Source organism: Spea bombifrons, chromosome 4, assembly GCF_027358695.1.
Source record: "Spea bombifrons isolate aSpeBom1 chromosome 4, aSpeBom1.2.pri, whole genome shotgun sequence".
NCBI lineage: Eukaryota > Metazoa > Chordata > Amphibia > Anura > Pelobatidae > Spea > Spea bombifrons.
In genome coordinates this window covers 93742209-93814297 of record NC_071090.1, presented here as the reverse complement: position 1 = coordinate 93814297, position 72089 = coordinate 93742209, and the positions used below count along the sequence as shown (strand labels likewise).

General features: G+C 39.1%; 1 protein-coding gene across 1 annotated transcript; it reads left to right on the top strand.

Annotated features, from left to right (window-relative positions):
- The first annotated feature begins 57082 nt into the window (after nucleotides 1–57082).
- ADRA1A (adrenoceptor alpha 1A) lies at nucleotides 57083–69924 on the top strand. Its single transcript, XM_053463538.1, is given in 2 exon segments — nucleotides 57083–58037; nucleotides 69324–69924. Coding segments are annotated over 2 exon segments (1470 nt in total). The 3' UTR covers nucleotides 69839–69924.
- The last annotated feature ends 2165 nt before the right edge of the window (nucleotides 69925–72089 follow it).

Genomic DNA, 72089 nt, shown 5'->3' with positions numbered 1-72089 from the left:
TGTTCTGTTTTATCCATATACCTGTTATAAGGGGCTTTTTGAAGGAAGAGTCCTTGGGGAAGCTACCACATATGTGTTCCGAGGAATGAATAGAGGGTTAAAAAGCTAAGTACCCTGTTTTTATATTTTTTCATTCTTGTAGAACACAGTTACAACTGTATAGTACCTGTATTCAACCAGCAAGTGGAGCCAGTTCTCTAGAGGGTCTGGAGACCCTCTAGCGAACTTTTTCGTCTTTATTGTTGTAGTTCCCGGGCCGCCGCCATCTTGCTTGATGGCGAAGATCACCGGCAGCGGCGGCTGTGACCGCTCTCCGGAGCGGTCACAGCCCACCCAGAGGTAAGTGTTTGGTGTCGCTGGATGCCTCCCGATCGAGGCATTCCAGCGACACCATTTAAGTTTAGGAGGCGATCGTTGATCGCCTCCTAAACGCTTTTAAAACGGGCGTCCGCCGCCATACAATGTATGGCGGCTGTTGACGCCCCGGGGAGGGGCCAGACATGGCCCCCGATGCCGATCTCGGCCTTGCTGAATGCCTCGACATCGAGGCATTGCAGCAAGGCCGTTTAAGCGAAGAAAGTGATCCTTGATCACTTTCTAAGCTTATTTAATTTTTTGACGGTTCAGGACCGTCAAAGGTCATTTAGTGACCTTCTTGTTATGACGGTCCTGAACCGGCAAAGGTCGCGAAGGGGTTAAGATACTCAGATTGTTATATTTTCCAGTTTGTGACAGCCACAAGAAGCATTGTCAGGACATTTCATGTCAAACGACATTACATTTATTTAAATAGCGCCAACATATTCCACAGTGCTGTTACAATACGGGACACTGAAAATATATAACAGACGATTTCAAATGATCATAACATTAACACACATTAAAACATACTAGTACAGGAGGAGAAGAGGGCCCCGCTCTTGTGAACTTACTGTATATTACATTTTTCAGGGAAAAGTGAGACAGTAGGAGAGGACAGATTGGGGGAGGATAAATCGATTGCAGTGAAGGTGACCTGGTGCAGAATTATTGACCTTGCAGATGGGCATAGCTGATGGCTTCTTTAGGATGCTGTTGGTATTGGGAGGGAATGTGTTACTTCTCTAAATACATGGGTTGTTAGTGAGCTTTTAAAATTGTAGTAATTCTCTTAACTTCCCACGACCCTTCTAAAGATTGTATTGCAATCCTACTGTCAGCCTTAGTAAGAAGTGGTAACTAACATACCTGCTGTGCCCTACCAGAATGTTTTCTGTGTTTAGTACTATAGATTGTTTACAACAGTGGTTTCATCTGTAAAGCTATTACCGTATTATTATTATTATTAAGATCTTATTCTGAGACATCAGTTCAAAATATGATACCAGGCCTGGACTTGCCATCTGGCAAACTGGGCAAATGCCTGGTGGGAAGGAGGCCAACGTCACTCACACACTTACAAACTGACCATGTGTGTTGTACACAAGATGTTGAACAATATGAGAATCCTTGGCAGATTAGAAAAGATTCTTTAAACACATAAATCATTTTGACAGCTGTTTCCCAGTGGAGAAGGATCTAACAAAATTAATCTGAAAAAATAGCTCTACTAGTCAGAGCTACAAGCAGTAGAGAAGACGGGAGTGCAGTCTTTGTCAATATTATTGGTGATAATAAGGCAGTCTGTTTACTCTCAAGTAGTGGGAGAGGGTAATTCCAATTTGAGTGGAAATAAATGATCGGCCAGTATGAAGATTTAAAAATAGATGCCTCTTACATCACTGAGGACATGGGCACCATGTCAAAAATGAAGAGATATATTTAATAAAAAGATAAAGCTGCACCGTGTGTGCCAGGTTTAAATCTTTGACACAAAGGCCTAAGCAAAACATTGAAGTTATATGTTGACTCGGTTTTCTGCACTTTACACCTTTACAATTAGGCATATTGCAGAATTCTCTGCTAGAGGAGCTTAGATCTACACAATCATTCTGAGATCACTCCAACTTGAATGAAGGACAGCTCAGAAATGGTGAGGTGTGGTTGCATGGGAAATGAGACACATGCTTTTGGTCTAAGGCAGTAACATCACGTAAATACATTACTCCAAGTACCTGTAGATGTACGTGAGCATTTCCACCACCATAATTAAAAAGCTTTCTTGGTTGAGCATATGTAGAATATGTAGAATATTAATGGCACCCATGGGCAGAATATGAAAAAAAATCTATTAGGAATGCCATTAAATTACAACCACATAAAATCTATTATGTACCGTCTGGGAATTTCCGTCATGGTAGCCATAATCATTTGCAACAGGTCACAAAGTAACTAAAGCTGGTTATTGCCCTGTCACATGGAGGGAAATATATGTACAAACATGTGGACTAAACAGAGTTTTAGAGTAATTCTAGTTGATGTCTTGATCAGCCATGAACAGCCAGATTAATGGTGATATAGCCATAATAAATTAATTAACATATATTTAATTGGATATCTGCAACACTAGTCAAATGATGTCCCTGTAGCATTCCAGCGGTTCAGTAAACAGCTACTTCACTTTTATTAATGGTTTGCATTTCACTGATCTTTATTGCTTTACAATACATTGGTTTTCAATAGTGGGAAAGTCCTAACATGTGCAATTTTATTATGGCTAGCTCTTAAGTGACCCCAGCCCCACTTAATCAAGCACAATTAAGTGTTGCATATATTGGACTATATATATATATATATATATATATATATATATATATATAATATATACAATATATGAAGCACCTTAGTGTATATAGGTGCTTATGCACTAACAATATCCTAATAGCACTGATATATTGAATTTATTTCTGGTACATATCTCTCCATTGTGTTTATTTATCTTGATTTATTTATTATATATATATATTCAATAAAATGTATTTTTATATAAATATATTGTAGCATTGAGTAACTTTAGCACTGTCTTTTTCTTTTTGTATATTTGATTCCTTTCAGTCTGACATCGCTGCCGCCTAGAGACTAGGATCTTAATCACCCTATTTATTACATCTAGAGAATCATCTTTGTTTATTTTTCTTTGGGGATTTGTATTCAATTTTCTTTATTTTGGTGGTGGTATGTGCCCTTTAGCGCTGTGTATTTTTTTTTTTTTTTTAGTTCATCACAAATTTCAAGTCAGGGAACCCCTGTGTTTGCAAGTACCTATTGATTGTCAACAAAAATACAACTTGTGAGTCACAAAATAAGACCCCGTTGGCTTTAGCTCTGGGAATTCCACTTACAGAGGCATTTCCCAAAGCTGAACGTCTGGTGAATGAAAATCAGAATGTCAATGTGCATGCATTTTTTTCAGTTGTATAGTGTCAACAACATAGAGCGGAAGGAAAATGAGTAAGACATTCTCTGATAAAATCAATAAGATATGTTATGCAAATAAAATGTTCTGAATATGTGTAAGATGGGATCCAATGGTATTTTAATATATACCTTAGAACTCTGGTCAAGGCTCCATAAATCCGAACTGATTGCCAAGATTTTAAATTTGTTTTTGGACCATACCCTATAGACTAGATTCAGCCCGTTCCCCCACCCGTCCCCCGCACTATTCAAGGCAAGCATTGTCCCTTATCGCTTCCACACCTCCTTCTTGTCTCCAGTCGGGTACAGGAGAGGAAGAACTTAAGGCAGGCTACCTTATTTTTTAATTATACTTTTAGTACATTTAAAATTATGAGCTATATACTAAAGAAAGGCAACATGTTAAGTGTTTACAAATGAATGTAATGATAGGCAACCCAATAGGGGGAAAAGTACATTGGGTTTTTTTTTTACTGCTTGTGTTTTGCCAATTTTAAATTCTACTTTGATTTAATACATAACCTAATTTTCACTCCCAATGGCTTTAGTAACAAAGTGGGCCCTGTGCACATATCTTTTTCCTTAAGGCAGTGCCCTGGGCAAGTATTTGCTTGAATCCCCCCTCCTCCTAACATGCAATCACACCCTCCACCACTACAATAAATAAATGAATGGTGCGGGTCAGACAAGTGACCCAAAACAGACGTGAGACATTAAGTGTTCAGGCACCCCTGTGATGCCCCCTCTATTATGTTCTTCATTCTAACACCAAAGTAGTGCAATCACTGGGGATGTGTAATAAATAGCAAATGTAATTGAAGAATATTGATTGGTTACACTAACTTGTTACATAATTAACCATCCTAATAAGTACATTCTTAAATTACTAGACTTGGGCGCCGGCCAACTCTTCGTGTTCGTCTTCGGACGAATATTTGTGTACATTCTTCGTGTTTGTTTTTTTCTTCGTTTTCTGTAGAATGGGTTAATACGGGGTTAGCTCGGTATGCACTATGCAGCAGCTTTGGCGCCAGGACTTTAAAGGTCTGTACGAGCAACTCTATTGGTCCCCAGCAGGGGCCTCCTCTGCCACCAACCAATGAACAGCCCTTTAACCCCTGACGGCGAACCTACGGATTTCCGCTCTCGTTAACCCCTGCGATGCTGCGTAGATAATGTAGGCTAGATGGGGAAGGGACCAGGGAGATTAGTAAACGAAGACGAACACGAAGATTCTTTGTGCTGTGTGTCTTCATCTTCGTTTTACCGCCGCCATGTTTGGTTTTCTGGCTGAACAACGAAAATGCCGCGCGAATACGAATGCACAAGTCTATTAATTACATTGAAAAAATTGTAATCTTCGTTTTCTATTAACAAACTGCCTTGACGAGTTGTCATAAGGGAAAATCTGGCATGTACTTTATCAATTCAGTGACTGTACTTACACCCAGATGAATTTAGTCATAATCTTGAGAGCCCAAAAATAGTTATAATAAAGGCCGTATTGGAGACTTGCTGACAGAAAATGATGTCGGAATGTATAAAAAATGAATGGCTGTGGTTACCCAGAAACATACATTACATTATATTTATTTATATAGCAACAGCAGATTCTGTTGTACTATTACAATCAGAGGAATAAATTAAGATCCCAGAGAATAAAAAACTGGTACAAAAGGAGAAAATGGCCCTAGTCCTGCGAGCTTACAATCTAGGGAGTGGTTGAGGGGGAAGTGAAACAAAAGCAAAGGACTGCTTGGATGGGTCCAAATGATCTGTAGAATTTGTTGGTCGTTCAGATGGCTTGATTAGGACGTTGATTGCACGGGGAGATGGTGTTGCAGTTCCTGCAGTTTCCCTCCAAGTATCTGTCAACTGGGGATGAGGCCACTGCAACTACATTTCCAAGCAAGCTTGTTTCCGTGTGGCCTAGGAATTTATAGTCATACCTGGGAACTCTTCAACACTCACTGCAGTTTTTGACCAACTCTCCATCTGCAAATCCTTCATTCTCATGGCATCTGACCTTATCTTTCATGTCTCCACCTGAAACGTGATCCTCTTCCCCACCTCTCTCTGAGCTCTAGGGCTCAATTCTGATGCCTCTACTCTTCTACACCTACTTCCTTGGACAACTAATATCTTCCTTTGGTTTCCAGTATGAGTGATATGCTTTCAAAGCTATAATTAACATTTCCTTTCCTGACCTTTCACCATCTTTTAACTAACCTCACCAATTCCATTTCTTGAATGCATGGCATCCCATTTGCTGAAGCGCAACATCTTCATGACTGGGTATTCCAGCCCACAACCCCTCTGCCCACAACTCCATCACTGTTGGCAATTCCACAATCTACCCAACAGACCAAGCTCTTGTGTAACATATCCACCTTCTAGATTCTAAATCCTTTTGAAGAGGGCCCTCCTCACATTGTGCTTCTGTACATCCAGATTGTTTTGCAATGCACAACTAATGTCCTTATTGTACATTGCCATGGAATATGATGGCGCTATATAAATCAATAAATAATAATCACTCTTCAACAGTAACTACAAGTCAGAATAGTTTTCTCATGTGATCCATACAGTGACAAACTAGGGTATTTAAAAAAATAAAAAAAAACTGACCGGGTAGATTTCATTGTAGTCCATATTGTAGCATATTGTTACTTCTAAGCATCAAGTGAAATTTTATATTTACTGAACAGATTTTTTTAAAGCAATCCAAGGGAAGATTGAAAAAAAATGTCTGCTTAGCAACCATCATGTGATACCTGCTGTTTTTTTTCCGGGAGTATGCTGGTATTGTGTTTATACAGCTGAGATTGTTTGTATACACATGGCTGCAAGTTCATCACCCGGGTTGCCATAGAGACGATGTCTACTACCCATGTGTAGCACCAGAGGTGTACAGGGCAACAGGCCGAGCACAGCAGGACCTTCATTCTGATTTTGTTGTGTTTTTCAGCCTCTCTGGGAAGTTTTACATAAAAGAAAGATGTGATCACTCCTATACATATGTTTGGATGCCATTTTATATCCAGTACTAATGAAGTATCCCTTTCTGGCTCTTAAACGTTTTTCTTTTTTGACTGAAATAAAAAGAGGATAAAATGCAATTTGGAAACCTCTTTGTGATCCATTTGTAGAAATATGATCTGGATGGTGAAATAAACATCCCACATTCGCAGTTCTAGTCATGGCAAATTTCTCTTTTGATCAATGTGTTGTCATACAGCAGATGGAATCCTAGTAAATATCATTAGGGTTTAATAGATTCAGCTGATATGATGCTCTGTTCTGTGTGGTTCACTAACGGATATAAAAAACAAAATCGTATTCATTATAGTAGATGACCTAATCTTATGCTTATAATAATGCTATGTGTTCTTTGTATGCATATGATTAATTTAAAGATGGCGATAGTCTTTTCTGGTAAAATTATTACAAATGTGAATACCCTACTACATTTTTCTTTAAAGTGACATTGTCTAAGTGTTACCATATCTGCCTTTTTTCATGGACACATATACGTTTCACGTAACTGACCAGCACATGCAGTATGTATGGAGCAAGGACTTTCAATTTCCAGCAAGTTTGGGTCACGTGCCGCTCAACAGGCTGAGCATGGAGTCTTGGGTGGCCTCATTGCACCCTTTGCCACGCCAGGATAAGCTCATCCACCTCTAGGCAGTGATACTATTTAAGCATGTAAACTGTATGTATTGGAGCATGTTAACTGTACGCAGAGGTGTCATCTAGTCCAACAAGGCCTCTACAACTTATCAGCATCAACTTTGCTTAATGGCGCAACTGGGAGACAGACAGATGAATATCTGCTAAAGGAGAAACAAGATTCTGCTAGCTCCTTCGCAAAATACCATCACTGGTCAGCAGTCCAGTGGGGAGTTTTTATTAACCCATGGGATAGGGAGTCATTGAGTTGCACACAGAACCATCTGAATCATAAGAAGTTAGAGGAACTGTTTCTCCTCCAGATCAGCTACCATAAAATGCAACACAAGCAAATTTTTTATATAAAAACTATTAAGATTTCAACATTTCTATCATGAGATGATCTTATTTACGACTGCACCATTTCTTGAAACTAAAAACTACTGCCACACTTAAAGAGCTACTTCAGTGTCCCGTGTAGCCCCACCACTGAAGAATGCATAGTAAAGTAGTTTGCAAGTACTTTTTATCCATTCTTTAGCTGTAAAAAAAATAAAAATAAAAAAAAAACAGAAACACTTATCTTTAGAAAAAGCTTCAGCTCCAGAACCACATATACACCACCTTGGCTGTCTGCATTCGGCACCAGTTTTGAAACTGGAAGCAGGAAAACATTACCATTGAAATCTATGGGAGCACTTTATCCACTTGCACGTGGGGTGGGGTCTTATTAAACCCCCTGGGAATCTCATATGAGCCAGCATTTAAGCTCTCTGTGAGTATACACTCCACAAGCGAGCTGGTAAGCAGGACATGCATTCAGTCAAACGCATCTCCTGAGAGTCAAGGAGCTGAAGGGTGGGATAGTGCACCATTTCATGCATTTGTAAGGGAAACATTTAATTCAAAAATGATCTTTACGCTATCTTATGTATTGAGGTTAATAAGCAGTAACGTATTTATCTTCTATGCCTGACCCAGGCTGGTGCCAGCTTGGTTGGGGAGATCTGAGATCTCCTTGTAAGCATCCCATTGAGCAACCGAGTGCCAGCATGATTGGCTAAAAGGTTTGGTTTATGCTATAATAATAATACTGCTGCATACAAAAAATAACTTACATCTCTCCTCCGAGTATAGTGTGCAATATTTCCCTGGGGCTTAATTATTCCTTTCAGCCAGCAATGGACACTCCATCACATAGAGAATAAAAATATAGATAGCATCCTGCTGGATTTAGCCACAACTGCCTGGCACCCGTCCATAGCGTGGGTGAATTAAATGTATGATTATCCAAGGGACTGGGGACAATTACAGAAGACAAATATTAGTCTCCAGTTCTGTAAGCTTTGGTTGCAAAGACCATATGGGAACCATTTCAATAAAACAAGGCAAGCTTCACATTTTAATACCATCTAGGAGATAGCTGCACAAAGAGACAGACGAGTATTAAAACCACAGGGAAAACACTTGTTTCCCAGTCGCTAGGCCAATATTTTTCCCCTTTGTCCTTTCATTGCTACTGAAGATTTCCATTCTTATTGCTTTTCGTAAATGTGACTCTCCATGCATTTATTAAGTTGTTAAATGAAAAAGTGAAATAATAGTCACGTTTGCTATGGTGTAAACAATAATAGACTAAAGCATAGGTAAAAAAATCTAGATTATATAAACTTGCTTTTGGGAACACAGTTTATTCAATCTCAGAAACTCATTTCTTATGGGATTCATATTTAACTGTAGGTTATAACAGAATGACACAATCATGAAACAAAACATGGCAACAAAGAAAAAAATTAAATGACTCCTGTTCAAAAGTCTGCATACCCTTAGTTCTTAATACGGTGTATTGCCCCCTTTAGCATCCATGACAGTGTGCAGTCGTCTGTAATAGTTGTCTATGAGGCCCCGAATTATTGCAGGTGGTATAGCTGTCCATGTGTGATGGTAAAATGCCTCCAGGTCATTCAAAGTCGTTGGTCGTCTTGCATGAACCACACAAGATTTTCCCAGAGTGGCTCGATGATATTAAGGTCAGGAGACTGATGGCCACTCCAGAACCTTCACATTTTTCTGCTGTAACCACTGGAAGGTCATCTTGGCCTTGTGCTTAGGGTCATTGTCGTGCTGGAGGGTCCAAGAGTGTCCCATGTGGGTTTTTCTTTGTATCCCGAACAATTCTTCTGGCAGTTGTTGGTAAAATATTTCTTAGTCTACCTAACCTTGGCTTGGTATAAAGAGATGCCTCAATTTTCCACTTCTCAATAAGTGATTGAACAGTACTGACTGGCATTTTCAAGGCTTTGGATATCTTTTTAAATCCTTTTCTATCTTTATAAAATTCCATTACCTTGTTACACACGTTTTTGACAGCTCTTTTCTGCTCCCCATGGCTCAGTATCTAGCTTGCTCAGTGCATCAACGTGAGAGCTATTATACACAGACACTAATTGCAATTTAAAAAGCCACATGTGTGGGAAATTAACCTTTAATTGTCATTTTAACCTGTGTGCGTGTCACCTTTTGTGTCTGTAACAGGGCCAAACATTCTAGTGTATATAAACCTTTGATCAGGGCCATTTGGGTGATATCTATTATCATTATGATTTAAAAAGGAGCCAAACAACTATGTGATAATAAATAGCTGCATATGATCACTAGCCTTAAATAAAAAATGTTTGGCATGATCAGTCATATTTTCAGAATTTCCAATGCCAACATTTCACAATTTCTGTCAAGGTATAGGAGCAGGAAAGTAAAAAAGTATATAGATTGCAAAAGGCAGTCTGCAACAGCTTTAGCTTTCTTTATAGGCACCAGCTTGAGAAACAGAACTGGCAGAGGGCAGTGGGCTGGGAAACTGGCAGCGGAGTCTGGCAGTAAGGTCAGGCGAGCCAAGGCCATACACAGGCAAGACAATGCACAGAACAAAAGAATGATCCCAAGAATGGGCACAGTCCGAGGCAAAGGTCAGAATCCGGATAATTAATCAGGCAAGGTACACAGGGCAAAACCCAAAAAGGACAAAGGCTACAATTAGGTCCAGAGACAAGTGAGTGGACTGACTTAGGGACGAAGTCACAGAAGCTGGTGTTCAACCTTGCTGTTGAAAATGTAACATTAAAGTTATTTCCAATGATGCCCGAAGATTCCTTCTGGACACCAAAAAGGCAATCTGGATCACTGGATCAACAAGCTATAGCAGATTGTGTGCTTATAACCAGTTATATCCTTGTTTCTTCTTTGCTAAATAATCATCCAGCCCATAATTTAATGCATCTTTTGAATTTAAAACCACTATGCCTATGGGTAGTGCATTCCACATCTTTAGTGTTCTTACTGGAATGAATCATTTTCACTACTTTAAGTGAACATTCTTTCCTCAAGTCTGAATGGATGATCCTTTGTTCTTTGTACAGTCATATCAACAAACGGGTCATGAAAGAGTATATGGTATTGTCCCAGAACATACAGTAATTCTTTAATGATATCATATCCCTCCAAGGTACCTTTTTTCCTAGTATAAACAAATTTAACTACTTTAGCTTTTCTTCATAACTAAGGTGTTTAATTCTTCTTATTAACTTTGTAGCCTGCTTCTGCCCTAGCTCACCCATGCACTTTTTCACGTTTCTGTCTTTATAAGAAGAAGTGCCCAGACTTGCACTAGATATTCAAGGTGGGTTCTTACTGTTGATATTATTGCAAGAAATCTTTTCCTGAATATTATCCCTTCGCAAGCTTTCTAATTATGTTTCAATTCAATTCAATGCCAGGCTCACAGGTCTGTAATTAACTGGTTGAGATTTTAATTCCTTTTTGAATATTGGCACTATGTGTTCTTTATGCCAGTCTTATTTTACCATGCCAGGCAAGAGAAAATCCTTGAGGATCAAAAGCAATGGTCTGGTTAAGTTCCCTAAGTACCCAGGGATGCATGCCATCTGGCCGTGTGGCTTTATTTTAATTTTAGCCGTTTTATCACTTTGTCCTGTGTCATAAATACCTAGTTTGACACAAATCAAAAACAAACCCCGCACCCATGAAACATATTTCTCACCATTATTTCCCAGTATATGATAAACATAATGATAACAGAAACAAAAATTAAATATTTTTTAACGCCCCCAGCTCCACCTTAATAAATATATGCAATATGTATGTTTGTGCATGTTGGTTGATCACCCATTAAGCTAGGTGACAGTACACAAAAATTGCAAAGTATCCAATGTGGCTTCAATTTTACCCAGGAAACACAACCTGGGCAAAAAATGCACAATTCCACAAATTTGACATCCCTTTGTGCCCACAAGAGGTCTTCACAAGAGGTCTTCAGCAAAGTTTAGACATAGCATCAAAAGAGCTGACATCTAAATTACATTTTTAAAGGATGTGAAGCACCAGAAGATAAGAGGAGGCTAAAAGTATGGATTGAAAGAATCTAGATTACGTAACGATGCTGCAGTAGACAGGATCCAAAGGGTAGGGTCCTGGTAACTTCATCTTCTTTACAAGGCTAGATGAATCCAGGGACTGTGAGGTGAAAGAGGTAGTGTGGATTGACATTTTCCTTCTGATTTTGTCAGTTTACACTGTAAAGTCATATCATCAGCTCTTAAAATAAAGTAGGGCTTTGCGCAGATGGGCTAAATAGTTAACAGTGCTGAAAGTGAGTCTCATATTAATTTGATGAATAGATGTATAATCCATGTGTCTGCCTTAATTAATACAATGAGATGAATACATTAAGAGTGTATAATATCCTTCACAGCTGTCTGTCAATGATGGTCATAACCTTAATACTATTTATGACACCTCGGGTTAGGAAGAATATCTGTACTAGAATGTTTATGTTAAACCACAAGGTGCATTGATTAGAAATGTTAGTTGTGTCACATTTTAGCAGTCGTTTCCGGTTACCTGATGTAAAATAGCCCCTGTTTTTCAACCCGTGTTTTTAAAACAATTAAACTGAAAATAAAAAGCAGAAGCTGTTGTTAGTTTTAATGAAATTGTTTACTAATGCCAACGGCAAGTGAAAGTTTCCCTTTAGGCACGGTCTTTATCTCGTGGAACCGCAGCTATTTAGTCCATTGTGTGACTGATGTCTAACCCATCTTTCAGGAAGATAGCATGTTAATGCAACTTGTTATCGCCCTAACAGATTGGATAGACATCAATCACACAATGGACTAAATAGCTGCGGTCTCGCATGATAAAAGACCATTGCCAATATAAATACAAATTACAGTTGTAAGGGTTGTACCTCCCTGATGGTGGCCCTGTGTGCAACCATGTGTTCCTGGGATCCGCATGGGTAAGTATTAGGCCATATCCTTTGCTTTTTGACCAGTTTTTTTTCTTATTTTAATCTATATAAAAAAAAACGAAAAGAGTTTATTAAGTATATAAAAGTATGAAATGTACAATCTACTTTATACGTGTCTGGCACAATGGACCTTGTGCTGGTGCAAATTCAAACATAATGTTAAGGGGAAATGCCATAAAGACTGGCACTTATACCACGGTTGGAACTATTTTTTATTTGGACTAAAAGATGCATCATTATGTTTGTTTTTAGCAAGGTCCTCATGTCAGTCACTGGGATCAATAGAAAACTACAGATGAAGCTGAACTAATTCAAGGTTTAATCTTTCACTATTGAAGGAGCTATGCCTTTCTCCGCACATATACAGCATGTGTGAGCCAGATCAATATCCCATCCGCCCTTCATATGAGTTGTACAGTTGATTTTGGCCTTGTGCATGCTGTGGATTTTATCTGGAAGAAAGTGGGATGTACTTTCATCTAGATTAGATGAACAAATGAATGGGAGGTCAGGCAAAGTACCATTAAACTGATTGATCCACCTGCCCAATCACGTGTTATAGTCCATAGATCACGTCCACTGTGAACAGAAATAGACTTAACCATAAGCTTAATTAATGTAAACACCCATATAAAAGTTTTACACTTTCAATTACTATTATATGGGCAATTTACCTTTGATGTAGTGCCAGTACCAACACCTTGCTGTAATGCACATAGTATTAACAGTGTTAGGTCACGTTGTGACGCAATGCATTAGAGTAACAATGACTAGTAAGGTTTTCTCCTACAACAGATATTATTTCCCTTCAGTTCATCTTCAAGATACTGAGTGGCCACTTGGACTTTGCTGTGTGAAGTGAGATGAGGTCAACAACAAGGATTGAGGTGGAAGCCCCATTGCCATAGCTGAAGGAAAACTCAAAAGCCAAACCAAGGACAAACTAGATGGGCAAAAAGGAAGCAAAAGTATAAACTCTAGCCATGGTAAAAAAACAAATACAGCCAAGAATAGCACGCCCAGAGACATAGCCACAGTAGCTCTTTTCTTGGACAACTACCATCACACCTTAAAGTTTTTAAAGGTCTTTTTGCTTTATCCAGTAACACAGAGATTCAACAGCAAAACAACCAAAAAGGATGGGTATTCTGTAACATCTGGCAAGAGAATCCCAAGGAACAATCCACGCTTAGATCTAAGCACCTACGAGGCTTAGATCTTATACAACTAAAACTCTTCTAGGGACAATAGCAAGAGCTGTATTTCAAGGCCATTGCTGTCTTTGTCAGCAAACCCGTCCAGAGATTCTAGTGTGCTCCTTGGCACGCATCAATTTTCAAAGACATATGTACCTGTCACAATGTTGGGTAGACTTTCACTTTGTGTAACCACCCAGGAGATTATTTCTTTAATGTTTTATTAGTTGAGTGATTTAATTTATAAGCCTGAGCATATTCTGACAAGATCGTAGCATCTCGTCAGTTTGAAAGATTGCATTTGTCTGTAGGTTTTAATAAGAAGTGATCATCACCCATCCTTCATATTGCATCCCTACATGTCAATATACAGAATGCCTTTTACATTGTAATGCCAACAAGCATAAAACTTTAAAAACATTTATATAAAAAAGAACATCTAAAACACACCTGGTTTGAGCAATTCATGAATGAACATTCCTGCCCTCAAAACTAATAATATTTTGCTAATGCTGAAAATAAATGAAAAGCCATCATATGTACTTTAATGCATATGATAGCTGCTTGGTCCCTTTAAATGTTTCGCTTATAATTAATATACTAACCTCCAGTCAGCTCCAGGGCCGGCAAGGTAAACACTTTGAGTGGGGGGTCTATTCAGGCCCCTGTGCGCATGTGCAGGAAGTGCTCCTATTGATTTCAAGCAGATAGTGGACGTACTCAGATGCTGCGCTCTGGATCTGGAGATTAAAGACACTAACCCAAACCCAGTAGAACACAAAGCGAGTGAGTTTACTGACCTGCCTCTCAGAAGTGCGGTTAATACAGTGAAGGAATGTAAACATACATGGTAGATGCACCAAACATCTGCCACGAGATTCAATGTTTCTATTTGCCTATTAAGCTACTTTGTGTATATGCCCTGGTTTATACTCCATGGAACAGCTCTGCCAGTTTCAGTGCCATGTGTATATATCTCTCTCTCTACATATATATAGATAGATAGATAGATAGATAGATAGATAGATAGATAGATAGATAGATAGATAGATATAGATATATAATATATATATATATATATATATAATTAATGGGAAAGGACAGATGTGCAGCAATAGTGTGCAGAGCAAAGCATACATATAGCAGGTGTCATATACAGAGGTCCAGCTTTTTATTCTGTAAACCTCAGTCTTTACAGAGATAATTAACTGGTAGCTAACAGCACACAATTTTCCTAATCAGTGCGGTATGATTTAGAGGGAAATGCTTGTAACTGTCTTTCAATTCATCTAACTCTCTGGATTCATGGCCTTTAACTATAACGATTTTGAAGTTTAAAGGATGCAGCCGAAATAGCTAACAATTTATCGGATGTTACAGCGTTCTGATCATCAAATGCAGCTCACAGTCCCGTTCATTATGTCCTGGCCCCCGCGAACAGTACACAGGGTCAGCTGCCCTTGATTGATTTACACTTCTGCTCCTGAATGTAATCTCATCCCTTTTGTTCTTTCAAAATAGTTTTTTTTTTCTCTCCCGGCCATTCTGGAAATTTGCAGTTTGATAAATTAAAAATTGGTTTTTTTTGAAGCTCTAAAGACAGATAATATGCAACTTAAAAAGGCCAGTCCTCTCCTTTAATGATCCGACATTTAAAAACATCTGTGAATATTGGAAGGAAGCTTGGTATTAATCACAGAATTGATTCTGTTGAATAAAAAAATGAGCTTTCTGTTGCTGTCATTATTATGGCTTGTGGAAAGTCATTGTGTCAGGTAGCCAGAATATTCGTTGACATCAATGGTTTTGTGCTCTATGAATCATACCACTGCCTTTCCTTATACCTGATGAACATGTGGAGGCTGTCACATACATATTATTTAAGGAATACTAGATTTTAGAGCTATAAACAGGATCATACGACATAAATAACCCTTATATTTTAAAGGGGAAGTTCCATAGGGAAAACATCTCCTTGAGCATACAATACACAACTGTTAGCCATGTAATATTTTGGGTGACTTCCCCTGCTTTAACACCACATTCAGCTGATTCTTTGTGGCAATGTTGATGAAGTCTGTCCCTCCATAGACTTTCATTAGTCATGGTGTTGTGCTGGGAGATCCATTTCTATAGTTTACCACATTAAATGGAGCCTCCTGTCTTGATGTTAAATTTTATATATATATATATATATATATATATATATATATATATATATATATATATACAAAAACTGCAACTGTTTTTTAAAAAAGCAAACTTCTCAAAAAAAACCATGGAAAAAGAAACATTCTGTTGGCTGTTATGGTATTAAGATCACTTAGATGTCCATGGCTGTACTCACTCATGCACATGAAGGACACTCTGTATGAAGCTTGCACATATACCGAGCAGTTTGTAATCTTCATTGGCCTCTGGTGCCCATGAAAGCAGGACACTGGCGGAATAACCCAGAAACACAGGGCCATTGGGATCCAAACATGTGTTATATCTAATGCTAAAACTTGGGTAACACGGGTAAATTGTAGCATGGGGGGGATACTTGGGGATACATAGAACACAGACATTGTAAAAAAGAGCAATGTACACTCACCAAAATCAAGCACACACTGACAGTTACTGAAAGGCTTGTTTAGTAGGAGGACCCATTGATGGAAAACAGAAAGGATCCAGCCAGGATCATACTAGACATATATGGTCATATGTGGAAATAAATATTAACAAGTACAGGGATGGCACCTTCTGGGCCCCTTGCCTCCCCAAAATTTTTTGCAGTTGCCCCTTCCAACATATGTATACACACTCACACACTCATGCTAACACACATATACATGCTTACCCATAATTAAACTAACATACACTTACTCATACTAACACACACTCACACCACTTACACATACACATTCATGCTAACACACAAACACATCAATGCTAGCATACAAACACTTACACATACAAATGCATGCTCACATACACATTCATGCTCACATACACATACATATTAATACATATATATATATACCGTATATTCTTATACTGACATAAATACATATACCATCCCTTGTCCTCTCACTTGCTCCATCCCTCTCGCACCCACCTTTCACACTGTGCGAGTAGCCTCGCTTTTGTCATGGGGTCACTATAACCTCACATTATGCGACCCTGCTGTGCTCCTGCCGGTCCAAAGTTTTCCACAAAGGGACAGTCAAGTTTTCAATTCAGGTGTAAACAATATTGCCAAAGCAATATTTTAATTTGTACAGTAACCTTTATGAGGAACTGTACCCAAAATCCAAATAAATCACATTCACTGCAACCTTATTCTTTGCTGTACCATCCACATAATGGTGAGACACAAGGAACACAGCGTGGTGTTTGAGCTTTAGAAGATTTCTACAGCAGCAATGGTGCTTTATAGAGTGCTGACATATTTTACAGCGGCTCCTAACAACTTCATTTTCTGCTACAGCGAGTAAAGGACACAGAGCTGCTGATTGATGAGGGCATATTTCAATTACACTGCTCAATTTGCTATGAAAATGGGCAGCCGGACAGACAACACTGTTTGTCAATGAAATGGAAAAGTTGTGATTAAAAAGTACAACACACAGCTTGCTCAAATAGATCATTCTAGTAACCATTTATGTGCTGGCCAGGACTAAAATATAAAAAAATAACTACAGATGAAATGCTAGAGAGCAATCAGGTCCATTACTTATGTGCCACATGGCCTAAACCTAAGACATATAACACTACGCTATATCAGGTCATTCACACACTGAACATATCTAAATTATGGATATATTAAATTTGGGGTGGGTAGGGTGATTTCATGGTACTAAAGGCAGTTATTTATTAACTACGTTTTAAGTTCTCGGGAACCAACAAATTCCAAATTGATGGGGTATCAACAGGGCCGGCCGAAGACTTAACGCCGCCTGGGGCGAAGTTTAAAATACCGCCACCCCCCCGGGTACTTACCTTTAAACAGTCCTGCGGCGAGTCTCCCTGCTCTGCCACGGTACCGGCTTGTAATGCTGAGCGCCGGAAATTGACGTCACTTCCGGCGCTCTGCATTACAAGCCGGCACCGAGACCGAACAGGGAGACTCGCCGCAGAGGAGAGAGGGGCGCCGAGCGGGTAAGCGAAAACCACTCGGTGCCCCTCTCTCTCTCCTCCGCTTCAAAAAAAAACAACAAAAAAAAAACGCTTGGGGCGGCAAAGTGCCGCCTGGGGCAATTGCCCCAGTCGGCTCCATTGTAGGGCCGGCCCTGGCTATCAATATTCAGTATTTTAAAAAGCCTCCATTAGGGAATACTTATATATTTAGGGTATATACCAAACTCTCAAATGCTATGGCTTCCAATATGAGTTTCTAAAAGCCATAATAACTCTCTTTGTTGGCAGATAAATATAGTTTTAAATCATAAAATAAATATAGCTGAGATCCAGGCTCTAATATTGGCTACTCCTCCCAGGTAATTCAAACACTCAAGGATTTGCTCCCATATGACTGGAGGAGGGGTGACAAGGTTAGTGTTGCCTGGGTGCAGTATTTCCTCAGTGCCCCCCACAGTAACTAAAACCCACGCACTCACCAACACCCACTCACTTGAACACCATGCATTTGCACATACTGTACATACACGCACTCCTTCACTCCCCGTACCATTTATTATAGGCTCCTCCCTGACTCTCTAACACCATACACTGAGAAACATTCATGCTAACACCATACACCAACATGCTAAAGCCATACACTCACATACTCACTCTAACACCTTACATTTAGACACACACCCACTTACTTTAACATAGCACACTTATACATACATGCATACATACATATATACATTTGCATTCATCATGAGCTATGTCAAGGTATCTTGCTGTATACATCACACTGAGCTGTTTAGAAAGATTCTCTGAAGATGGTATCTTGTGCCACTACAACTAGAGTAGTTTAGTAACAGCCAGAGTGTTTAGTAATTCTGACTGTTCTGTGTTGGAGAGATTTCGGTCAAAAGGGCATGATGCTTCACATTATAAACCTTTTGGCTTACAGATGTTTCCTTTACATTTATATCTTCACAGATAGCCCCTTCTGATATATATATATATTCATTTATAGGTGTATTCACGTGTATTGCAAGACATTTGAGACAACTGCCTACTATATGGTAGGTACTAGATTCTTTAATTTACTTAATCCATAAGCTTTGAGTGTGGCCAAAATAGAATAACATTTTATTTTCTTCTCTTCCAGCTTCCCTACTTTGATATTTGGGGAGGAGGGCGATGGTAACAATAAAATAATATCACTGTAGAGAAGATTGGATGACTGCATTGCTAATAACCAACATCAATGGGACCAACGTACTATGGTGTCAGCGTGTTTTCAACTGTGCAGTATAAATTATATATAGCTGGAGCCAGAGTATAGAGGGAAAGATCTGTTCCTCCCAGTGAGTGGGGACACGTGGACTGTAATAAAACCAAGCAATTGTTGGCTTAAAAATGGATAAGTAAATATTTTTGACTACTATTATATAGGGATTCGCATATTGTTAAATGTAACGTGACCATACTAGGCTAAAACGCTTGGTATGTCAGGATATATTATAAAATGTAACGTCAATGTATTACAATGAATCCAAAAACATTTTTTATTTTTTTATCTTTTCTACTGTTTGTTTATTGTAAAATCCAAAAAAAGATTTTCTCAACACATTGGTTTTCCTGTTTGTATAACAGAATACTCCCCTGAATAAAGACCAAATGGAAAAAGAAATATGGACTGCTTAGAGTGAGGAATTAATTTCAATAAATCTGCTTTACTGTTCTGATGTCATTCAATTGTCTATGCAACACTCCAGAACATATGGGCTATCCAAATGCGATATGAACCGCCATTTATGCTATAATGATCCAGTGTTGTCTAGCTCTTTACTTAAGACAGCTGCATAGTATTAAGAAACACATGTTAAGGGGCCAGTGACATTAGTCATTAAAGTAAGAGTTTGCATGTGATGTCAACTTTTTAACTTACCTACTTTGCTGCTCATTTAGAAAAATCGACCGTATTGAGACTCTCATGTAATAAGGGTGTAGCGTACAGTACAAAATGCATAATGAAAGTGAAGTGTGATCTTACATATTACTTGTTTTTTTTTAAACATAGAGGAATTCATTAAAATCCTACTCTTTTCCCCATTTTCCCTGAATTTACTCTATTCCTTATCCAAGCGATTTGCCTTTCTGGAGATGTGTTTCATCAAACACTTATTACCCATTAGTACGTATGTTCAGATTCTCGCTGCCAGGCAGCCCCAACACTGGCTAACATGAGATATCCATGGGGTCTAATGAGGGGCTCAAGCGGCAAATCGGGTAAGTCTAGCACTCAAGCAGCAAACCGGGTGAGTGTATGGAGCTATCATTTGCCAAGCGTGTCAGATGGCCAGCCCGGACATGCATTTCATTGCTACTCTTTATTTAATTCATACCTAATTAGACCTTTGTCCTTTACTCATATCATTCCCTCCATTTAAATTCCCAAATACCATCTCATTTCACAATTCCCCCCCCCCTGCATTCCAAGACACCCCACATACCAAGGTAGGCAAAGCTCCAGGAATTGGCCTTGCCTGTAGACATCCATATTCTTTATCTTATAAACTGTTCAATGATCAGAATCTGTATTATCTGCAAAGCTGAACATGGGGGTGCTACCACCTACGGTGTAAATTTTATTTGCTGTGGGTTACATGAAACCAGTTTAGCACAATACCAGGGCTTAGAAAGTCATTCCTTTAGTAAAATCCTTTTAGTGACGAGTATGTCAGAATAGTACAATTCAAGAAGATCTAATTAATGCTGTGTTTGGTTCACCTTCTCTTTTTAATCCTCGAGAGTGACTCTTAGACGTCACCACTGTCTGCGACAGAAACAATAAGCAGACCCCTCACATGGTAAATGTTTCATTAGTGTCGCTTTCTTTTGCCGACAGTAGGAATAGTTTGATGCGTGTCACTATTTGCCATCAATATTCAATGTTCTAAGCCTAGAGGAGGGCATTGCCAAAAAAGACCATTAGTGAGATGAGTTGTCTGGATTTAATAAATCAAGTTCTATTCATGGGCAGATTCAGTCCGCAGTGCACAGCGGTGTCCTCTGTCTGGATGAGGAATCAGCAGCTATTATTGCTTTCAAATGATGCTATTTTAGAAATGTTTCTGGTTAGCTTTTGCCTGAAGGTGTTCTGATACTAACACCAATTTGCAAATATGGAAGGTCTTTTGGACAAACATTTTTAACCCTTTCTCATTCAGCAATGAAGTAAAGATCCATACAGTTGTGTAATAGCCAATCAAGGACAGCCGTCAATTTATACAAATGCCAGTTTTGCTCCAGAGATGAAAACCATAGGATGCTCTCACCTATTTTTTGAAACCTTTAGTATTATTTATTATATTATATTTATTATTTATTTTTGAAAGACTGAATTTGGAACTAAGGAAATACTAAGAGGATACTGATTTTAGAAATTGTACATTAAGGTATCCCTACTTACAATAAACATTATTAAAATGTTTATTATTTACCCCACAGAACGTAAAGACTTACAGTTCTCCAGCAATCACAATGCACAGAGCTTTCCACCCCAGGACCATCACCCAGAGCCACCATCATGGATGAAAACCCAGAGCATCTGGGAGTACGTCAGTAAGGTGGCACTCAAAGATGAGCTGCTTAGAGAACGCCCGAACCAGCAAGAGACATGGAAGGAAGATCAAGTAGAGGAAGTATCATGGCAAGGCAAGGCCCTGCATTGGATGTACCATCGACAAATAGCACACATGGCTGACATTGGAAAATCCTACTAGTAGCTAAACAGGGCAGGACTCAAAAACAGCACTGAGGCACTGATAATGGCAGCACAAGAGCAGGCACTAAGCACCAGATCCATCGAGGCAGGCATTCACCGCATCAGGCAGGACCCAAGGTGCAGACTATGAGAGGCTTCTGAGACCGTCCAACACATAGTTGCAGGGTATAAGATGCTCACAGCAACAGCATACACTGAACGGCACAACCAAGTAGCTGGCATTGTGTAAAGGAACAAATGGTTATAGAGGATAGCAGGGCTAAGATCCTGTGGGACTTCCAGATCCTGACAGACAAGCAGGTACTGGCCAATCAACCCGACATCATGGTGGTAGACAAGGTGGTGATAGATGTAGCATTGTCAAGCGACAGCAACATCAGGAAGAAGAAGTATGAGAAGCTGGAGAAGTACTAGTTCCCAAAAGAAGAACTAGAAAAGATGTGGAGAGTGAAAGCCAAAGTAGTCCCAGTGGTCATAGGAGCATTCTGGTGGCAACATCAGATTCCAGGAACAACATCAGAACACTCTGTCCAGAAGAGTACAGCGCTAGGAACAGCTAAGATACTGTGCAGAACCATTAAACTCCCAGGCTTACATTTATATTTTTCTTTGGGCTTTAATTAATAAAAAATGTTACGTTTCGAATATGTTTTTTTGGAAGCAGAATACCTTGGAATGCAGTTTTTGTTCAGATGAATTATCTGTAGATAAAATTGAATTGCTGTATATGCTTCCAACTATCTCATACAAAGGAAGAGTAGGGAAATCTAGACAAGGTGTTATCATGACACAGGCTGTCTACATACATTACCTTTTACTTGCAGAGAAACGACTAACCTTCTAACTACTACCTAATAACTGTGTTAATGAGGACACGTTCCTGAGAGCTATTTTTTAATATTGTTTCTGCAAGAAGCCACCATTGATATGGGAACCAGCTGGTCAGACTGACTACACGTAGACTGTGCTGAAATGTCTGATGATTGCCTAAAGGCTGATTTTTTAACCCTGAAATTATCCATGTTTTTACAATGATCCTTTTGTTCAAATTGTTTGATACAGAAGCAGACCAGAGGACAAACTAGAGCAAGAATCAGAAATGTAACACATAAGAATAGCCATTTTATATGACGATTTTGCCACAAAAAGTCACAGAAGTCATCAAATCAGTTACAAAGATGACAACAATTTGAATTTAAGACCAAGGACGATTAAGGTTTGAGTCTTTACAGTAGATGACATAGACCGAATGGTTCTTATCTGCTGTCAGATTCTATGCGTCAATGTGGTTTTGTGACACTCCTAAATTTAATTTTGAGTTTAGTTTTAATTTGCTATAAGTGAAAAAAATATTTTGTAAATGACAAATTTCACATTTTTAAAATAATTTTTTAAATTGACACCCAATAACAACCATTCAGCCCATCTAGTGTGCCCAGTATTCCTGATGTAGAGACCTTAATCAGTCCTTGGTCTTGTCTTAAATTCAGGATAGCTATATGCCTGTCCCATGCATGTCTCTCACTGAAAAGAAGCACAAAACAAGGGACAAAATAAACTATTTTAATGTCTAACTTGATTTAATGTTGAATTATTTTTTTTTACTGCAGAATAGTGGTTCAAGCTTTGGTGTTTAATACGGTTAATGTTTTTCTTTAATAAAAATTGTTTTCTGCACAGAGACCTATGAAGAAAACCATGCTTCCAGTATATTGTAACCTTTATTTTTTATGCATATATTTGTATATATATATATATATATATATATATATATATATTTATATATATAAATGAACAAATTTACTGTCTAAATAAATGACTAGTTTTATACGGTATCTATAATTCATTGCTGTCAAAATAGACGATTTGGTTTTACGACACACATTTTATTTTATTGATTGCGTAGTTTCCCAAAGTGTAAAATTAGTCACAAACCATGTTATTCAGTGTTCCTTGTCGGATATTTTTCTATTGACTGTGAAATGTACCATTGCTTGCCAGTGGTAGACAAGTAAACGTTTTATGTAACTTTTCATATAACTAATATTGCGATGGCGGCCACCGAGGAGATAAGCCAAGAAAGGCTGTGGTACTTTTTAGTGGAGTTTATAAGATAAGATGTAGACTTACAAAAGCTTTGTCAAAGGTATCTTCTTCAGGTGGGATCTGTGACATTAAAAGCTTATGTGACTCATCTTACTCTAAGAACGCTGGTATTCCAAAGAAAGTTATTACAAACATCTTTGGAGGATCTTCTCTGGGCAGATGTTACTAGGGCTCTTGGCATCTTGGCCAGGGACAGAGGTCTCGCCCTGTGATGACATCACATCTGCTTCTGGAAGCAGAATGAAGTGGAAGAAGTTTGCAACCAGGCAGCTCAAGTGAGCCCCTCACCTTGTGGCACCTGGTGGCAGCTGCCCCTCTTGTTCCGCTGGTCTCTGGGACCAATACAGTAATATCCATTTTGTTGCACTTGTCAAAATCATTCACGACAAAGTTATTATTTTCTATAATTCTCAAACAGTGGTGCATTTCACAGTCAATAGAAAAATATCTAACGAAAAACATTAGATAAGCTTGTTTGGGGCTGCTTGTTCTCTTCAGGTGACTGTGTAATCAATGATATAATTGAATGCTTTTCATAAAGCCATTGCCTGAACCAGATTTAATTAAAAAGTGTCAAAGCTGATGCCATTACAATTCTACAATTAAAATCATAACCACCAATAACTGGACTTGGACCCATACTGGGTAAATGTGTAAATACTGGGTAAATACTGGACGAGCAACCAACGTCCAGTCAATTATACCGGACTCACTGTATTATGCACATGTACTCTGTTCCCCAAGCCTCAATAATTCTCCAAGCAGAAAAACAAGAACCCTCTACTTACAATCCATGGACACCAATCGGGATGTTGGCATGAAGGTTTCTTCTTTATTGCTCGCAATTGTAGCACATGATGTTAACAAAACCTTCATGTAAACGATGATAAACCTGCTGTATGAACGCCAGATGTATCTCGTCCCACCGAGGGACCTTAGTCACAGACTTGTACAAGGCATTTAACAGCCTAAGTTTAAATGGCGAATATTAAACATTCAGCCACAAATAATTACATTTGTAGAGCTGAACCTTCCCTTATGTATGATCATTTCTATCACTGCCTAAAATATAATCTGGTAGGAAACTGGTGTAAATCTCATTGTTATTGCAGGTAACATACATTTCTCTAAGCACATCTTGAATTATTGTTGTTTTTCTCCTGATGGTTAATTTTGGGCTAACTTGGAGTTATTCCGTTGCGGTTATAGGGGAGACAGAGATGGATTAAGAGCTGTTTTATCCTGTCTTTGAGTTATACTGTTTTGTATTGTCATTGGCGTTAACACCAGTCATAAATCATTACGTAGGCTGTCTGCTTGCATTACTTCTTACTGGAAGAGGAATGACTCACCTGTGAGGCTGAAGGCATTTGAGTCACTCATATTACATTATAACTATGGTACAGAGCACACGCTCGTCAGAGATATTTATAGATATTATAGATATTTTTGGTGCCGTAGTGTGCATGAGCTGGTTGGCGTGAGTGACTACACTTTGACCTAATGTGCCAGTCGATGACCTAGTCGGTGATTCCTTAAACTTGATGACTTTTCACCCTGCTTATATCAAGTAATCTGAATTAAATACAGATTTTAAAGTCAGCTCAGGAACAACTAAGCTTTCAGTCCCGATTTATTCGTGGAGTTGCATCAGACTGACAAAACAGCTACTCTGGGATTCATTAACCTTATAATTGCTGTATCAAAGTTGGAGTAAGAACACTGTTCAGTAGGAAGCACTCCAGATGTCAGTCTCCTTGACAAATCAGCACCTCCACCCCCAACTATTGACATCAAGTCTGAAACAAACCCAAACACATCCATGCATTGGCTAGTCTTCTAAATATAATGAACTAGCGGACCCAGGGCCTCTGTGATCGAGTTTCCCTGTATTAACTGCTGAGGGTGGGTTATTGCATTTTAAGTCACACTCTGCCAACTTGTTGAGTTGCCAATTGCACCATAAGAACAATTCAAGCTTGTGAGTCACTACAACTCTCCTTGCATTTTGTTTTTGCCTAAACTTTTTATATAAAGAAACCAATCCAAAGTACGGCAGAGGTGCAAGGTGTCTAGCATTAGCTACCCTTGGAAAAAAGCTACCCTTGGATTTGGAAAAAATCTTATAATATTTTTTTTTTAAAATAATATCCTAAAAGCAAAAAAACCCCAAAGAACAACGATGACAAAGAGGTTCAGCTGAATGAGCTCCTTTTAGCTTGTAAGGCAGCATCAAGCAAAGGGTGAACCTATCCAGCTAAATATTTTCTCCCATTTCATCTGCAGGTCTTGTGCATGTTGATCACACAAAAAAACGCCAAAACACGCTCACTGCACATATTACATGTATGTAAATGTACAGTACACCTATAAAATGTCTGTGACATTATGTTCAAAAGAAAACAAGCAAAAACAAAGGAGGGGATCTGCCCCAAATCTTCGCAATCCTTGTGAAGACTAAACTATGAGTAGTCTAACTTTAACACCAGTGCCAAATGTATGGGATTGAATACATCTCATAATAATAGTAAATAAAAGGCTAGACAGAGTATACAAAAGTTACAACATGTGTATGAAACAACATGTAGCATAAACTTTCAAAACCCAATAAAATCTTTTTTAGATGCAGCTGGGTAAAAATATTCCAGGGAGCGTTGTTGTTTTTTTCATCAGTTTCCATGGTAACTTGGGGCATTAAGGAGGGCAGAAGTGAAAGGAAACCACCAGTTTAGGCATATGATGATGGTGGAAATTTGGCAGTAGAAACAAGATTGTTTTGGAGATGGGCATTTGTTTTTCTTCTAGTTGTAATAGTGATCTCAGAGGTCTTAAAGGCTTCCTTAACTTTACATCCTGTTCTATAAATATGTTTTCCCACAAAAATGTATGGTAAACTTCCGAATGACTAATATAATATCCATGTTTGTGTATTTAAATCAAATATGACAAACACAGCCATTTGTGTAAATGAGATTTTGCTCTATTCAGTGTATGAAGTATCCCCTGTGAACTGCCACTAACTGTATTCTAGAGGTAAAGTGTATGACACTGTATATAATTCAATAATTCCATAATGGCAAATAACAAAAGTGGTCCTATCACCATGTCAACATACTGGGCCATCATTACTTTAGTTCTTATGCTCCACTTCCAAAGTTTGCATCTGAATTGCACTTTGTAAATAACTCCCAAAGTCTTCGTTAGAAATCCTAAATATAGCAAGGCTACATTTCTCTAAAAATCTATCCTGACCCTGCTGCCAGGGGGTGCATGAAAATGCAGCCCCCAACACCTAGACATCACAATCGCAAGCCCAGAAGACCCAACACGATGCCTGCTACAGGAGGGACGTCAGCCATAGTCAGCATTTCTCAGTAACACACAGCTCATTTAGCACAGAAATAGGTATTAGCGAAGCAAACGCTGTTTACTTAAAAGCTGCCCTTTTAAACAAACCGACTGACTCTAAAGGAATCCACAATAGCCCGGTCATTTTCCTTGGGCTCTGTAGGTCAGTAGGACGGCTGATTAAACGATGGGCTGCGTGTCAACCCACCACAAAACAAATAGACAAAACACAGAACTAGACGCCTGATAGATGCTAGACAGGTTGGGTGGAATTATGCATTGCAGTCTTGAGTTGGACTTAGTATAGATCTCTAGAAACAAATACAGCAGTGCAATAGGTTAGTTAACACATTCTAGTACTAGTTCTCTCTTTTAGCAAGGAAGGATCCAAAGTTTGTGGATATATCCCGGGGCATTCCCTGAAATAGTTTTCTAGTGAAAAGTTACCATTTGCATATTGCACAATTCCTAGCACTGAACTTTGATGTTGTTGCGGGATCACCTTGGTATTGAGTATCAGGTAGTATAGATTATTATTATTATTATATTATATTAAATGCCTGGCAGTAGGCATTGAAAGTCATGTTTCTGTGTTTGCAGATGACACAAAACTAGGTAAAGTTATACAGGGCGAGCAGGATATTACAGTGCTGCAGAGGGATCTAGATAGACTGGGGGACTGGGCATACAAATGGCAGATGAAATTCAATGTAGATAAATGTAAAGTTATGCACTTCGGGGTAGCGAATGCACAAGCAACCTACACCCTAAACGGTAGTGAATTAGGGGTAATGACAAATGAGAAGGATTTGGGAATTGTTATAGACGACAAACTAGGCAACAATGTGCAGTGTCAGTCTGCGGTTGCTAAGGCCAGTAAGGTATTGTCGTGTATAAAAAGGGCCATCAAGTCGCGGAATAAAGATATAATTTTGCCTCTGTATAAATCAATGGTAAGGCCGCACCTTGAGTATGCTGTGCAATTTTGGGCACCTTTTCTAAAGAAGGATATCATAGCACTAGAAAGGGTGCAGAGGCGGGCTACAAAATTAATAAAAGGAATGGAGCACTATAGTTATGAAGAAAGGTTAACTAATTTAAATCTGTTTAGTTTAGAAAAACATCGCCTCAGAGGGGATATGATAGCATTATATAAATATATTCGGGGCCAATACAAACCATTGTGTGGAAATCTGTTCATAAACAGGACTATGCATAGGACACGTGGTCATGCGTTCAGACTGGAAGAAAGGAGATTTAGACTAAAGCAGAGGAAAGGGTTTTTTACAGTAAGGACAATAAGGATGTGGAATTCTCTGCCTGCAGAGGTAGTTTTATCAGAGTCTGTACAGACGTTTAAACTGCAACTGGATGGACACCTGGAAAAAAATAATATTCGGGGATATAATCTTTAATTATGGGGAAACAGCTTATTGATCCAAGGAGAAATCTGACTGCCATTTTGGGGTCAAGAAGGAATTTTTTTCCCTGGTTAGTGCAAAATTGGAAAGAGCGAAGCCGGGGTTTTTTGCCTTCTTTTGGATCAACAGCAACAAATTAACAGATATAGGAAAGGCTGAACTTGATGGACGCATGTCTTTTTTCAGCCTATGTAACTATGTAACTATATTGATTATTATTATTGAAATTATTGCTGGGTCATGTTTTTAGAAACTTTTTTTTTATAGGATATGGTGTTGGAAAATGCATTGTTTGATATTAAACGCTCTGTCTAAAGGCAAACTCAGATTCTAAACTACGAACAGACCATAAAAAAACGTTGTATTGAACCCATACACCATGCCTAAAGAATTGTAATGATTATTCAGAAGCTAAAATAAACACCTTAAACATGCATCAGTAACCAATGTATGATCTGTTATTTTTTAGATCATATCTAAACTGCAAAAGTATAACAAATGTATTTATTCTTCAGGAGGAAATAGACATTGAAAAATACCAGCAAACATAAAGGGCCACATGTGCTGGCTATAATAAGCTGCTGCTGTGGACCGGAGTCCTGCTCATAAGTGACTATTGTTGGTAAAATGGTATTATATTTTCGTAGTTATGTTCAGATTGTTAGTATATTTTAAGCTATATTCGTATAGTTGGTTATCGTTATGCCCCATACCTAGTAACTGTTCCCATAGTCCCATGAGCCACTTGATGCCTACATGGCCACCCTCATGTCCACTCCCCGGGACAATAGGCACCATCCCGATTGATCCCCCATGTCCCACCTGTCCGGGCTTGACTCTATTGCCACTTTCAAGCAACACACGCCTGTCACCTTTGATGCCCCATCGGCCATAGATAATGATAAACCAAACCAACAGACTGAGCCAATTCGTGTCTTGTCTTTTTACCCATGATTGTTTCGTCTTATATAAAAACCCTGTGTTTCCTCCCAATAATAATAGTCAGTTTATCATCTGATTTCGTGTTGTGACATTACTCTGGAGGCTCGTTTTTTTTCAGGAGAAATACTTGATGTCAAGAATAAGAGCAGCTACCTATCTGTAGCCGGACAGAGCGTGAGGACGGCAGCAACGACAGCCGGGGACGGCCAGGTAAGACCCTTTGTACCCTTTACGAGTCCATGCATTATATTAAAGCGTATGAACAGGACTTATTTTCTATAACATTCCAGCATGTGATCTGTTTCTGAGCCATCATTTTACTTTATTAACCATTTTGTAGGCTTAACTTCTATGAAGGCTCACAGAGGTTCTTCGTATTATGACTGACGCATGCTGAGGAGCACATGTGAATATTGGCTTGGGCACAGATAATCTGCTGGCCCTCAACCCGAACCCATGCTATACTCTCCTTAAAAGAAACGAAGTTGTTAATATACCCTGCTTTAAATCGGAAGTGCCTATAACATGTATTTACTGAGGTTAACTGCATTATTTCCACTAACAGTTATAGTGCTAGGAGATACATTGTATAATATATATACTGCAGTAAGCATGCTAACAGTCCTCGCTGTGTACAGCAATTCAAGATCCCTGAAACGTGACCTCATACACTTGAAGAATCTTACACAAGCTGTTTCATTGGCTTCACAGTTTAAAGTAAGGGGGTTACGTTAGATCTTCTAAATATTGTGTCTGCCAGAGGCGGGGGGGGCGCGGGTAAGTGAATAAGGTACTCAGCGGTGTGTTTGAATGAAGGAATGATGCTTGCATTTGAAATATGAATTAACCAGGCTGTGTCTATAATGTTTATAGCAGAAATGTAAAACATTTATATATATATATATATTATACACAAAGCAAGTAGAACTGCATTATGTATAAAGGCACACACTGTGTATCATTAAAGCTAAGTAACAGTACAGGGAGAGACATTCCCTGCTGGCAATAAAGAATCAGTACAACAAATTGCATAAACATTATTCTGACATAGGGGGCAACGGGGGCAAAGGGAGGGAGAGAAAGTCAGCAGGAATGAGAGAGGGCAAAACCTTTCTTGTGCGACATGAAAGCGAGTATTTTGTGAGCTAGGTTTCCCAGAGTCAGAAACTTGCTCAGGTACAAAATCGAACCTAATATTTAAAAACAATAATGATTTTTTTATGAGCCCTTCCTTAACCACGGTCCCATCATTTTCTATATTTTCTGTAGCCCACTAGTTAGAAGGACTTTGTCCTAGTTTTGAATTAACAAGACTATTTTAATAGATATTTCACTTTATGCATTTCTTCAAATTCTAAATGTTATTAAAAATACATGTTCTGTAAGAGAGTAACTGCTGCTCGGTAAACTTCCTGGGGAAAAAAAACACATTTTAAAATGAATAAATAATAATGAATACTAAGACACATAATAAATATTATTATTATCTTTGATATGGTAACAACAATTTATGCAGCGCTTGTATAATAATAAAAACATAATAAATCTAAAAAGAACAGCACTGATGTTTACTTTGAATACAACATATAACCTGAATTGCATTTTTAATATAAAAAACATAATACACATAATAGCACTCAGAAATAATAAATAGAAGTTAAAATGGCAGAAAGCACAATAGCTTTGCCATTTTAATTTGTAAGTAAAAAAAGTTACTTAATAAAAGCACACACATATAATCAGCGGCCTCGCTAGAAGTACATTATATATATATATATACCGTATATATATATATATATATATATATATATATATATATATATATATAGCCTGTTCTCTATGTTTTTATGCCACGGACCCATACTGAACCTATATCATCGGCGTTATCCCTCTTGGGATGTATCTGATCTGCCTCGCCTGGGTTTTGCCCTAAACTTTTCATTGAAATTCCCCAAGGTGATTTTTTTTTTTTGGAAACTTTAATCATCTTTCCAAAGTTTTTTAAAATAATTGCTCCTTCCTCCAAAATGGCGTATGGAATATCATGCTTTTCCACCATAAATTCATTCCATTCCATTGACTTATTCTTTTTTTAATTAAATGCAGGGATGTCTTTATTGGCATATAATCCTGTATTTGTGATTTGTTGATTTTTTTGTAGCCTAAGGTGTAAAGGGACTTTATGACTATTTTTTTTGCCAAGAACTGATCATTCAACTCCTGGAGTTTATATATTTTCCAATGTGACTCCTCAAGTGTGGAAATCGCTGCCTCGGGAGGCTTATAATGTTCCAACTTTAGCGCTTTTTTTTTTCATGGTTTGGCCGCGATGCGTTTTGTTGATGTGGCTTGTTTGCAAATTCTCTTCTAAATGGAAATCATTTATTTTAATTTGTAGTTCGGGTAAAAAAAATGTATTTTTTTAATTGTTTTTTATTTTGTTAAAGTGCACTGGCTCCGACCTCAATAATGGGAAATTCACTCTAAAAAAACAAAAGTAAGGTATTTGTAAAGTCTCACAAATATATGCAGCTACTTTACAAACAATATCCAGAGCTACAGCTTTGTGAAAGCCTGTAGAGTCCAGGAGACATATTACATTGTCCTAGTGGGGCTTCCAATACACTAAGGGGCATTCGTGTATTTAGCTTGTGGTTGCCCTAGGCCTGACTCAGGACCCCCAGCTGCCCCAAGCCGCTGTCCTCACTTCTGAGCGCATGGGTATGACATCATACCCCAGCGCTATACATCATAGATCTCCAGTTCCTTTTATGGAAGTTGTGACAGATGAACAGCTTAGAACTTGAACATTTAATAAATACATTCAAGAAGGTAGCGTAGAGGTGTGTGTGTGCGCCACAATAGTAGAACATTTCATACAAATTGCATCTGGTAGGCGATTACCCCCAAGATCCCATGGACACTTTTCTTTTACCTGTCATTGTTTCCACCTCTCATGGATCTTCATCAGGATCGGGATATGGGCTACATTTTATAAAAACAAATGAGTATAAGTTGTGGTACCTTTGTCACTTAAAGTCAGGAGGCTTGGGGCAGAGGAAGCAAATAAAAGATAATACATTCTGCATAATTGGGTCTTGGGGAGGATGCTGGCTGTTATATTTGCAGGCAATTTCTAGGTAGTCATTTACATTATAATCACAGTAATAATGTATAATATATTAGGTTGTTTGGTGCGAGCACAACATGTTTCAACATATATATATAATATAATCCCCTTCTGACCTAATACTTGACATTTCTAATGGCTTTGCCAAATGCACCTTTTAATAAGATGTTGCGCTGCTGTCTGCACCTTTATACCGAATGCACAGCCCTTTAGGGAGCAGCTACTTCATGTGCAAATGACAATTTATATTCCATACACATTCCGTTTCTCCGGCAACAAGTGGTTAATCTCAGCAGACCTCCCATACGTCGCTGTGAGAGGCATGGAGCGCACAGGGGGCGCTTTATTGGAAGATCTTCTGACGACCCCAACGCCGCAGGCAAGCTCGAAGGGGCGTCGGGAGTGCCCCCGTATAGCGTGCATTACGGTAAGCGCTGCGCTCGCTTTCCTTATCATTGCGGTACATGTGCGGATGAGTAAAGTTGCAGTCACATAATGCGGGCGTTAATGTGAGGATCAGGCGGTGTTCTTCCGTACGGCGGTCCTATGGATCCTATAGATCAACAGGTTATCTACTCGGGCTCTTGCGCCAGGCTTTAGATAAGGTAAGTGATTTATTCATTAAACTGCTTAATCAAGTCCGTTTAACCCTTATGTGGAAAGAAAAATAAAAAGGATCACCCTGCAGATCCATTATAAATGTATTCTTATTGTACTTTATAGTGATCTCTTATTTTATTAGAGCATTTATCTTGGTATAGAATAATTTGGAAAACTTAAAAATGTGGCGGAATTGGAATGGTTAAACCCCATCTGAGAGCTGGAGCTGTAGATTGGTGCTGAGTATGACTGCAGAGATTCGTGCTATTGACGGTTCACCCTTTCGCTTCCAAGGACATTGGCGATTTATTGGAGAGAGAGAGAGAAAAGTGATGTGGGAAGAGGCAGAACGGTTTGATGCCAGGAGTCTGGAAAAAGGGTTTCTTGAGTGTTTATTCGTAATTAGAAACGTTTAGACACGTGATTTCTTTTAGTAATTAGAAGCACTTAACCCCTTTTCTAAAGCCAGAGCTGAGATTTGCAGTGGATTTCGCGCACAAGGCATCTGCAACCTATTTCCCAGCAAACTTTACTGATCTCAGCTCAATCAGCAGGCTGCAAGCTGTCAGGGACTCTGGGAGAGTGATTCATGTCATATGAACGATCTGTGCTCACACCTGATGCGTCCAAATGCCATGCTGATTGACTCCATGCACAGATTGCCGGCTGCACTCCCTCACACCCACTTACATGTGCCACACATTCTGGGTTATATAGGAAATGCATTCCTGGCGCAAAAGTGGCACAATCACCATAGCAACCAATGAGATGCCTTTACTGATTGCTCCAGTTTTACCACTTTGCACCAGAATTGATCTTTATGCAAAACCCCTAGTGTGTATATATATATATATATATATATATATATATATATGATTGAGATACCCAGTAGTGTATATATATATATTTTTTTTTTAAAGAAATGAGTATTGAAATAAAAAAGGCATTATAAATTGCAATATTCATTTCTTAAAAAAAATAAAAATTATATATATATATATATATATATATATATATATATATATATCATATACACACACTTCTCCCTGTCTTTCTCTCTATACCATTAAGTCAAGGTAAACATATGTGTTGAATCCATGGAAGAATTCATTCAGTTCCTATGTATCCTTAGGTGCAGTAAACTGTGGTGTACAGTACTGAGTATGTTACTGGCATTATATTAATATACATTTAAATCAATTTAATAGCAAAATATTGTGATGGTGAAAAAGGTGCTTTTTTATTTATTTATTTATTTTTTTAACACAAAAAAATGTAAACCTATACTACTGCTTTTAAACACCATAAGTGCAGCAGTAACACACATAGTCGTACAAAACGAATTGCGCAATCAGGTTCAGCGTGAATCCATATGAAAATTAAACAATACACAGTGTAATACAATCTGGTGAAAAGATATATTGATCGTTATCTGTATGAAGCCGTTGCAAGACAACCATGTCCGCCTCTACGTATAAAATGATTACAACCTGTAAATAGGTGGAACGTCTGCCGAAATAGAAAAGTCCTTTTCAAGAGTTCCTGCTGATGGTACGAATATGAATAGTTGCCAATCTCAGCCGCTTGAGCATCATCTGTAATTATTCTACATTATCTGTAAAATATTCTTTGTAGAATACAACAAAAACTCAAAGCTTTAGGATTAAAAAGTTGCAATTGAGCCTTTTTTTTGTATAAACCCAATTTAGATGGCTTTCTACGGATCATGCAGACACAGGGGGGCAAATCTCATATTAAGGAAGGACCAAAAGTACCCCATACCGTAACATGATTACCAGCGCTAAGACACGCGTTCACGTTAACTCTTTGGGTTCCAGAATAGATGGCAATAACGGCTTCCTACTGTGAACTCATTCTGCGTTCTTAACGTCCGCTGGCATGCAGACACTCCGTTACTCATTCATCCGGAAAAACAACAATGACATCCAGAAGAGTATGAATTATACAAAGGTGTCAAAATGCCTGCAAGACTGATGCACTTGGATTAGCATAGGGCACGATTTTTACATCTTCGGAGCACTTTACTGCATCAGTGCATAAAAAGATGTAGCAACGTGCTGCTCACATGTATATAAATACATTGGGAGATAATAATAAGAAGTATTTATTATCTTTTATTTATATAGCACAAGCAATTTACAGTCAAAGACAGCGATACATTATGTGGAGAGGGTCCTCCTCGCCAGCTTACAGTCTAGAAGTTTAAAGACTTAGTTGTGTTTGAGTTAACGTTTACCTGTAATGGCACGTATGAAACTTTCTATTTCTGAGACCGATAGAGCAGAAAATGACAGACGTTGCCATACGTTCAGGAGAAGCATCGTGTGCTGCAGGAAATAAATCTATCTTGGGGAAAATAAAAGCGCTGATCACAGTTTACTGAGGGGAAGCAATGGTGACCTCACCGTGGCAGCCAAAAGCTGGAGCAATTTGTATGTCGTATATTATTAAGAATGACAATGTAGAGAACTGGCCAAGATTATACAGGGAAAGGCAATGAGAATATAGACCGGCTTTATGCTTTGTAACAAGGGCATTCAAGAGATGTAGCTGGAGCAGCTGTAGTCACATCAATAATGCTTATTAAACAGATTAGGCGACCAGATTCCCCTTTACCCAGATGCACAATGTGTATTCTCCAATAAATTCACACCTCTCCTTGGTGTTATTGTTTTATTGGGGCCAATTAGCCGTATTGGTATAACTAACCACTGAGAGCCTTCATCACCTTATTCCTGGTTGCATCTGCTGGTGGGAACTGGTTTATCATGGGTGGGCAGTTGAGATTGGTTTCCCATAGTAAATTAAGTGAGCACCAAGTCGCTAATTTAAACCCTTCCTGTGGGTTTATACATCCCAATTACTGCAGGGATCACTTTGTGCTGGTCAGCTCCGTGTGAAATGTATAATGCGTTCTGGGAATAACGGCTAATGTTCAGGCTATGTGTATCCAGCAGGCAGCAGCACGTGTCATTTACTGAGTGCTGGCATCAACGTTCCAAGGCTGATCCTCTGACCATTCCGCTAGTGGATCCCTTTAGTTTGGAAATGAATGCAACCACTCATGGAAAACGTGCAAAGGATGCATAGTTTTTGACCGTAGTATTGTAAGCTTGCGAGCCTCTCCACCTAATGTATCGGTTTGTCTTAGTCTGTCAATTCTCGTCTTATCACACCCCTTGAATATATGTATTGTAAGAAGCGCTGCGTTAGTTGTTGGTGCTATATAAATAAAAGATAATATTAATAATAGTAGTAGTATAATGTTGTTATCCCCTTGGTTCCTCAATTAGTTAAGTGTTACATGTATTGAGATCTAAAACTAAGCTTATTCTCAGATCCCATCAAACTGAGATTAACCCGCAGGTTAACTGTGGGGGTTTCCTTCCCACACATACACTATACTTGATGAGTTGCTAAATGTTGTAATCCAATAATTTAAAGTGGAATTCCTGTCTGTGAGACTGACGGGGTTAAACCTATGCCTTATTGGGTCACTTGAGTCTGGGATTTCCTCTATTAAGTGCCAGCAGGAAAAACCCCAGCTGTCGACGCTGGTGCCATCAAATTGGTGTAAAGCAGGAACAAAGCAACTCGACACTGTGTGACCTTAACAAGGTCTGGTACCTTGAGATTCTCTTTAAAACATTGAGGCTCAAGGCAAACCATGACAGTTCCCAGGCATACTCACCAGAATAATATAAATTGACCTCCTATGCATCTCCAAATACTGCTGCTGCTTTCCCACAGCTGGGCTGCGTCGCTCCCTTAGCTGCAAGCCATCTGCAACAAGTACTCCATGAAGAGATTTTAGTCATCCATTTACATTTATGTGTTTTATGCACAATAAATTAATAATAATCCTAGTATTCTAGTGGGATCCCTAGTCTCTCCAACCGTAAATACTTAATTCTGATGCATACAAAGGTGAACCTGTGTTATCCAGCTGGCCGTGTATTTACTATCAATCTCCCGTGTTGGCACTTTGCGTGTTACAGACACAGGGTTACTTTGAATTTTATTTAAAGTAATGGAGTAATGTTTACTTCTAATACACAATTGCTCACTGTTGCAGTGAGAATGCTGTTCCATTTTAGGTGTGAACCCCAGCAGCACTGAAATAGTTAAGTGTGAATTTTTGAAAAATGTGTATGATGACATGCATTGCCAATAGACCCCTACACTGTATACTTTCATTATACTCCAAAATAACCCTTAGTTTAGGGGGGTAATGAAATGTTCTCTAGCTTTTTATAGTGTATGTCTATATATATATATATATATATATATATATATATATATATATATATTTTTTTTTTTATTTTTTTTTTTTTTACGTAATTAGCTGTCAATATGTCCCAAAGCCAAGTACCCCCTGCTCACATCTGTAATGCAGCAGCATCTACAATCACCTTCTTGGATATTTTAATTCTAAAAAATGGGGCAGGAGCTCATGTGTAGAGATACCCGTCTCAAGCAATTCCAAAAATAACCATGAAAAGTACCTTTTAATTACATTTCTTGATATTCTTTTTTTTTTTTCATTCTTAAAAATGAATTTCCCCACTCAAACGCTTGCTCTTGAACAGTAACGATTGTAATAAGTTATGTTTTCGTTATTCCGTCATTACATACACATTAAACCATTTTTTAGTTTATGAAGCATTGTTTACGCTTCTGATTCTCAAAGGGTTAAGGCTCCTTTTAATCTACTGATTTGCAGGCACACAGTGGTGAATGCACTTCATAAGTCTCAAAAGCAATTTAGATAACTTGCACCTGTGAACGAATAGAATTTGTTCAGTTGCACATTATAGAATTTGATCAATAAATGTAAAGCTATTAACTGTGGGACGGCACCTTCATCAATCATTGACTATACTTTAACTTTTTTAATTCTACCCACCCTGAACAACACAGACAGAGGTAGAGATGTAAGACCTAGACATTTCTAATAAAAACCTAAGAATAAAAAAATATGTATTTTTTTTATTTTTTAAGCAAATGTAATGATACATTTGAATGGTAAATTAGCATGTTATTGTAGACATTAGAAGCCCCCCTGAGACAAGGGACCAGGGGTAGCTAAGAGTTAAATCTCAGCTATTTAAAACTTCCATGATGATGCCCAGCCAGCCAAAGGCACGATCAGGGAAGATAATCGCCCCACAGCTGGAAGCTCTTCACCAACCTTTGGCTAGGAAGCTTCCAATTCTGCTGTTACAAAGAACTACTTTTCTGGGATCACGTGAGGATCTGCTATTAACCACTTCCTTGCCTGGTGATGGGTGGGAGGTACGTGGTGCCTTTGGTAGAGGGCTCTGACGGAATGTTGGGGCCGTTTCCAGACGCTTTTCGGTATGTTTTACTTGTCATTCTACATAAAACATCAAGAGTGTCTAAAATAACAAAACCCGGTATGTAACCGTGACTATGAAGGAGTCTATTCTTTGAGACTTAACTCTTGTTGCCTTCTTACTGCTGCTTAATCTGTACAGCCACATAATAGATGAGCTTGTAGATTGTAAGCTCTTGCGAGCAGGTCCCGCTTTACTTTAAAGTACCGGTTTGACTTATTCTGTCTATACTAGTCTCGTCATCCCCCTTGAATATTTGTAAGAAACGCTGCCTACATTATTGGTGCTATATAAATGAAAAATTATAATAATTCACCTTGTCCGTTGCTTTTTTTTCTGGTGTCCAATATGAATTAGTAAAATATGGTTTTATTATTTGGTAAACGGGAGTTGTGGTTTTAACTCTCTCGCATTACTATTCATTATGAAGGGCCAACACTAGCAGGTTTCTCCAGCAGGAAAGGCTGAGTTGGCCCTGTATAATATGTAATTTAATGAGATTGAAGAATGCTCAGTGATTTAACTATACACGTTACAGGGCCGGCCAAGCATTCATTGCAACAGAAGCTCACTGAGGTTCTAAATGCATAGTGGAGTTAAATGGTTTAAATTAGAACTTTCCTGCAAACTCTGCTGTTAACTCAATGTTTAGTGGAGAGACCTCCATGTGATAACGTTATTGCTCGTCAAATATATTCCCACGTACACTAAATTTGGAAAGTCTGACTTAAAAATAAAGCCAAGTTTATATTTTAATCCTAAAAATACATAATAATAGCGATAACATTTCAAACTCATCATTACATGAACAGAATCCAGCTTTGTGTTAAACATCTCCTGGGCCTTACTCGGGAACCTTCTAAGAAAACAACAGACAAAAAATGGGGGGGGGGAATGTTTTCTGTTAATCCGTTTTTTTTTCTACTACAATTGAATGCGGTTTCTTCCAGTTACATAATGATAAAATGATGTGATTACAACATTCTGCTCCGCAGAATTCTGGCATTGAAGAGCTATTGATGACATTTTATTTAGATTTCAGAATTCCCAAAAACCTCCATGATCCTCGGTGCTGGATAGCGCTGCCATATACTTGTCAACAATTGTGAAACAGGCCTATGAATTACTGATCTCACGCATGAAGTTCATGGAGCACCCTACATCCTGATCACTGCCATATTTTTAGGGTGGACTTAAGTGAATATTTCATTTTTGATATAGAAACATAGACTTTCTGGCAGAGAAGAATCATTGGACAAATCTTGTCTGCCTGTTTTACCCTCTCACGCTCATGCAATCAACATAGTACACACTAAATAGTCATGGGAGATACCACCAATTTCAGGGCTATACCCTCAGGACTGTTGGCAGGTACCAGGTGACAATTGCCGTACCTGGGAGCTTTGTGACCCTGAATCTTAAAAATGTAAACCTTGTGTAAAATGTAAACCTTTGATCTTTGAAATTAGAGCAAAAACCCTGAGACTCGGAATCAAAACCTGAGGGTTCTCGCGTATGGTAGTCCCTTATGGTTCACCATGATGTGGAGTACTTATACAGGTTTCATGACACAACATCGTGAAATAACCCCCTTAGCTTTATCATACGCAGCCAACAATCTCAGGATCTGGCTGGGGTGCCTAAGCATTTGCAAATAACTGTATTTAGCCAAGTGTTGTTACCCTGAGCAAACAGTACCTAAGCAGTGAAACCCAGGAGCTACTCACAGATTTACATCTATAATAAAAAGGAAGTGTCGCCATCGCTGCTTTTACCATAACTAAGTTAATTTATTAAAAGGGGCGCTTCTGAACATAGAATGTATTCACTAAACCGGAAGGAAAAACACAAACCCAGCCAACGGTGGATCTGAGAGGCATTGAGTATATCGCGTGCTATTAGAGGAGTTTGGCTGAACAGATCTCCTGCACCCCAAATAGCAAAGGACCCCATGCATTTACAAGGGGGACCACACGGAAATTTAATTCAGCTGTCATATGCATAAAAAACATTGGGCTTTTTCTTTGTCAATTGTCATTGTATTAATTATTAACCCATGGAAAGTAAGACCCCATTAAATATGAGATCTTTATTTTCATATGACCAAAAACAAAAATGGCGTAATTTGTAAAATAAAGTAGGCATTGGGTATTACTGTATTGGCTCGAATATAGGCCGCACTTTTTTCCCCCACTTTAAGTCTCTAAAGTGGGGGTGCGGCCTATATTCGGGGTCTAGCGCCCGACTGCAGGTCCCGGGCGCCGGGCAGGCAGCGGGGTTAGGATACAGATCCCTCGCAGCGGTGCAGGGGACCTGTATCCTACTCTCCGATATGCTCAGACAGCCTCCCCTGCCAGCACTTCCCACGGCAGATGTCCCGGCAGCGGAGGTTGTTTACCCGCATCGCCGCAGCCGGTGACCGTCCGCACGATGCGTTTTACCTCTGCCCCAAGACTTACCAGAGCAGACTCCCGGGTGTCTTGCGGGCCCGGCGGGGGTCATCTACGCAATTCCGGCACCGGAAGTTGTATACGCGTATTGCGTAGATGTCCCCCGCCGGCCCCGCAAGAAACCCGGGAGTCTGCTCTGGTAAATCGGGGGGGGGGCAGAGTGGCAGCATATCTCGGGGGGGGGGAGGCGGACAGTGGCAGCATATCTCGGGGGGGGGGAGACATAGTGGCAGCATGTTTTTTTGGTGCTTTTTTAAAGAAAAAAACTTTTTCTTTAAAAAAGCACCAAACTGTTAGGGTGCGGCCTATTTACGGGGGCGGCCTATATCCGAGCCAATATGGTATTATTTGTAAAGTGCTTTCAGCGCCATATAAGGCATATTTGATAATATTACATGGATAAAGAAAGTTTGCAAGCTTGCTTTGTACTGAGACATGGGGGGTAATGGTTTAACATTTAAAGAAGGTGATGTTGAGTGGAGAGAATATCTGAGTTTGACATTTTTTTGTGATGGTTGCTAGTGTAATTAATTGTAAACTGTTTCAAAGACCAGAATTTGATGGGACATGATGGAGGAAACAGACCTTCAGGGTTAGTCCATGATATATCTTTTAAACACTAAAGGGAGGAGAGCCATAGGTCATGGGAAGGGTCTGGGGGCAGCATATAGGGGACTACTTAGTACTGAAATGTGAGTGGGAGTCAGGAGTTAGAATTTGATACCTGAAGTAGTGGGAATCCATTTAAGGGCTTCACAAAGTAGACAGATGAGTGATAAGTAACTCGCATATGACCCAACATTTCCAATGCATAAAAAATGTTACTATGAGTCCATTCTTGAACAGTTCTATCTGGGTCTTTTTATTCTTTCATGGTCAGACTGATGTTGCTAAAATTCATACAAACTAGGCTTCTGAGACCAATCCTCTATTTGTATTTGATGTATCACCGGTGATGGCATACAGTAGGCCATAAGTGATATACCAGTAATGATGTTTCGGGGAAATTTGTTAACACTGCTTAATGCTAAAGGAAAAAAATATATAATCGGGACATGTTTACCCAAGACTTGTGCTGCTTCCGAGCCTTGGACGGTATGATACTTTAAAGAAGATTGTGTGGGAGGTTATGAGAAATAATACAAAATGGCTCCCTAGTATTGTCATAATGGAGTGGACTTCACTTTGTAGGAAAGAAAGAACGTTGCCATGGATGCGAAAAGGTAAGTACAAGGGGTGCTAAGCCTAGCTACTGGGGTGGAAGCCTCTTATGGCATCCATGACTGAGACTTTTGTCCAGTACCATGCCACTTCAACTGTGATGGTGCTGTCTTCGGGGGATGACATTTTCAGTAGGTAAAAGGAGATGGCCAATACTGGTGCATGGAAATAAGTCGGAATTAGTGTTAAAGTAGCGTTAAACTGAGCAGAGAGCACATTGTAGCCATTCGATCCCCTTGAGGGGGAACGCAATGCGCCAGCTTTATAGTTGGTAAGCAGGACGCTAGCACAGCGCTCTACGTAAATGGCTTTGTTTGAGGTATTGCTAAGAGGTGCATTAAATATAGCCTTTAGATTTACTGCTCCTTTAAAATGGTTCTTATATCAATGAAAAAGCAATTCTGCATTTAGCGCAGGTTTATGGGTGTCGGACACATAATTCGTGAAGCCACATTCAATGGCTTTTATATACAAAACACAGATAAGGTGCTGTAGCACCACGCAAGCTGCGAGAGAAATGTCCCAGACATCAGGACATCGGATAAGTAACATAAACATCGCCGTGCTTATTTTCATTAATATTCAGCACGGTGCCAACACCGTGTGATTTATTTACAAAGCCCATCTGGCTTCTTCATTTGCTTTGGGTAGTCAACAGAAAATTGTGTTTGCTTTTTTATTGTAAATTGTATTAAAGAAATGTCACGGGTTATAGCAACAGATGATATTTCTGCAGGACAAAACATTGAGTGTCTCCATATGTGGTTCAGGTAATCTGCAGATTGCGAATACATCGGAGTCTTGGGTAATGCAACAGCCTAACTCTGGAAAAATAATTGAATTACTATTTGCACGCTGAGCTCCCATTGGATTAGTAGGGGTTTTAATGTGCCGGCGTATCAAAGTCTTCTAATCTATACCAATTTCTTCAAACACTTGTGTAGCATTGATTTCGTGTGTTATAACCTCTGGGTACACGGCCAGCGCAGAAGCGTGAAGGAGCTATACATATGTGACAGCCATGTGAATGTATAGATGTAGGCTGACATATAGTAATGGCTAATGCAGTAATACACGTGACAGGGCCCTTGTGGTGTTTCGTTCCTGGGCTCTTGTAGTTTACAACCACTTGGGATCCATGTGGTGTATAGGGTGAGCCAGGCATGGGGCAATAATGTTGAATGTTGTGATGTTTAGGGAAAGGTGGGGAGGGGATTGTGCCAAAAGAGAAAAGAGAGAGAAGGAAGGAAGAAAAGAGGATGAAAAAGAAAGATGGAGGTAGAGAACCAGGAGAGTGAGAGCAAGGGGAGATTAGGGTGGGGGAAGAAAGAGAGAAGAGAGAGACAACAGATGAGAGGTAGTGGGAAAGAGAGAGGTGGTTATTGTGTATGTATATAAACGCTCCACGTCTTAAACATCTCATTAACATTTAGCCTAGATCTTCTAGAAATGCACACGCACTCTACTCTTTGATGACGTATTATAACTCAACCCCTAATAGCGCTAAAGAAGACTCATACATTTTCAGATCTCAAGAAGGGACCGCAGGGGTCCTGAGAGTGTATGGGACTCCACATTTCATCCTATAAAATGTCGGCCCTTTCATTTCAGTTCTGAGAGTTCTGCTTATTTAATCTGTGGGGGATTAATCTCAGGGTTTATCCACAGCGCGTTTGATACACCATAATAGAAAATGTGAAGATAAATATCATTGGTAATAAAAACCCAGCATGAAGCCTGAAGGTGACGGAGACTCTTAATAACATAATGCGCTGGCTGATAAGAACCACTCGACCCATCTAGTCTGCCAATTATCTCTGATATAAAGAATCAAATCAGTCCTTAGTCTTGCCTTATATTTGATATAGCCATATACCTGTCTCATGCATGTTTAAATTCTCTGGGTTTATTAACCTCTACCACTTCTGCCGGGAGGCTGTTTCAATTATGTAGCACCTTCTTGGTAAAGGAAAAGCCCCTGGCCTTCTAAATTTAGACTTTACATAACTTACATAGCATCAAATATGTGTGACAAGTAGTATTGGGTCCAAAACCCTTGTTCATTAACTCTTTGAATAACCACAAAGGGTTGGGACACACTGGTTTAGTTTCCTTTAGTTTATATTTAGATTGATAAAAGCCACCATGTTCACGATATGCAGTTGGCCCGTGGGGTGCATAACCATGTATCACGTATGGTGGATCTTGGGGAGGGTCATACATCGTCTGATGTATTAAAATGTGTTGGCTCAGTGTTATGTTGATCTGTCAATAAAAAAAAAAAAAGTAGCTATATTGTACAACACTGTGTTATACGATGGTGCCATATATATCAGTAAAGAAGCGTAATATTGTTATACTGATTGATGTCACTTGTGTTGGATGGCTGGTCCACATTAATGTGCATCTACAACAGAGATACTACATCTGAATACATGTTTTATTTCTAAATTTCTAAATGAGCTTTAGCGATACCCCCCCTCCCTCCATGGCTCAGAGGCTGCCCTATTGTGGCACACGGCTACCTACTTAACATGGATATTGTTAGCTAAATGCCTAGTTTATCTGGGAGGAGGGTTCGTATAGGTGGTAAGAATATTCTTGATATTCTGCAGCGGTGATTGGGAAGGCGGCAGGGTTTTCCAGCCGACAATGAAGTTTCATCTAGAGGACAAAGGCAACGTCTGCGGATGACAGAAAGATCAGTAATTGAGTTCAGAGAAAAAGCATATGCCTGATATGGCTCTGGGTAATTCGGCGTTCCCTTATCTCCTCTGCTTTATTATTAATAATAATAATAATATTATATTTTATTCATAGAGCCTCGGCAGATTCCATTGCGCTATTACAATGAAGGTGAATACAAAATTATAATTATAAAAAAAGAACAATATGCAAATGAACGATTGAGAGCGGGGCCCTCGTTATCTAATTTATAAATTTGTCTTAGTCTGTCAATTCTAGTTCTGTACCCTTTGAGTGCACGTAGGTAAGAAGCGCTGCGTAAATTGGTGGTGCTATACTATATGAATAAAAGATAGCAATAACATTAACACATATTGATATACTGGTGCAAAAGGAGAGGAGGGACCCTGCCTTTGAGAGCTTACTATCTAATACATAGGGGGAAACGGCCCCAGGCTTCCGAGTAAGATACACGCTTGATGGTTAAGAATAACTTAGGACCTGCTTGGGGACACTGATTTCCATATTCCATGCTACAGCTACAGTACTCCTAAAGACGAGATATAATGTGTCACCTAAAACCAAGGGCAATAATATATATATTTGACAAAAAGAAACAAATTCCATGGGGAAAAACATTTTAGAATGATCATCCCCATAGACGTTTTGAGGAAAAGTATCACGCTGTTAAGCGAAGTCCATATTTAAAAAAAAAAAAATATATATATATATATATATATATATATATATATTGTGTGTGTTTTGCTGTAGGCTTGTCCACAGAAGCACAATATTTTATAGATTTCATGATTATAAATGTAATTCTTCATGCATTGGCCTGTCTGGGTTATTTTCTCTATTTGGAATATGATAGATTGATTGATATACTTTTGTTTTCCTTGTTTTGATGTCTTGGTCCCAAAATAGGGACTGAAATATGTTTTCTTGCCACGTAAACCAATCTGTGTAGCATGGAGGAAAGAAGAGAGCGGAGATTTGATAGATACATTTAAGTGCTAAAAGGGAGCTCAAAAAAGAAAAACTACAAATAAGAAGAAATGTTAGAACAGGAGGACATAATCTAACAGATCAGAGGTTTGGATGTAACGTAAGGAAGTTTTACTCTACTGAGAGGCTTGTAGATAAGTGGAACCGCCTCCCAGTAAAAGTGGTAGATACTAATATAGTGATGGAATGTAAACATGCATAGATGAGTATAAAATAGAATAAAGTATGAGTGATCGAGCCATAATCATCAATATAAAAGCTGAAAACAGTATTATTTATTGATTTATAAAGCGCTATTATATTCTGCATCCCTGGAAAGCCTTCATTTATTACATTTTATCAATAGCTCTAGCTTTCTCTTAGCGTCCTCGAAAGTGTTCCTGCATTTGTATTAGTATATTAAGATTGATGATTAAACGCTAGTCTGTTAGGGCAGAAGTTTTGACCTATGCATAGGTCCTCCGTGTGCCACGTCGTGGCTGCTTTAATGTCACCCTTATCAGTGGGCCTTGATTTCATTTATTAAACCGGTTTGGAGTTGCATAATTGATTTTTTTCTTTATGGAAAGCTGAAAGACGGTAGAAATTAAATCTGTTCCCTAATGAAACAGGTAATTGCTATGTCTGTACATTTTTTTTTTTTGCTAATAAAAGACTTTTGGGGTTTTTTTTTTTCTTTTTTACGTCTGATCCATGAAACAGCTTAGAATTTTAAATACCTAGAGAGGAATTTAATAAAATCGGTATTACTCAAGCTGATCAAATGTCAAAACGAAGTTGACAATCAAAAAAAAATAACAAAATTCACCGGAGAATAAAGGAGCCGGTTAATCTGTTTTTCATTCGTTATTTTAATCCCACCGATTACCATGAAACCTACATGTATTCAAGAGCAATTTAGTTCAACCTCGAGCCAGTTAAGACTATAGAGGTTTAACTGGAAAAATACATTCCAAGCATTCTCTTTCTTATTTAACTTGTAATATATAGTGTGTTTTGAAAGAGGGGTAAGTATTATTCTACTGGTTTTTTCCATATAGCTAATGCTCGTGTTACTGGCAGTGATGTAAGTAGAGTTTGTAGTGGGAAAGATGTGGACCTCTGTCGGTTACTGAGTAGATGTATATGGTCCCCTTCATTCTGCTTCCACAAATCACATATCAGGCCCTGAGGTGGACATCCATGCATCTACCCACCGGACAGAAACCTGAAGGGTGTCCTTAAGTAGCGATTATCCAGGATTCTGATTGTCTGTTCCAATTTGGTTCTCAGTTCCAAGAGGACTCTGGCATCTCACATCTCTGGGATATCTGAGAATATTTACATTTATGTATATAGCGCTAGCAGACTCTGTGACGCCGTTGGAATGGGGGACAGTGAAAGTATTTAACAGTCTATTTAAAATTGGCAATAATATTAATATATACTTGTAGAGCTGAAACAACGAATCGATAAAATCGATAATAATCGATAACGGAAATCATCGATAACGATTTCCGTTATCGATTAATCGAGTGATCAATTCGTTGTTGGAGCACTCGGCTCCTTTTACTTACCTCCGCGAGCGTTCCCCGCTTCTGCTACACGCTCTGCAGTCTCCGCCTTCTTTTAGCTACGTGACGGATGTGACGCGTTCCGGAGGTAAGTATTCTTCATGTCTATGTGCACGGATCGCACAGAGCCACTCGCACAGAGCGAATCGCTCTGTGCGAATGGAGCCACTCGCACAGAGCGGTTCGCTCTGTGCGAGTGGCTCCACTCGCACAGAGCGGTTCGCTCTGTGCGAGTGGCTCCATTCGCACAGAGCGGTTCGCTCTGTGCGAGTGGCTCCATTCGCACAGAGCGGTTCGCTCTGTGCGAGTGGCTCCATTCGCACAGAGCGGTTCGCTCTGTGCGAGTGGCTCCATTCGCACAGAGCGGTTCGCTCTGTGCGAGTGGCTCCATTCGCACAGAGCGGTTCGCTCTGTGCGAGTGGCTCCATTCGCACAGAGCGGTTCGTGAGTGTGGGTGCAGGGCAGAGTGGGGGTGGGGGTGCAGGGCAGAGTGGGGGTGGGGGTGCAGGGCAGAGTGGGGGTGGGGGGTGCAGGGCAGGAGACTGGGTGCAGGGCAGAGTGGGGGTGGTGATGCAGGGTGTGAGTGTGGGTGCAGAGCAGAGTGGGAGACTGGGTGCAGGGCAGAGTGGGGGTGGGGATGCAGGGCAGGGTGTGAGTGTGGGTGCAGGGCAGAGTGGGTGCAGGGCAGAGTGTGAGTGTGGGGGCAGGGCTGGGTGCAGGGCAGAGTTAGAGACTGGGTGCAGGGGCACAGTGCAAAGTGCTGGGTGCAAAGTGCCAGTGCTGGGTGCAAAGTGCCAGGGCTGGGTGCAAAGTGCTGGGTGCAAAGTGCCAGGGCTGGGTGCAAAGTGCTGAATGCTGGGTGCAAAGTGCTGAATGCTGGGTGCAAAGTGCTGGATGCAAAGTGCCAGGGCTGGGGCAAAGTGCTGGGTGCAAAGTGCTGGGTGCAAAGTGCTGGGTGCAAAGTGCCAGGGCTGGGTGCAAAGTGCTGGGTGCAAAGTGCTGGGTGCAAAGTGCTGGGTGCAAAGTGCTGGGTGCAAAGTGCTGGGTGCAAAGTGCAAAGTGCTGGGGCAAAGTTTCTTGAACAGTAATAGTCCACCTCTTTTCAGAATGTTTGGGGTTATTTTGTTTCATAAATATTGTGTTTGGGTTCTTGTACTTTGAAAATATTGTTTTTTATTACATCATAACAAAATAAGAATGTTAATGTAAATTTTAAGTTGTTTTTTAACATCCAGTTCATTAAATTCTTTTAAATAAACGAAAAATTTGCATATTGTTTTTTTATCCGATTAATCGATTAATCGAAAAAATAATCGGCCGATTAATCGATTATTAAAATAATCGTTAGTTGCAGCCCTATATACTTGTACAGATATGTTGATATGGAAGGACAAGATGGCCCTGCTGTATCCCATGTCACCTCAGCCCATAAGAATGTCTGGCTGATATGTAAGTGTGGAGCATCCTGCACATGATCCATTGCTGAGCACTAAGCATACCTGGGAACTTTCTAGGTGGGCCACCGGGAGATCTCCCACTTTAGGTGGTGGCATGGCAGCTGTATGTGGGATGGGACCGGCCCTGGGCATGGACAGGACCAGCTCCAGGCTGTCTTAAAAGGCTGAAAATAGGAGGGGGAGTGCATGGTGCATGGGACCAAATGCTGCTCCTCTGCACAGATGAAAAGGAAAGTCACCCAGAGACTCACAGAAGCTGCGCTTCACCCATAGGCTCCACATCAAACATGTAAAGTTCCCAGGTAGGGTGTTAAGGCTAGTTGGGGTAGCCATGAATGGGCTTCCTTATTCACTGGTGCAATTTAACACTTATGTCCTGAAACGCAGTGATATAATTACCTTTGGGGCTGCTATAGGCCCGACATGGGGCAGCGCTTCCACTCGCCTACCCCTCTGCGGTCGGCATCCTGGTACAATAAAAGGTCTTGATTTATTTTTTCTCTTTGCCCTGATGAAGGCTCTGCGTGGCCGAAACCTTGGAATACTAAATAAGTACGTTCTTTTTTTTAATTTTTAGTCTTGAGTGTGCATGATATTTGTGTTGCCTGTACTGGCATAGTCTATGGGGGCTGTGCTGACCTGGCATGGCCTCCATAGTGTAAGTAGGCTGGTTGAGGGCATTAAAGATCTCTCTTGTAACTATTGTGCACCAGGACACCGGGTACTTGATGGGAGATACATCACTGATGAACTGACCTGCAGACCGCCATTTCCAAGCTCAACCTTATATTCTAAGACTTGAGGATTGCATTACCGTGCTAGACCTAATATTTTGAATCGAGGAATTGTACTTTCAGCTACCTCCTGAGATAAAATCAGAAGTACATTCGCCGCCACATAATTGCATGAGTGGGTAAAAAAAAAACCATAATCTTATATATTTTTCAGTTAAATTACCAACAAGCATTTGTGTCTAATGTAAATAGCACCCAAGGTTTAGAATGAAGAAAGGGCTACCATCAAAGAAATAGTTACATTTCAGTGAATGTTATAAAAGGCAAAACAAAACACCCTGCAGACAGGTGACCATATCTGATGTTACTTCATCTTTTCATTTGGATTGAAACCCAATACAAACATGAATTTTATGGTCTGTAAAAAAAAAAAAAAAAAAGGAGCAATAAAGGTTTCAACTACTATCGAGGTGCTGCTATTGCGCAATCACTTACTAGATTATGTTTGTGATGATTACGTACAAGGATGCGTTTGTGTTGCGTATGCAAACTGTTACATTATTCATGGTTGTTTTTAATCTGACACAGACCTATCTGTGAAAATTGCATCCTTGTGTAAAGGTCAGCACAGCCGTCAAAGCAAAAGTCATTCAATCATAAACATTTATTGTCACCTGTATTCCAGGCAATTGTTTATTTAACGGCTAGCATCGACGGCGTTTATCTTGTATGGAAGAATCAATATATATATATATATATATATATATATATATATATATATATAATATATTTATTATTATGATGATTATTTTTTGGTTTTTAAATACTTAAAGTGAACCAGTGCATAAATCACAAGTGTGACAATCGTATAGTTCAAGCAGCAACTTCTTTTTTAAAAAAATGGATTTTGTATTAATGAAATTGCATTAACCATATTCATTATCTAAATAGTACATGGGACAGGAACATATAACATACTACACAAACGCTATATTGTGCATTACTAAGACCTCCTCTCTGGGAGAATATAGATATAAAGGAAAGAGTTAAAAGGAATGCTACTGATGTGGCGCATGGTTTTCTTAAAGGATCTGTATAAAGGACATGGATAGCTTGAAGGGGGGAGGGGTCATAAAGCAGGAATTAGCAACATTCAAATAGATAAAGGGGTTAAACCAGGGCGATTTAAGTATCGCCTCCAGATGTTATGGAACTACAACTCCTATGGTGCTCCTACAAAAAAAAATAAGCTTAGTATAGAAGGAAAAAAATTCTTAAAAGAAAGCAATTTTATAAGACTTAAGACAAGCGAGACTTCGATACAATGTGACAAAATATTACTTCACTTAGATCATGCTGGATACATATAATCCCTAAGCAGTGCCAGAGAGAATTTAAATTAATTTAGGACTGCAACGAGATTAAGTTTAAAGGTTTCGAATCATGTAGCTCCCATGTTTCTGTATTGTTATTTCCCTGGTTAAATGTCACATCGGATCTTTTCCTTTCCGTCATTCCGCTCACGCCATATTCCAGCCGTGCAGCTCGTTATTTTCCCAGATAATGGTCCTATGGTCTCTGAGGCCAATGGACAGAAAAACGTATATTTATGTATTTATATTGACCGTTTATCGGATCTTGCCGCCAGGACAGTTTATGAAACAGAAGGAGGCCATAGTACAATTTTATAAAAATAGAAACAAGAAATAAATAAATAGAAACAATAGAACATAGTTCCTTTTTTAGTAAAAGAAATGGGTAATCACATGATAAAGCATTTCCCGGCAAGAAGCTTCCTTTAGCAATATTTGCCCTTCAATTACGGCAAAGGCACCTCGGTGTATTTAATAAATGTTGCCAGAATAATTTTTAGGGGGCGCACACATTTCTCAGCGAATGCTCAGCTAAAAATGAATTGCATGCCTTGCTTGGATCTGGAAAGCATTATAGCGATTGCATGTCCCAATCAGAACGTGTAACTACCAAGCGAATCGTCTCCGTATCCTGTTTTATTATTCTGCGCATGTAAGAATTACACACTGCCTAGAAGCTATATATAGATAGTAATATAATATGAAAAACTGTCCCTGGTGAAGAGAATAGAAACCTCCTAGTAGACATTCCAACAGGGGCTTCCGGAATAAATATTTATTTTTTAAATGCAAATATTGCGTTTTTATTATTTTAATTGAATATCCACTTTAGATGCCATTTATATTAACATATAGTAAATAATATCTCATTTAATGATACTGTTTTGTTTTTTTTTTGTATGTTTATTTTGTATTTTTTAAGAAGTGGCTAAAGGCAAATTTTTTTTTTAAAACTAATTACATAAAAAATGCCACGGTGCCAATTCTTTATAGTCAAGAGACCGCTAGCGATGTCGTAGATTAGGAAAATCATTGTTCCGGTAAATTGATTGGGGTTAATAGAAAAATATATACTTAGAACATAGATTTGTGTGGGTGATCGTTGCTGCTTGAAGAGATGTTTATCGCTGTGGTGTTGCAGCGGCTGGAATTGGTGTAGAACAGAACCCTACTCAGGAGAGTTAACCTATTGACGGAGGTAAAGGTTTCTGTAAATGACAGTAATGGCATTTAAAACCCACGCGGAAATTATACAGTATTAATTGCCCAGCGGTAGAAGAGTAAAAGATCTGTTATCTGTGACGTGAAATGGCAGGACACGCTGTCCTTGAAATGGTAGATAAACGCAGATTTCAGGATTGTGGCGGCAGGGGCTGGCAAAAAAGCAGGAGGTCAATTGCTTCTTAGGCTTAGTCCAATTTGAGGATAAAATATGCCATATTACCTAAAATATACCTGGGAACTCTCCACGCTTTGTCCGGGGAGTGAAGCACTTGTTCTCCTCCGACTCTTTGCCCACCTCCCCTCCAAAAATGGCGTGTGTCCTCGACGTCAGAGGGCCCACCACTGACATCAGCAGGGGCTCCTACAAGGAGGGGGTCCTGGTAGCTGAACCAGAGAGTCCCCAGGTATGTGCATGATGATACATCAATAGCATCGTTATCAATATATTTATCAACATAAGCATGTCCCTGAGGCAGATACACATGCGTTATTTCCAAACACCCATTCAGATGCAAAATTTGAAAAATGGTCTAATCACCATAGAAACAGAAAGACTGTTCATGTTGACTTGACTGTTAAATTAGTTGCTATGGTGATAAAGCCACTTGTAAAAACGGCATCAGAACTCCGGTTTAGAAATGACCAGTGTCTATCAGAAAACTGCGCTGGTGCTACCGACGTTTATTCCACGAGTACTGAGCTCTCGAGACACATTGCCCCTTTTGTTAGCGCGGTAAAGCCTTGATCCCAGCAACTTAATTCTTTACATTTATCATCGCGTCACTTGGAACCGATGTTACTCCTACTCACGTCTCACTATTTCCTACGACACATACTAACGTGTTCTCCAGATTCTAAAGGCATATAGGTGTGTTTGGACGTCAGGTTCATGTTTTGCAATAATTATGGTCCCCTATGGGACATTTGCTGATAATAAAGTATAAAGCATTTTTTTTTTTTATAAAAAATGTATATGTGATGAGTAAACATATTTCAATTTTTATAAACTGATCAATTTTAAATGACCCTTAAAAGAAATTCTATGTTGACTTAAAATTTGAGTATCGTCTCTTTTCTTTAAAGATCTCGTTTTGCTTTTCTGGTTTTTAGGAGATATTTATGTTTCTTCAGTTAGTTAAAGTCCATATGGTGGCTGGAGTATCTCTTTAATACACCCTATTATGATTTTATACTCTACATATAATGGGAAATATCCGGAAAAACGGGAAAAACCCATAATTGGGACATTTTTCATTCAGAAGTCGCTAAGCAGTGGCCAGAATTTCACTTTTTCAAAATCTGAGAATTTCTAGAACAAAAAAGCCCAAGCGTTATTGTAACTCCTCGTTCCAGAAACCAGCCCTTATCTTCAGGTGAACTCAAGCTTGATGGACGTTGATTGAATACGCTGACCCTGACTATTTATATGCGTCTCTACAGAGAACATTGGCTTTCTGAATTCAAATTTTTCTGACAGTGACCAGTACTTGACCTATTTCAAGCTTTAGTTCTCTTATCAAGGGAGGAACGTTGGTGTCTGAAGCAGCAAGTATTTATGAAGAAACAACAATGTGTATGTAAAGAAATGTAGCACCTCCATCTCGTTATTTAGCAGGATCATACCTGATCATTTTGTCTCGTTTATATTTTTTGCTGGAACCACTTATTTGTCATGTGACACTGATAAAAACAACTGTATTTTATGTAATTAAACCTTCAAAGGAAAGATAATAGAGATCTGTTAAATAAAAACAGCACATATAAGATACTAAAAAGACAAGCCCCTTACTTTAGCACGCCAACTAGGGTGTGACTGTAATTAAATGTACCGTATTTGCTCGATTATAAGACGACCCTGATTATAAGACGACCCCCCAAAATCTGAATATTAACTTAGGAAAAAAAGAAAAAGCCTGAATATAAGACGACCCTAAAGGAAAAAAGTTTTACCAGTAAATTCATGTAAACTATTTTTTTTAATAAAAGCTATGATTGAGAAAAATATTTTTTTTTTGTTTTTATTTCTTGTATTTTCCAACCTGTCCCCCAGTTATGCACATCTGCCCCCAGGCTTGCCACACCAATATGGCACTGTGGCCCATGATATGCCTTTTAACCCTCTATATGCCACTGTGCCCCATGGTATGCCTTTTGACCCCCTATGTGCCACTCTGCCTCCAGAAATGCCTTATACCCCTATATCCCATTCTGGCATTTAGGGGGTTAAAATGCATATTATGGGGCAGAGTGGCATATAGGGAGGTATAAGGCATTCCAGGAGGCAGAGTGGCATTAAGGGAGTTAAAAGGCATTATATAGAGCACTCTGCCTCCAGAAATGCCTTATACCCCTATATGCCACTCTGGCATTTAGGGGGTTAAAAGGCATATTATGGGGCAGAGTGGCATATAGGGAGGTATAAGGCATTTCAGGAGGCAGAGTGCACTATTAAATGCCCCCTTAACGCCACTCTGCCTCCTGAAATGCCTTATACCTCCCTATATGCCACTCTGCCCCATAATATGCCTTTTAACCCCCTAAGTGCCAGAGTGGCATATAGGGGTGTAAGGCATTCCAGAAATGCCCTACACACACACACACACACACACACACACACACTTACTTACCGGTGCTTCCAATTTCCTGCTGTATTGCCGGGGCAGCGGGTTGACGTCTCATTCCGCGGCAGCCGGAAGGAGGTGGAGTTGGCAGCGGGGGTTTGTATGCGTCCGTCGCAAATACCTTCCCCGGCTGTCAGAGATCAGGAACTCTTGAAGTCTGATCTCTGACAGTCGGGGAAGGTATTTGCGACGGACGCATACAAACCCCCGCTGCCAACTTCACCTCCGGAAGCACCGGTAAGTGTGTGTGGGGGGCGACGACAGGAGGATCCAGGTCCCCTGCAGCGGTGCGGGGGATCTGGATCTTAGTCTCCTAATCAGACCTCTATTTGAGGTCTGATTAGAAGACGACCCCGATTATAAGACGAGGGGTATTTTTCAGAGCATTTGCTCTGAAAAAAACCTCGTCTTATAATCGAGCAAATACGGTAATTAATTTACATGTAGAAATGGAGCAATCATTAAAACTGTGTTTTGTATAAATACACATCATATTGATATAAATATGAGCAAAGAAGACAGCAACACAATCTAATTAGTAATTATGGAGCAAGACTGACTAAAGAAGTCGTATTAAGTGCATTTGTTCGCTGGTGTGCTCAACCATTTCCACTAATTATGTTTGTCTGTTTTGCTAATGATTAGTTCTTCATTAATAATGAACAGAATTGTTTGTCTAATTTATTAAATGTGCCAGTGCTAATTAATTCTCTTTATCCCAAGAAGGATTGGCTGTTATCTTCATTCACAGGCAAACTGTAGCAGAAGCTGAGACAGAATTTGCTGCTATGGTTTCCTAAATGTTTCTGACAAATGTCAAAAGCCGTACAAATCTGAGTCTTACTCTTCACGTTTTTGTTATAATACTAACTATAATTCGTCAGAAAAACTCTTCCTTAATTGTAAGATGCCTTGCAATAGGAACATCCGTATGTACGTGGGGAGTCCTTCAGCTTTCAGCCACGGCCACGAGACTAAATGGTTTAAACACATCCCTGCGTGACACTGCATGCACCCCCCTTGACACAATGAATCTGTGTAGATGCTACCTTGTCACGCTATGTGGAAAAACACGAAAGTTGTATTGTGGATCAAAATTGCTTCCCTGGCCCTCTTGCCATTCCTTGTTTGAGTGCATCAAGGTTCGAAAGAAAGCCCCTCATCTTGGGGAAAAAAGTAGAATTTTCTGTTGAAATGTAATGATTAGAATGACAGCATGCCCCGAATTGTTAAATAGTTTACAGAAGGATAATTGGTTACACGGTAGAAGTATGGGTTGTAAGGAAAAATGATGTGATCATGGATACCTGGCGGAGACACACTGCCATCCCAGTTGTTAAATCTAGAAGTGGATAACTTTGCTTTCAGATAAGAGAAACACATACTAAATTAACCAACAAAAAATGTGAATTAATATGTATGTATATGATGATGAATGTTGGATGAGAGACAGAATTCTTTTGTACATATAGATTGGGAAAGGGTAAAGGGCTATAGACCTGTCCTAGCACCTGTCACCAACCCAGACCTCCAACAGTCCATGATTCGGAGACCACTCCATTGTATTCCAGATATGCCTAAAACCTGATCTTTTGAGTTAGGACTGGTTCCTTTCCTAGAGAAGGGAGAGTATACATGAATTATCTAGCTCTGGATGACGTATAGTTACCCTAATGTGTATCACCTGGTGAGCCGTAGCAGCACGCTATTATTTGCAATAACACATAATGAAGATATTGGGCATCTGGAAATGACTTATGTGTTGCATGCATATCTGACATTATTGAGTCAGGGAACAGCTTTGCATATGTAACATATGATGAGAAATGAAAGATGGAAGACTATTTCATCTGTGTTTTCTTTGCTTCTTTCAGTGGGACACATGTCTGAAATAACATGAGAAGATCATCTTTCCATAATCATAACCTCAATCCTGGTCCAGAGGTCACCCTGGAGAGCAGACAGTGTGAGAATTATACCGGGTCATTTGCTGTATGGAACTGGTTTTATTCTAACAGTTTTTATAAGGATGATCGCCCATCTTAAAAAGGTTTTCCAGAGTTCATAACCGTGTTCTCAAAAACATAGTAATATGTTTGTGTTTAACAACCCAAAAGCAGAGCAACATATCTGAACTAACATCCAAAAAGCTATAGTGAAGGAAACATTTGAGCTGCGAGAGGGCTGTACAAGTGCATTTTGAACACTATTGAAACACAACAATTAAGCCTGTAAACATCTGTGAAGCATCCCTCCAACTGAAGCATGAAGACAGATCTAGGTTTCTTTCTTCAAATGAATCATACAGTCAGAGTTTAAACATTGCATTGGCTGTGCTTTCTAATCATTTGCTGGATGTATTTTCTTGTAAAATAAGCATTTTGACCTGGATTCTGCAGAGTTTGATATGATAGAAAGCAGGAGGGAAAAGTCCTGAGGCAGAACATCCCACACCTATATCACTATGGTCTTACTTAACCAGAATAACACTGCAGAAAGTATCCCACTTTGCATAAACTGCACACAACATGTGGCCACCATTAATATATCCAAAGCCATTGTGGTGGGAGTTATCTTCGGAATGTTCATCACGTTTGGTGTTTTAGGAAACATTTTGGTCATTCTTTCGGTTGCCTGCCACCGACATCTACAGACTGTGACTCACTATTTTATTGCAAATCTTGCTGTGGCTGATCTGCTTTTGATGTCTATGGTGCTTCCATTTTCAGCAACTTTTGAGATACAAGGATATTGGCTTTTTGGTCGCATCTTCTGCAACATATGGGCAGCAGTAGATGTTCTCTGTTGTACAGCTTCCATCATGAGCTTATGTGCCATATCAATAGACCGGTACATAGGGGTTAGTTATCCCCTGAGGTACCCAAGCATTATGACTGAGCGAAGAGGTCTCCTAGCTTTGCTTTGTATATGGGTCTTGTCGCTTGTGATTTCAATTGGACCTCTGTTCGGCTGGAAAGAACCAGCACCAGAAGATGAAACAATCTGTGAAATCACAGAAGAACCAGGGTATGCTCTTTTCTCAGCCTTTGGATCTTTTTACTTGCCTTTGACTATCATTCTGATCATGTATTTCCGGGTATATATTGTGGCCAAAAGGGAAGGGAAAGTTTTAACCTGTGGGATGAAGTTTGAGAAGTCGGACTCTGAGGAAGTGACTTTGAGAATCCACAGAAAGAGCACCCCAGAAAGTATCAATTCTACCACAAGCTCAAAGCACAAACCCCACTTTTCGGTGAGACTTCTTAAGTTCTCCAGGGAGAAGAAAGCAGCAAAGACACTTGGAATTGTAGTTGGATGCTTTGTATTGTGCTGGCTTCCATTCTTCCTCGCTATGCCTATAGGTAAGTGACAAGATTTCATTCTGAACTCTATCAAAACGTACGCTGATTGGGGTATACAGTATGACTTATGTTGGTTTATTAGTTTGGTGATGTCGTGTGCATACAGAGGGCTTCTGAATACTAAATCAAAACTTTATTATTTTAGGTTGAATTTTCCGCGTATGACCTGCTGCTGTGTATGAAAAGCATTCAGTCATAGCTTTTTATGTGTAGCATATTGTGCAGCGTGGATCAAATTAGTCTTGTGATGCAAAAGTGTATTTACGTTTCCTTTAACATTATACGTCTATTTTTGTTTTCCAACTAGCCAGGAGTGCCAGCATTGTCATCTGTCCTAAAAACTATATCTAGGTTACAGTTTATGGCATTTCCGCAGAGCCTTTCCATGGAGGCCACCTGGGGATGACATGGACAATGTCTGTACATCCATGTTATAGATAAAACCCTTATGTTTTAATTAGCAATAATGTAACGCAAGATATGAAAAGATTACAAACTTAACCTTAACATCAGAATTTTATTCACGTACAATATAGTGTTCATTGGCAGTATTTAAACATACAAAGGCAATGTATATTTATAAAGCTAACGTTTGCTCAAGGTATGGAGTGTGTTTCATTGTTAACTAGAATAGAGTCACCGGGACCATCTCTTGCAGGGGTTAGTATGAGCGATAATGAATACTGACTGCAAAACTTTCCAATTCCTTATATTATCCACCGAAAGCATTTTATAAATATGTCTAGCAATTGGCTCTGCTTGAGTTACATAGATTGTGCAGAGAAAAAAAAGAGGATTTTGAGAGGATTTACCGACCCAATCGCTTCGCTCTGATTTTTAATTCTGAACTATATTATCGCAAGTCTTTGGGTTTTCTGGCATAGAACATTGAAAATACGGCAATAAAAGAGAGTGTATTTTTCTTTTCATTGCTTTATTTGTGTGGGTGAGGCACGCATGTCTTTTGTCGGTTCCACAACATTTTTAATTAACGTGCAAACTAAGATTTTTGTTACTCTGGCCTTCAAAGACTTAAAGAAATGACCTCTGTGGATGATGAAAACATAGAATAATGTTATTTTATGTATACTTGTAGTGAACAGAAATCCGGGAAACAAGATAAGTTTAAGTGAATATGTTAGTAGCCTGTATGATTAAGAATATATTCTCACTGGCGACAGATATAACAATGCCATTTTTACAAATTAAAACCAACTCAAGCCTTTATTTGGTCAAATATCAATGTTGGTTGATGTGGTGTCATCCCAGGAGAAGGTTGAAAGCATGTGTCCTTTTACCGTGCATGAGCAAGTCCTGTGCTTGTTTATGTACCGTTGATTGACAGACACCATATCTACCCATCGTTTTGCAGACCATGTGTCAAGAGTGTTGGAAAAAGTCATTAGCATGCATTCTAACTTTGTAGACCTCTCCTTATCCTAAAAATGAAAACGTACATCCTGTAATCAAGAGTCCATTAATGGCTGAGCGGCACGGACAGGTGTTCCAGTGTCCCGTTTGTAGGGCACAATTTCACACAACAACAAACTGGATGTTTGTTGGCGCTTGTGCTATCAAAGCAGTCGGTGGATGTTGAGTGAAATGGAATTACAGTAATGTATGTACGTCTGTAAACTGCAATTGCCTTGTAATTGTAATAATAAAATAATAGAACACACTCCAAACAGAGAATTGTATGTTATACATATGATGCTGTTACACTAATCATAAGACATGACTGACCAGGTCTAACCGGGAGAGGGGGGCTAGAAGGGTCTAATGACGCTCATGTCTCCCGGGCAATGTCAGTGACGAGCTCACACGCATCCTATTTTAGCCTCTATTCACAATCTAGAATGGATTGAATAACGTATGGCTGTCTTAAAGGGCACCTGATAACGCCCAACTGTGACTTATGTATCTTCATGGACGCAACTGATACAAAATATTCAAAATATTTCATAAAATAGAGGTTCAACAACATTATATATTTGTTTCATTTTTATTCAGATTTCAACAAATAAGATTGGGGTTTACTTAGTTAAACATTTAGTTGTCACTCTTGTTTCAGAGGAAGGGGCAACAGAAAAACGTTAACAGTAAAGTTGGGTTGACTAAAGTTAAGAATAAGTGGTTTGCTCCAGGGTTGACATTAAACATCGACCCACCTCTTACTACAATCTCACCCACAAAGTCAAATCAGAGCATGCGCTTTCCATTGTAGCCACGCTCTGCGCTTTAGGGTGGAGATTTAATATCCCAAAGGTCAATTTCTCTTCTACTCCTTCAACCAGTGCAGTGGGAAGAGACTCCTTCCTCCAGAGACCAAATTGGAACGGTGTGTAAATGTGCAATTTCTAATCTACTGGTGTAACCAGGGGCGTTCATCCCAGTTGTGTTCGATGGGGTTGAAGTCGGGGCTCTGTATATATATGTGTGTGTATGTATGTATGTATGTTTGCGTATACAGTATGTGTGTGTGTGTGTGTGTGTGTGTGTATATATATATAAATATATATATACGTGTGTGTCTGCTTCATTTCTTAAGGGCTAGAGAGGGATAAATGCATCGGGTATGCTGCTGTTAAACATGTTTAATAGCTGTGTCTGCTTGGCTTCTGGGATTTATCCAACCTTGCATCTATACATTTAATGGAACATGTATAGATCGAAATAATATTTACTACGTAAAACAGACCCTGTTTTTCATTTGTGGATGGGAGGTCCACCTTAATCCACACCTTAAATATGCTTCTCTGTAACATTCCAAAGCAAGACATATGAAGCTGCCTATAGAATAAATAAACTGTTACATCGTTGTAGTAATGGAAGGTCCACAAAATACGAAAGTCATCATTCAACAGGCTTTGCCCGCCAATACATGGAAAGATTTACTTTTTTCACTAATGAAATTTGGAACGAAATTTGTTTACACACATGCTGTTGTGTTATTTTTCGTAGAACGATTTATGTGGAATAACTCCTAATTAAAGGGACTATTCATCAAAGGTTCGCATTTATACATAAGACATGTTTCTGTGTTTTAGAGCGTATTCATCAAAATGCCTAAAACATTTCATAGTTTTAGTTGCCTCTGTTAAATGACGTAAAAAATGAATATTCCCAATATGTGAGAGAAAACAGAAATCAATGTGTAATTCTCCACCATAACCTAAACCCATAAGGAGATGTTGCAAGGATGTGACACACGGTTTCTTCTGTAAGTGTTGGCACCAGTCTCCCCTATTTTGCTGAACATATCTGGCGCGTGTTGCTGGAAGGAGAAATTCTCGTAAAAAAAAAAAAAAATGTGTGTTTTGTAAAACATTTTCCTGATGATATAAAACACAAATGGCCACTCTGTTCTTTTTTTTTTGTTGTTTGTTTGTTTTTTCAAATAGAAAACAAGCCATCACATTGTATTAGAGCCTTTATACATAGCCATAAAATATATTTTTTAAATGTGCCAGGGTTCTGGGAGCCCCTTGAACAACAAATGCATATGGAAGCATATATGAAATACATTTGCAAAAAAGGAAATAAAGAAGGAGCTGCGGCTCAAGCCACCCTATGTCTGTAGCTTGGCACATGTCATGCAAGGCATATAGCTGGGGGAACAGAAAGGGACAAATGCATATAAGTACATTCAGCAGAATGCCTCCACTTGCAGGGGGAACACAATGAAAAGTTAAATGGTCCCCTCGGCTATCGTATGCATTAAAGTGTATATGATGGCTGGAATGTCCCCTTTAAAGGCAAAGGAAGCTTCATGATGCCTAAGGACTTTTGTCATCTTCTGCTAATGACTTTTGTCGTTTTTTTTATTATTATTATTATTATTATTATTATTATTATTACAATATAATATAAATACAGTACTAATTATTATAATAATTATTACATAATTTTACATTGCTGGAAAATTGCATCTTGAATTTACTTTATCCATTATATCTAATAAATACAAATATATATATATATATATATACAAATATATATATATATTTTTTTTTTTACATGATTAAGTAATTCTGTGTAGGATTTGGGCATTCGGCAATACTACAAATTATCCCTTTATGCTGTATTAAGTTATGGATGTATTATGCTGTATTAAGTTATAGATGTATTAAATGCAGCCATTATTGGGTATTTGCCCACCAAAGCTCTCAATGGGCTGGTTAAGGAGATCATACGGCTCAAACTCTTTGTACATCACAAGCTGTTTCCATCCACTGTATCTTAATGTTAAAAATAATTGAAATAACTTTCACAGGGGCTTTTCATTTTTACATGCTTGGATTATGTACTCATCTGAACAGGATGATATATTATATGTGCCATAAGGAACATAGGGATTTTTCTTCTTGCTGGCACCGTGTCCCGTGAATAATGCTGAAATACGTAGGAAATGACAAATGCGCCGCGTCCTCGCATGAATTCGTTATCCTTAGGATATGCAGCTTTGATGAGTTTTCTAAACACTACTGAATCATGAGCTTTTTTTTTCTTGCTTTTAATTATACTCATTGTTTGATTAATGGAATGATTAAGTATATATGTAGTTGATTAAATACATGTTTTTTACGGACCGGAGGAATTTTAAATTGCTATCTGTGCCTTTGGAGAAGTGGTCAGTAGTGATTACACAACATTTCAGGTTTTATTGTCTTCCCTCTAGGTTTAATCCATATGTATTTATTTTACAACCGTGCAGCTGTGGTTTACATCTATTTTTCATTTTAGGGTTCATTTTACCTTCGGTAAGAAGGAGGCATACTGTCGTTTGTAATTTGCTGTCTTGATGTAATCTCCCTTTCTCCTTTTACATTAACTTATGCAAAAAATTATTCCATCACCCTTCGTGTATCCCTTAAAACTGCTCCCTCTTACTGGGGTCATTCCTGAAACCCCCTATATTTCTGCCCTTATTTCCAATATTCTCCTAAGCGCTCTCTTAGCTTTTCCCATATGGGACTTCATACTCTGTCCTACTTATCCTAACTTTAAACATTCACTAAAACCCACGCCTATCCAAATAAGCATGCGGTTTGTCCTAATACCCGCAACCGGTGTCCTGAAAGAAACCATCTGTTCTCTCTTCAGCTCTCCGTGCCACATACCTCTCCACAGTACCTGCGCGATAATCAAATTATCTTTGCATGCATGCAGCCCCTCTCCTTCTATCTTATTCCCCGCTAAATGTCCTAGTAGATTATATACAAAGATAGAGGAGCACACAACCTAAAAAGTTAGATTCCTGAGTTGCTGCTAGAATAATAATGGCGATAAGTACACAAAACAAAGAAATAATTCAGCGCATGTCCGTTGAATACCATTCAAAAAACCACCTATCTCAGGCATAAATATTGTGAGTTCGGTCGCATTATATGGCCATATATTGCGTAGCCCGCCACTACGTCAAAGTACCCCAAGTTTGGTGAGTCCTATATAATTTTTCATGGCTATATTGCTTACTAAGGCGTTGAATCAGTGGGACAGCATACTCTCATAATGCACTCTTTCCTTGCCCTCCAGGGGCAGGAGAGATAAAGCATAGAAACATAATTTGACTTATCAGTGAAGTAAATCTTTCTTACATTACAACCTAATCTCAAACCATTAAACTTTTACGTGCTGCCTTCTTGGAAAATCATGCTTGTCAACATAGTCATCATCATCATCATTGCAGCACGATGGAGTGTGTGTCAAGGGTGTTCGTAACATACATTCTGATTATTTATTCCATAGACCCACTCTTAGATTTTAGCAACACTTAGTACTGTAGATAAGGCTTGGAAAAGGCTCAGATAGTGCCAGTTGCCCCTCTGCCCTCTTCTCAGCCCTTTCCTGGCAGATCCATTTCATTGAAAAACAAGGTTAACACATGGAAGGGCAGCATTTAGCGTCAAGCCATTATAAAAGACAATACAGTATCTGACATTGGTGCTGTCAGAAATGGAGGCCTCAAATTACCGTATTTGCTCGATTATGAGACAAGGTTTTTGTGGTCATGTGATGCCGGCGCTCAGTCATAGAAGCCCCGGCGGAAGTACTGGCCACCAGGAGCGGAGGTCTGCATCTCACAGACCTCCAACGGCTGCCCCACACGGGTCAAAAGTAAAGGGATGCACTGGTAAGTTGGGGGGTTGAGAGTGGCATGGGGGCGGGGTTCAATGGTTTTCTGGAGGCAGAGTGTCATATAGGGGATTAAAAGGCATATCAGGGAGGCAGAGTCGCATATAGGGGGTATAAGGCATACCTGGGAGGCAGAGTGGCAAATAAAAGGAAATAAAAACAAAAAAAATCATTTTTCTCAATCATAGTTTTTATTAAATATGAAAAAATATAGTTTACATGAGAATTAATATTTACAAGTAAAACTTTTCCTATAGGGTAGTCTTATATTCAGGCTTTTTTCTCCCCTAAATTAATATTCAAATTTTGGGGGGGTTGTTTTATAATCTGGGTCATCTTATAATTGAGCAAATACGGTATGTTGTAGCTTCAATACAAATCTACGAGCTCCGTTCCATTTCCAGCCTTACTCCTTCATAATATATGAATTCCTCAATCACTGCACGTCCCCCTAATCATTTCAAGAAGCATTGTAGAACTTTGCCAAAATAATAAAATTGTCACCTTCATGATCTATTACAACGTATTTTAAACAGAACAAAATATTTAAAACATTCAGAATGCCCTCGTAATTTATCAGAAGGAACTAAGCCTTTGTCCTCTGAGCCTGGATATATCGGCTGTCATCTGGAACATGGGATTTGTGTACGTTTTCATTTCTTTTCCGTAAACTCTGTCTATTTCCATAAGTGGAGATGTCAGGGCTTTTTATCACTTTAAATACTAGTGTAGAATGCGGCAAAAAGTAAGTTTCAGCTCTAGCGGCTTTGAGGTGTTTAAATTATAGCTCCGTGTTACCAGCTTGTTTGCAGCAGCTGTAACTGAACTATACAAGGCGAAATGGCCCTGATGTGTATTATGCCGCCATAATGATTTGTGGTTTTTGTATATTCTTTATATAACAAATTGTTCCAGTTGTAGAATTAGTCAAATATGTTCTTTTTTTTCTCTGGTCCTCCCCAGCATATTTTTATTTTCTTGGTTCAAAAAATGTGACTCAAAATGTATAGCTTACATCCCTCCATAGAAGATCCATATCAATATTCTACTCTATTAGTTACGCTGGAAATCTGTTCTTTTTGCCTACTACCCTCTTGGTGAGGCGAACATTTCTTATATTACATATAAGATTTACCATTCATGGGCAGGCTTGATGGTCCAGGTGGTTTTTAGCTGCCGTCAAATTCTATTTTTGACAAGGAGGTAACGTTTTGGTGCAAACAGAATAGCAAATTAGAGGCTAAATTGTTCCTTGTTTTAACAAACACCTTTTGAATTCCAGATGCGCTTTAATTATGTATGACTAGTTGTTGCAGATGAAACCCACAAAACCTGAGCCACAAAGCCCATTGGAATGTACCGTTACCTGTCTATTGACAGCCTGGATTCCCCCCCCCCCCTTTGGGCAGAAGCCAGCATCTTTGATTGCTGATCTTGTAAAACAGTGCTCTCTACAAGCACAGGTTCACCTTCATACAAGGAATGCCTGAACACACGATCGGACATTCCCCTCCGGTACATGTCACTACTGACACCCACTGGAAATTCACTTAAGGATAAGAGAGCACTACTGGGCTCTGCCATTGACACCCCCCCCCCCCCCCCGAGCGATCACTTGTTTTGCAATCAGCAATGCAGGGCTATGGAGACATGCTTGCTGATCACAGTAGGATCAGCACAGACGGATCAGTAGGAGGAGTAAAATGAAATATAAATAAATGTAAAGAAATAATCAAATTTATAGGAAGCACAGTGATGTCACCATAACCTAACATTATGTATTTCTATGTTTTAAAAGAAGGCTCTACTTCTCCTGAACTAATTGATGTCTAGTTTTTGAGTTTGTCAGTTATGGTTTAACAAACTTATGGTAGAATGACAAAAAAAAACTCGTACTTAGATTCTGAAACTCCCAGGGCTGAAGGGGTTAATGTTTATATATTTAAATAAGAAATGTATTGTAGATGTATATCATGGAGTAGCTATCTAAATTTCCTGTTCATAGACTTTACATGTTTGTTCCTCCCCATAGAGGTATTTCTCTACTTCTGTTGAGTTATTTTCTCTTTGGAGGTAGCATCAGGGCCATAAACAGTTAATATGATTTTGACACATATATATATATTCTTGTGTGACATCATACTTTTACAAGTGCAATCATATAAACGTTTCTTTATTTCCACTACCTAACTGTATATATTTCATTTTTATTAATTCAAAGTTTCCTCTTATCTGTGCTTCTGGCCATGTAGCTGAGGAGAGAAGATATAAAAGGGGCTTTCATCACAGAAAATAACAAAAGAAAAAGGGCAACAATTATTTTAATGTCTTTTATGTTCAACTCAAAAGCCTCGTATCCAAGTTGTTTAATAGGATCACTTGAAGGTACTGGAATTAATTTCCATTTTCTTTTACTAAATCAAAAGCTGAGATAATGTTTCGCCAACCTCATCTGTTTTACTAAACCATAAAATTCTATAACGATTTTGTTTTATGTGATTCTAAGTCCATTTTTTCCCACAATAATCCAGGCTTCTACCACAAATATAGATATCATTTTTTATATTGCGCAAGCACAAACACTTAAAATAATGGCTAGTACTTGATAGTCCCTTTGTCGGCCACATGTGGCCTTGAAGTGCTTTTCTGAAGTCTGCTGAACGCCTAAAAAAAAAACCTATAAGATTTATTTAATTACACACTTGATTCAGCAAGTTTCCAGTAATTAAATTAACATCTCTGTCCTGCCGTGTTAAAAAGTTAGACTATATTGACCTAGCAGATTGGTATTTTATATACCTGTCCTCAAGTAGAATTAACTCTGCTATTTTAAAAGTTCCTTGTGCTCAGATGAGATAACATGCCTCAGGTTTGTATTGACCAAAGCAGGAGGTTTTTTTGTTGGTGGTTTCCACTCACTGACTTAACAAGAAATGATGAGCCATTTCTGGCAAGTTTCTCCTTGAAGGAAGGCTGAGCTGGCCACGTACAATCAGTGAATCGAGGAATCTCCGTGATTTAACAATCACTACTTTGCATTACGAAGGGCCTACCAAGCAGGAAAAGCCCTCCAGGGTTGGCCCTAATACATAACGAAGTCAAAATTCTCTGGATCCCTACCAATGGTGGGTGTGAATCTCAAAAGGTGGCTGTAGGTGCACATTGATAAAGGGGTGCTTCCACCTCATCCATCATCACACTTATTAAACGTGTGAATTCACTTGCAACATCCCTGGAGTGCTGTGTTTTCTATTCTTGGATTGGTGTCAAAAGGTAAGGGTAAGGGAGGTTAGATTATATTAATCGGTAAAATTAATCACAGTTGTGTAAAAATGATGTTAATCAGGTTTCTACCATCTTATACACTGCCGAAGCAGACGTAATTAAAATATCGGGCTTTAGTCTTCTACCACCTCCCTCCCCGAGCAAGTTGGAGTTACATTGATCAGCGTGGATGGATAACTGAAGAATTATATGGCCCCAAGGGACCATTTAGTGCAGGGAAAGTAATATAAAGCTGTAATGTGATTTAGAGAGGCTCTTATGGCTTTAACTGATTTGCCCATCATTCACAGAATTGTTTTTGTACCCTAAAAAACTATTAAGGCACCAGAAATAAACTTTTACGGCACCAAAGTGCTCAATAAACCGTGTCTATCAAAACATGTCCTCTGGCATACTCTGTCGAAAAAGTGAAATCCTTGCAAAAAAAAAATAATAATCTTTTATTTTCTTTTTTATTATCAAGGAGAATGGAAAACGTCAGGGCACCCATTTAGTTGTGCAGTGGTATACAAACATTTGCTTTCCAATATTATAATTAGCCATAATTACAGTAATAATTAAAATAATGATGTTTAGTCTTCCCAGAGATGAAACATAGCATATCAAGGGTGCAATGATGAGATATACTCAATGATTGTTAGCGTAACAAACAGGAACCCACTATGCAGGTGAGGAACTTGTAGCAGCAGAGAAAACAGTTAAGTGCACTGAGCCCTAAAAAAGAAGCTTAATATTTTTTCATTAACGAAACATTTCACTGAATCTCACTTGCATGAAACATAACATTGTAACTTTATTGTCTAATCACATTCAATAAAAAGTGTCAAAGCTAATATGCTTTCAGCACCTGTTTCCAGTAGTGTTTTCTTTAAGTCTGTTGCGGTGGGCAGAACTCGTAGCACCAATTCTAGCGCTAGCGGCATCGGATCTGCCAACCTCTGTATACTCCATTACCGATTGTGATCGCTGCAACAGAGCTAATTCATAAGACGGGTAATTTCATAATAAAGGCATTTGTTACATATGCAACAAAGTTCAATTAAAGATTTCATCAGCAAACTGGCCAGTGGGGAGCTGGAGATGAGATATCTGTACAGACCATTGTGTTTTTTACTTAAAAGTTTTTACTTGTAAACTAGAAAATGTGGGAGCATTACCAAAATATAATAGGTATGTAAATTAAAATGTATTAACAGCATCTCTTATAGTATGTACTGCAAAGGGCACACGCTACATGTTATCGCTGATTAGAAGGTAAATGGGGCAATTAATCAGTAGGATACAAAGTGGGTGAATTGTGCATAAGCCAATTAGTGTTATTTGCAGGTATCCTCTGTGTCCCGATCTTCCTCTGGACAGTCCCAAAAAATAACACTTAGAGGTCCTTAGTTTGATTAAGAAAAAGAAGCGCAATCAGGGCCATCATTCAACTGTAGCTAAATGGTGTTGGAGGTCCACCACGGTATTCATGTCTCCTCTGGCTGGGTTCTGGGATTTGACATCAGAGGCTGGGTCTCACCAGCTACATGAGGCGCACAGACCTCTGCTGGACTCTGACGGCTGTTGAGGGGGCCCTAGGGACAGCTGCAGTGCACCCCTGAGGTAGGTCTGGGCCTAGAGTAGATACCCCATTGGTCTTGCGTCGAGTGATGGCCCTGAACATTACAGTGATACGTTTTAAGAGCAAATCATGTCTCGCCTTCCCAATGACAGCATCAGTTTTTGTCAAAGCAGGTTTAATGAAGCAATGGAAACTTTCCATTGTAAACACTGCAGAAAAGACGGATACAATATTTTGCTTGTGGGGTGTCTCTAAGGAATTTCTGATGTGTTTACTAACACTGTCATCTTGATTTTATTTTACAGGTTCCCTTTATCCTCCGGCTAAACCTTCGGATACTATTTTCAAGATTACGTTTTGGCTGGGTTATTTCAACAGCTGCATCAACCCGGTGATCTATCCTTGTTCCAGTCCAGAGTTCAGAAAAGCCTTCCAAAACATTCTCCGAGCTCGCTGCTCGCACAGGAGGCAGGCAGCAAGCAAATATTCCTCTGGGTTCATCCTGAACAGCCCAGTAAACCGTGGCTCTGAAGAGCACAAGCACGTGGTTCGAATCCCAGTGGGTTCAGGAGAAACTTTTTATAAGATCTCAAAGTCAGATGGAGTTTGTGAATGGAAATATTTCACTCCATCGACCAGCCCTTCAACTCCCTACGGGGCACAAAGGGACTTTTCAAGCTGCTCTGCTGCTAAGATGAACAGTAAGTCCTTTCTTCGGACTTGCTGTTGCATTGGCATAGAGAAGAAACCCATGTGCCATAATGTCCCCACAATCAAAATACACACAATATCAGTGAGCGAGAACGGGGAGGCTGTCTGAGCACAGGACCTTATGGTGTTTTAGGGATTTGGGTAATTCTTGGATGGAAACCATTAACTGGTAATAGTTCTGACTGTGTAAGTGAACTGGTTCCAATCCAGCAGAACCCGCATACATTCCATTGCCTCTTTCTGAGCCCCAACTTGCAAACCTGGTCTTTTTGGTCCGTTTTTATCTCAGCCCGGTTAACCAGAACAAACTTTGCTGGGTTTTTTCCACCTCAGATAAGACTGCGTAAATCCACTGATATGCTGAAGAACCTGAAGGTGCTATGTAAAGGCAAAATTCAATTTTCAGGAACTGAAAAGGGAAATTGGGAAAACCAATCAATCTTTTTTTTTAAACTTGTATACAGTGTTGATGCAAATGTCTTATGCTTTGTGACTTCAGTTACAAGAATAATTTCAGGTGACTCATTTGTAATGCACTTGATGTCTTCAAAAATTCACTTTGCAAACTAATTTCATTGAGTCTGCCACTGGTCCGTAACTTGGCAAACACTGGGGCCATGTAGCGTCATATCCATATGAAAGAACCGCATAAAAAACAATGTCATATCTAATTATTTCCTAATGACTTGGGCTGAGCACATTCCAATGTCTGTTTTTCTTATAGCTTATTCAAAATGTTATATGGATTTGAAATAGGGAGAGTTACTTTGAAAGGATCAATATGGCATTGCCGACATCCTGCATTACGTTTCAGTTTTGCGGATTAATAAACATTATTTTTTTTTCGTTATGGGAACACATCATTTGGAGGTTCACATAAACACAGGCCCCTAATCTTGGTATGCTCTGTACCCGTTTTCAAAATAATTCCCATAAATGTGAAGCTATATATTAAATCCCCTGACCACGAGGCATTGTTGTAATTGCTTTAATTCCTATCTATGTTAGGATGATTATGGGAAAAACAAAATAAATATCACCACCCGCCCTTTTTATACCAAACCTCACCAGATAAGCTTTTGTATGATACGTTGTCAGGACCTAATATTTGGAATAAATAAAACTAAAGTAGAGTCTAGTAACCTTCTTAAAAGGAAAAGGTCTCTAAGATGGACATTTTACTAGTGGCCTTAAAATTCCACTTGTAACCTCTGTGGTGTACTAGTGGCTCATTTGAAGCTGACACAAAGCCAAATATTACCTATTATTATATGCAAGGTATTTAGTATAATATCAGTTTCTTGTTTTGGTATTATACCTGTTAAATTGGTCAGATATCGGACGTTTAATGGCATGTTGTAGGAGCCATGGAGATCCGCAACAGGATACGTAAAGGGTTTCCACAACAAAGCGTGCAGGGGAGGCAGGTTACACCTATTTGTCCAGATCCCACTCATTTCAAGTCTTTTGAGGGCTAGCCCTACTGCTAGACAAGACTAATCTGCTGCCCTTCATGCCTTTTATATGGAGCATGAAAGGGAAAGCTTTGGGGGATCAACCCTGCAAAGTTCTGAGGTATCAGGTCAGTAGTAAATGGGTTATAATTGGATCATTCCAAACACTAATGCACATCGTGACTCTCCATGCAATTCTAATTTCAAAATAAAGATTTATTTGGTATACATAGTTATGTATTTATGTTGGGAGCTCACCTCGGTGGCTGCCGTCCTTACTGCTGAGTTCTGGGGTATGATGTGCCATGATCGTACTCTGCCTCTTAAGAACATGTGGCACTGGGTACAGCGTAGCGTTATAACCCTGCCTATTAAGCCCCAGGGAGCCTGATCGCCCAACAGGACAAACTGGCCCTCATGGTCCAAGCCATAATATGCCGCTGAGTATATGTTGTTTATCTCCAGTCTTGAATTATATGAGAACTCTCCCCTCCGCTCCTGACCATTCCACTGTAATATGTGTTATAAATGTTTAGGTTGTCACTTATATCTATACCAAAAAATCATGTTTGATCCTAAAAAAAAAAGAAATACAGGTGGCATACGTAAAGTCTGTTTAACCCCTTTAATTTATACACAAACTAAATAATCCGAGCCATATAAAATGATGGATTTTTTATTATTATTATTTATTGTTTAAATAGCGCCATCAAATTCTGTAGCGCTGTACAATGGGTAGACAGGACATAACAAGTAGTATATATATAACATAAAAATATAACTTACAGAAACATCAGGTGAGAAGGGCCCTGCTCAAATGATCTTACAGTCTATCTATATTTATAATATATATTGATTACAGCGCAGGAGGTGAGCTGTTCCCACTGGGCTTCCAGCCGGGTAATT